The sequence below is a fragment of the Geotrypetes seraphini genome, chromosome 16 (assembly GCF_902459505.1).
Source record: "Geotrypetes seraphini chromosome 16, aGeoSer1.1, whole genome shotgun sequence".
Taxonomy (NCBI): domain Eukaryota; kingdom Metazoa; phylum Chordata; class Amphibia; order Gymnophiona; family Dermophiidae; genus Geotrypetes; species Geotrypetes seraphini.
The window spans coordinates 54,948,670-55,011,415 of NC_047099.1; the positions used below are offsets into that span (position 1 = coordinate 54,948,670).

A 62,746-nucleotide genomic window follows, 5' to 3' on the forward strand; every position below is an offset into this window, starting at 1 on the left:
ACGGTTGTGCCACGCCTTTATCTGTGTGGTGCCCATTGCTTCGTCCCCCAAAAGCCTGTTGAATCTTGCGGATCGTTTCCATTTGGGAATCGCCAAGCTTTACACAAAATTTAATGCAGTAGCGTTGCTCAACTTTTTCTATCATTTTGTCAAAAATAAAAATCGGACGGTGCTCACTTACACTTCCTCACTCATCGGCGGTCTGCCGGCGACTGACAGCTTCTGTAGATGAGAAAAAATACAAGCATGCGCATTAGGGTCGCCTACATACGTGCATCAAACCACGCCTCCCTAGCTTTATTTGTTTATGCAAGAAAAATGAAGGTCTGATACTTTTTGAACAGCCCTCGTATATCCTCTATAATAAAACCCTAAGCGCGCATACGCACTTAGGAGGCTGTGATCCCTGCCGCCGTGCTATGTGCTTCCGTTGCCGCGTTCCATTTGCGTGGATTTGTGCATGCATTTTTCTATGTAGTATTGTATAATGCACACCAACAGGAGATTCTACCTTGTCAAGGTAGAGACACAAAGAAATAGAGAAGGCGACCAGTGGTGCTCAATATTTTTTATTGTAGTCAAGACTTGACACATACGTGTTTCGGGGTGGCTTGCGGCGTGTGTGCGGGCTTGGGGCGGCTTGCAGTGTGTGCAGTGGATTGATCAGCGGTTTGTCTCAGCAACGGCAGGAGTTTGTCGTGCGGGTGCTGCAAGGTGTCCTATGTTGGTAAGAAGTGGAGGGGGAGAGGGAAAGGGGGCTGCTTTGGGGGGAGGGGTGTGCTGGGGGGCAGACAGCAATCGTGCTTTTCTCTGGGAGGGGGGAAACAGAAGGCGGGCACGGAGAGACAGGCAGGCATGGCGCAACAGAGAAATACAGGGACGGGGGGAGATAAAAGGAAGGGAGAAGGGCTTCTGCTGGACAGGGGGGAGCAAGCAAGGGGTGATGGTGGACAGCCGAGGAGAGAGAGAGACAGAAGAAAGAAAGACAGACACACACATCTATTCTAGCACCCGTTAATGTAACGGGCTTAAAGACTAGTATATATATAACATCATTCGACTGACCTGCCAGTCAATAAAGGCAGTATAGAAAATGTAGGACTATAATAAGGAACATAAGAGACTAAGCACCCCCTTTTATCCCTCATAATATAGTTATAACAGGAAGACAATTAAAAAATATATTTTAAAAAACTGGGATTCAAGAAACTTGCTTGGTATAAAACAGGCCTCAGCTTTGTGTATTTGAGAGAATTATATAATCTGTGCTAACTACCTGCCATTCACAACAAAAGTGTCATAGTACAATAGAGTTAACTAATGAAAACAGAATATTTTTACCCACCATAACAATAAGGCCAACGTTCCAGATGTGGACCTCTACAACACTGAGGCCTCTGGTCAGGCTGTAGCTTGGGGAACACCCAAAAAACAGTTCCTCCCCCCCCCCTCCCCACTAGAAAACAAAGCTGCAGGTGTAGTTTTTCAATGACGAGTGGAGAGCTCCATCTTCCCCGCGACCAAAAAAATTTTGACGAGCTCAATCAAAAGTCAAACAAATGATGATTTTTGCATATGATCATGAAGGCATCATCATCACAGACAAAGTTCCATTTAGAAGAAGTGTCACCGCAGTGTATTATTGTGATTTTTTTGCAAAAAATGCACAGAAAAATACACAAAACCCGACCTCAGTTGCTCTTGGCTGAGCCAATTATTCTTCACGACAACGCTCGCCCACACATAGGGAATGTCATTGAAAAACTACGCGAATACGGCCGGGAGGTGTTACCTCCTGCTCCCTACCGTCCAGACATGAGTCCACCAGACTTCGACCTTTTTCCAAAGTTGAAACAACCTATGCGTGGACTTCGTTTTGCATCTCTGGAAGAGCTTTCTTCCGCCGTTACCCGAGCCATTCGGCAACTGAACAAAAACGGTTTCTTGGATGCAATAATGAAGCTTCCCGGATGTTGAGACTCGGTCATTGCAATGCAGGGAAACTATATTGAAGGTTTGTAAAGAAATACTTGAAAAAAAAAGTAAAACATGTAAATTAAAAAAAAAAAAAAATAGTGTGCATTATTTATGAAATGACCCTCGTACATCTAACTGTAATGTTAAAGTGGTTTAAATTAAAAACATTAATCTATTTCAGGTACAGTATAATCTAATATAATAAAATGGTAAGCCGCGCATGCGCACTTCCTAAGTGTGTGCCGGTTTTCCGTGAGCTGTAGCGACACATAGGAAGTGCGCATGCGCGGCTTACGATTCTTTGAAAGACGCGGCGGTGGCTCCTCTCACGATCCCCGCCTGCGTCGGAAGTCCGACGCAGGCGGGGATCGTGAGAGGAGCCACCGCCGCGTCTTTCAACTAAAAAAAACCAAAAAAAACAAGGCGGATGTCGGCCCGATGGCTGGAGTTCACCGCTGAGTCCGGTGAGGAGTGCTTCCCTCAACAGGAACCGTCGGGTCTAATTCAAATACTCCCGGCAGGTCGGGAGGGGGCGGAGCAGGCTCGCACGCCTGGCGGGGACCGGACAGGAACTAGACTCCCTGCAGGAGCCAGCCTGATGGCTGGAGATCACCGGACTGGACAGGGGGAGCAGGTAAGGGGGTGCTGCAGTACAGGAGGAGCAGGGAAGAGGTGATTCTGGACAGGGGGGGAGGTAACAGGAAGGGAGGGGGGTAAAAGGAAGGGAGAAGGGCTCCTGCAAAGGAGAAGAGCTACTGCTGGATATGGGGAGCTGGAAATGGGGTGATGCTGAACAGAGGGAGATAAAAGGAGAAGGGCTACTGCTATATAGGGGGAGCAGGGAATGGGTGGGGGTGCTGCTGGACAGGGAGAAGGTAAAAGTAAGGGAGAAGGGCTGCTAGCACCCGTTAATGTAACGGGCTAAACAACTAGTATTCTTATAAAACTAGTTGTTTAGCCCGTTACATTAACGGGTGCTAGCAGCCCTTCTCCCTTACTTTTACCTCCTCCCTGTCCAGCAGCACCCCCACCCATTCCCTGCTCCCCCTATATAGCAGTAGCCCTTTTCCTTTTATCTCCCCCTGTTCAGCATCACCCCATTTCCAGCTCCCCATATCCAGCAGTAGCTATTCTCCTTTGCAGGAGCCCTTCTCCCTTCCTTTTATCCCCCCCCCTCCCGGTCTAGCAGTACCTCTTCCCTGCTTCCCCTATCCAGCAGTAGGCCTCCCTTCCTGTTACCTCCCCCCCTGTCCAGAATCACCTCTTCCCCGCTCCTCCTGTACTGCAGCACCCCCTTACCTGCTCCCCCTGTCCAGTCCGGTGATCTCCAGCCAACAGGATGGCTCCTGCAGGGAGTCTAGTTCCTATCCGGTCCGCGCCAGGCGTGCGAGCCTGCTCCGCCCCCTCCCGACCTGCTGGGAGTATTTGAATTAGACCCGACGGTTCCTGTTGAGGGAAGCACTCCTCACCGGACTCAGCGGTGAACTCTAGCCATCGGGCCGACATCCGCCTTGGTTTTTTGTTTTTTTTTAGTTGAAAGATGCGGCGGTGGCTCCTCTCATGATCCCCGCCTGCGTCGGAAGTCCAACGCAGGCGGGGATCGTGAGATTAGCCACCGCCGCGTCTTTCAAAGAATCGTAAGCCGCGCATGCACACTTCCTATGTGTCAAATGCAGGGCTCACGTGACAGTGGATCGCAGGCGCTCCTCTTGCTCTCTGGCTGGTGTTAACGTCTGGGGCATTTTTTATTGTTATGTGTAATCAAGGCAGAGATGAGAAGTGGCTCGAGCCGACGCGCTTCTGCTGGGGACTCGTACAGTCCAGTCCTTCTGGAGAGTGTAGGGCAGTGGGGCCGTAGTAAGAGCGGGGCATGCTGCAGTCTTGGCGGCCACGGACATACGGATCATGGAAGCACGCCGATAAGACTGCGCATGCGCCGCCTACGGTTTTATTATATAGATACAAAAAAAAAATCAATCTCGTACATATTAATTAAAACATTGTGGAAATAGCCAGCTTTTTAGAAGTCTGCATAAATTTAAAGGATTTATGAAGTTCACCAGGTAAAGAATTCCAAAGCGTAGGTCCAACATACGAAAACGCTGTTTCTTGGTATTAAAAGTCTAATGTAGATCCAACCCTAAGGGAAGAAATGCTAATCGGGCGGCAGCTTATTGAACCCTAAGAAAAACAATACTAATATGGTCTGGAATATTAATAAGGTTTCATAGCACTCGTACAATTAACAGTAACAATGAAATGGAAATATAGATTATGAGAAAGTAGTGAGAGGTTCTTCGCCCAACAACTTCCCAAACTCAGCGTTATTTTGCCACTGTAGCCGGAAAGGCTGTTCTCTTATTTTGTTAAGTGCCAATTTGCAGAAATAAAATTCTCTGTTTTGACATGGTTTCAAATCATTGATTGAACCATATCCATGTCATTCTCCTCTTGGATGGGCTGAGAACGTAACCCCGCCTTTACTAATGCGTGGCGCAGGTTTTAGCGTCGGTAGTGGCAGTAACTGCTCCGACGCTCTTAGAATTCCTAGGAGCGTCGGAGCAGTTACACACAGCTGCTAGCGCTAAATCCCGCTCGACGCGTTAGTCTTTGGGAAGCAGAGCTGAGATTGTGATGTCATAATGCCTCATTCCTCCAATAAGAGCCAACCTCATCAGTGATGTCACAATGGCTCACTTTTATTACACGTGATGGAGGGCTAAAAAGTTCTCAGCCGAACCAACCAACTTCCTAAATTCTGAGCGTTATTTTCCCACATTCTTCAAAACCTGTTCTACGCGTTAGTCTTTGGGAACCAGAGCTGAGATTGTGATGTCATAATGCCTCATTCCTCCAATAAGAGCCAACCTCATCAGTGATGTCACAATGGCTCACTTTTATTACACGTGATGGAGAGCTAAAAAGTTCTCAGCCGAACCAACCAACTTTCTAAATTCTGAGCATTATTTTGCCACTGTAGCTGAAAAGAGTGTTCTCATTTTATTCAGTGCCAATTTGCAGAAATGAAATTCTCTGTTTTGACATTGTTTCAGATCATTGATTGAACCATATTCCTGTCATTCCCTTCTTGGTTGGGGTGTGAACTTTTCAGCACCCCTTGTAGAATGAATTAAATGTATCCCACAGGGAATTATTTATAAATCCTATTTGTCAATGTGTGTGTGTGTATCTGTGTTTTGGGGGGCTAGGTTTAGTTGCAGGGGGGGTAAGTATAGGGGTGGGGCAGATGGTAGAGCAAATGCAAAGAGTAGATTTGTGGGTGTGATAGAGTTTGGGGTGATGGTGGTGTGGGGGGAGAGGTTTGAGCTGTTAGAGGGCTAGTTATAGGAGTGAGGGGAAATTGCTGGGAATGTTTTGTAGGTTGAATAATTTGGGGTAGTGGGATAGGTGCAGGATGAGTAATTTGGGGGGTTGAACAGTTTGGGGGAGTGGTGGGGCAGTTGTATTGGTAGCTTTAGGGGTGGAGCTCTTTGGGTGTAGTAGGAAGGGGTAGTTGCAAAGAAGTAGTTTGGGGTGAGGATAGTTTGGGGGGCTTGGGAAGTTTTAGGGATGATGGGACAGTAATGGGATAGTTTGAGGGTAATGGAACAGCTGTAGGGGTAGTTTTGGGGGATGAGAACCGTTAAGAGGTTGTGGGGCAGTTGAAGAATACTTTTGGGGGTAGGGACTGTTGAGGGTCATAGTTTTAGTTGGGTAGAGGCACATTGGAGGAAGTGGATGGAGTAGTTTTGGGGAGGACTGGGAGTTGATGGGAGTCATTTTTGGATGTGGGGCAGTTTGAGGCTTGGGGACAGTAGTGATTGGGAGGAAGTAGTGTGACTAGAGGAATTCCCTAACTGCTGTGATTCACTGTATGGAAGTTTCTGAAACTCCTACTCCCACAGAAATGCAACGGGACATTTTTGTTGGGGGAGGGTAATTTCTCTGGAACCCTTGGTCTGATTTGGCCTATTTTGTAGCTCAATGTGTCTTTCCATCAGTTTTTCTCATATACCGGGTTTCATCCAGTGCAATTACACTTTGCCCCCCTCCCAATCCAATCCAATCCTTACATTTATATACCGAATCATCCCCAGATACTGGGCCTTGACTCGGTTTTACATTATTGTTATAAAGCAAGGAACAACAGGGCAGAAAAGGAGTCCAAGTTTATTGGCGCTCATGATACTAATTTAGATTAATTATGTGCTCATCTAAGGCCTGCTGAAAGAGAAGAGTTATCAGGGATTTCTTAATCAGATAAAGAGAGGTAATACGTAATAGATCTGATTTCATAAGAAATTGTATTCCAAATAGACGCAAAAGAACAGGAAATATATCCCATGTCCTTAACACCTCTGACAGAAGGAAATGAGAGTTTCAGTGTCTGAGATAATCTTGATCCTGTAGGTCGTAGGGAATTAAATGACAAACCAACCGACGGTGTAAAAATACCGTGTATAATTTTAAAAATTATACAAGCGCATTTGAATTCAATTCTAAAATGAACTGGCAGCCCGTGAAGTGCCCTCAACAAAGGCGAGACGTGGTCAAACTTTCTTTTTCCCAAAATCAGTTTGGCCGCCGTATTTTGGACCAGTTGCAACCTTTTCAGACTACCTTTACTCAAACCAGTGTGCAAAGAGTGACAGTAGTCCAACTGAGCCAATATTATAGCCTGCACTAATGTAGCAAAGTGTTGTTGATAGAAAAGGTGCCGAACCCTTCTCAACCTTTCCCGAGCCCTTTTGTATCATTCTTTCCAGCTTCTGTTGGATTGGAAAGAATACAAAGGCACAAGCTAAAAAAATAAATAAATACCACAAACCAACTGGGTCTCTGTTTTAGTAGATATGCATAGTAGATGACAGCAGATATAGGCCCGAATGGTCCATCTAGCCAGGGAGAGGGTTTAAGAGGAAAGAGGAGCAGCTCAGTCTTGGACATGTTTAGTTTCAGATGACGGACGGCAGCAATGTCAGCACACAAAGGTCCACGTGAAAGCCAGTCCTATCATTGTGGGCTGAACCATAGTTGATGAAGGCCTTCTTTTATTAAACTGTGGTAGAGGTTTCTACTGCGTCACTGAGCGCGCTAAATGCTCTGATGGTGCTCCGATGCGGTAGAAATCTCTACCATGGCTTGGCAGAAGGTTGGGGGGGGTGAATATTGCACTTAACCAGCTATGTTTTCACTGACTCTATAAACCTAGAAATTCAATGCTGAAGGCCAGACGTGGCCCTTCATTGCAACTGGCTATAAAATAACGTCACCCAGATCCAACGAAGACGCTTAGTTAATCCAGAATGCCACCTATAAAACTCATCACTAATTGCAAAAAATGTGATCATATGATGCCCCTTCTACAGAATGCCCACTGGTTGCCAATATCCCATGGGATGACATATAAAATAATTTTGCTTTGCTTTAAAATACGACAATCAAACTTACCAGCATTCCTAGATAATACCATATACACCTCTTAGGACCTTACGATCCAGCTCTCTTCAACGTGAACTGCCTAGAAGTCACACGATTATGGCGGAATCCTATATAATAAAACGCTAGCCGCGCATGCGCAATCAGACCTGCGTGATCTGTAATCCCTGATCCGTAGGTCCGTGGCTAAGGTGATGTGCGGTCTTGCCGGCTCTGGCTCCCTTTCCCTTCACGGGTTATTTCTACGGTTCACCCAGCTCCCTTACACTGTAGGTCCGTGGCTAACATGATGTGTGCTCTTGCCGGCTCTGGCTCCCTTTCCCTTCACGGATTATTTGTACGTTCACCCGGCTCCCTTACAGCGGCGGCGGTGGCTCCTGTCTCGAGTCTATGGCTATGCTACAACCCATGCAGCCGGGGAGCGAGAGATAAGCCTCCACTGCCGCTTGGAACTTTAGAAGAAACGTACTCTGCAAGCCACTTGGGGGAGGGGGGGCTCAAGGAATGAAGTTCCCCTCCAAAATTGGGTGACGGGGGTCAAAAGACTCTGCCACTGCCTTGAAGGGAAATTCCTACTCACATAACCTTGTTTGTATTGCAAAGTTAGGAAGGGGAGAGCATTTTAAAATAAAATACTATCATTTACAATGTTTCAGAAGAGAAAAATCTCACAAAAATAATATATTTTTCAGTGACTTCGGATTTTTAAAATTACACCTATATGCCCCAGCGCAAAACAGATCTACTTGAAAAATGGGAAATCAAAAAATTTCTTAAACCCAATACATGCAACAACTAATAGGAAAAACAGAACAACTTATAATAAGTCAACCATACGTGGTAAGTTTTCAGCAAATTGTTTTAACTCTTAAGTCTGCACATATATTCTAGCACCCGTTAATCTATCGGGCTTAAACACTAGTAGAAGGATAAAGTTATTATTATTAGAGAAGAACAAAAACTTGACTGCTTTAAGAGCAGCTTAAAGTCTTTTTTTATTTAAAGAGGCTTTTCACAACTTAAATACCAAATGTATGATGCTTCTTTTTAAAGAAATATACAACTCAGGAGACATCAGAGATTCCCCCTGTCAATCCTTTATAAGCTTCTCTTCCTTTATTTATTGAAGTTCAACCCACACCCTATTGTATCATGTTGGTCCTTGTATGGTTTGATATGCATCCTTATTTTATAATAATGTACCCCATTTTAAGGTGTATTGTAAGCAATATAATCACATTTTAAATAAACCTGAAATTCACAAGTGGTGAATCTAAGGCCTGTGGCAATTTCTAAAAGCATTTTCTGATTTGGTTCATTAATGAGAGACGACTGCAAATTCCTTTTTCTCAGCGCTCACAGCCTTTATGAGACCAGCTAAATTTCCTCCTGTCCCCATGTCTGATCGTTTGGGGTAAAAAAATTTGGTCTGTTTGTTTGTTCATCCAGGGCAAGTTACATGATAACATACAAAATCAGACATAATATTTTTCGTAGAAATCAATCCAAAAACACACTAGAAAACAAATTGCACAATTACATAATAAAATCAAATTGCATCTGGCCTAAGGCCAAACCCTAAAATAGATCAAAATATCAAATTGCCTCAATGCCAAACAGAACAGATGGGACTTGACAGTCGACACTCCTCTCTTTAAAGTCTGTCTGGAGGTGTCTCTTTTCTCTAGTCATCAGAGTGTGTGGCAGTCTGTCTCTCTCTCAGGAATCTAGATCCTCTGTGTTCATCCCACGCTTCTTTGAACTCAGTCACCGTTTTCCTCTGCACCACCTCTCTCGGGAGCGCATTCCAGGCATCCACCACCCTCTCCGTAAAGTAGAATTTCCTAACATTGCTCTTGAATCTATCACCCCTCAACCTCAAATTATGTCCTCTGGTTTTACCATTTTCCTTTCTCTGGAAAAGATTTTGTTCTACGTTAATACCCTTCAAGTATTTGAACGTCTGAATCGTATCTCCCCTGTCCCTCCTAGGGTATACATATTCAGGGATTCCAGTCTCTCCTCATACGTTTTTTGGCGCAAACTTCCTATCATTTTCATCACCCTCCTTTGGACCACTTCAAGTCTTCTTTCGTCCTTCGCCAGATACGGTCTACAAAACTGAACACAATATTCCAAGAGGGGCCTCACCAACGACCTGTACAGGGGCATCAACACCTTCTACTGGTCACTCCTCTTTCTATACAGCCCAGCATCCTTCTGGCAACAACCACCGCCTTGTCACACTGTTTTTTCGCCGTTAGATCTTCGGACACTATCACCCCAAGGTCCCTCTCCCCATCCGTCCATATCAGCTTCTCTTCTCCCAGCATATACGGTTCCTTCCGATTGTTAATCCCCCAAATGCATTACTCTGCATTTCTTTGCACTGAATTTTAGTTGCCAGATATTAGACCGTTCCTCTAACTTTTGCAGATCCTTTTTCATGCTTTCCACTCTCTCCTCGGCCGTCTACTCTGTTACAAATCTTGGTATCATCCACAAAAAGGCAAACCTACCCTCTCGGCAATGTCACTCATAAACATATTTCTCTTTCACAGCCCAGCAGCTGCAGAAAGCGTGGAGTGTGCCATTGGAGGAACTGCAGAAGGGTGAGGGGGTGGAGGGACTCTCTGTTCTACAGCACTGCCTTTGTTTGTTCTTAGCTGCTCTGGAAACAGGATGAGAGGAGTTGGTGGTCTGGGAAAGCTCTTGCTGGGGGTATTAACTCTCTTGGGCATCCCCTGCGTCCAATCCGAGGGTGAGTAAGGGCATCATTCCCCCTGTGGGCTCTCCAGCCTCTCACAGTTAAGAGCGAGTGTAACCTTTAGTGTGAGAAAGAGGAAGATAAGGGGGGGAACAAGGTAAAGGGGCCGATTCCCTCTGATCCTGGGAATCTCAGCCAGTGACCCAGTGAAGTCTGATCAGAACTAAAAAGGGCTCCTTTTCACTGATCACAATGTTTTTTTTTTTGCTTGGGTAGATGTTTCTTTCTTTAATCTTGTGCTGCTCTGTAACACATTTTGTATACCAGGGTGAATCTTGATTCATTTCAATTGAGGATGTCATCGGAAAAAACAGTGTAGTTACTTACCTGTAACGTAGGTTCTCCGTGGACAGCAGGATAGTCAGCCACATTAGTTTCCGCAAATTGGGAGCTGTTGGGACAACACCCATATGTGGCTGACTCATCCTGCTTGTCCTAGGAGAACTGTTTTTACAACGGGATCAGAAACCTGGAAACTGGCTGGACAAAGTGTACAAGGCCTCGATGGACAGACTTGAGAAATTAAAATGTGGGTTTTTTTTTTTTACAAACTTTTCAAACCACCCTTGTATATTTGTGTGTCCATAGGCAAATTGGTGGGACATCAAGTTTCAAGTTTATTGTAGTTGACATACAGCCTAAGTACCTAGGCGGTTTACATAAAATGAAAACATTTGTACAAATGCTTCAAAAGGTAATAACATAACATAAAAATCAAAAGGGAGACAAATAAAAAGCATCCACTGAGACTTCTCTGTAGTATGGTGGGAGAAAGGAAGGGGGAGCTTTTTTGAGGGGGGATTAGTGGGTGAGGTTTGGGTTGAAATTTCATGTAGTTGTGAGATGATTCTAAGTCTGGGGGGGTTGTGTGAGTGGATGGGAGTGAGTTGTTTTGGAAGAAGGGTACTACCTCTTCCTGCTTCATTTACCAGCTCAGACTTCTCTTTCTCTCTGTAACTTTAAGATGGGTTAACTCAGTGGTTAACTCAGTGGTCTCCAACTCAAACCCTTTGCAGGGCCACATTTTGGATTTGTAGGTACATGGAGGGCCTCAGAACAAATAGTTAATGTTTTATTAAAGAAATGACAATTTTGCATGAGGTAAAACTCTTTCTAGTTTATAAATCTTTCCTTTTGGCTAAGTCTTAATAATAATATTGTCATTTATAGCTAAAGAGACTTATGATCAAGAAACGGTTTTATTTTACGTTTGTGATTATGATAAACATACCGAGGGCCTCAAAATAGTACCTGGCGGGCCGCATGAGGCCCCCGGGTCACGAGTTTGAGACCACTATGTTAACTCATTTGCCTAGACTTCAGCTTCAGCCCTAGAGCGACGTAAACAGCTGTGTCTGTATTTTGCAAAGTCATACATAAGACACATGATTTTTTAATCTATGCCAGGACTGAACAGTCCAACTCATACCCAGGAATTTATTTTTTTTTTTTTTTTTTGTACTCCCAAACTGAACAGCAGGCTTTCTTCACAATTTATGACCTGACTCTTGGTGGTCAAAAATGTATTATATTAGTCAAATTAAAAAGGGGGGATAATCATCTTAATTGTTTTGTAACAACCATAGTATTTTATTCAAAGTTGGAAAGTGAGAAATCTGCTGTTTGGTAGCTGTGAGGAATAAGGATAAGCAAAAAAAATAATAAAAAAAAAGACTGGGGAAGGCTGGAGGATTCTGAGCAAGACAGAGAGAAAGAAGTGGGGGGGGGGGTGCAAGGGCCCACATGTCCCCTTGTGTCGCAATCCCACCCTACCTTAAAATGATGTTTTTCTGTAGCGGGCTCAGGGTAGTGGCAACGATTCCCTTAGGCAGTTTGCTGCTGACCCTAGGGAGCCTCCTCTCTGCTGTTTCCTGTTCTCTCCTGATGTAACTTCCTGCTTCTGCAAATTTTCTCCATCAACCCCTCAGTTTGTAACTGAGGCGATGGAAGGCTAAGCACTTACCCAAGGGGCAGCTGGTAAAGAACCAGAGTAAGTCCCGAGTAGCAGTTGTTTTATGCACATTTTATGAGCACGCACCAGTCACTTTAAAGCACAACAGCAAAGGTATAAAAAGAAAAAAAATTCCTGTCGGGCCGCTATTTGGTCATAATAAAGGAACAAGATCAGTTATTTCAAATATAAGATAAGTGCTATTTTTTTTCCAATTTTCATAGTAGCTGCTGCAGTAACATCTTTATATTGGGACGGAAGAGTGTTATGATGGTCCCAAACTTGTTCTCATAACGGCACCGTCTGTGCAGGAGGCGAAGGGTACTGAGCACTTTTCACATTATATATTTAATTTATTATCTGTGGACATTATTGAGTATAATTTATAAGATACATGCTGGAATTTTGATAATCAAATTTTGAAGAGCATATTATTAAAATTTTTTTTACGCCTATTGTTATTTGGGATCCCTAGTAAAGAGACAGCTGAAGTGTCTATATAAAACTCATTCTACTGAAGGAGTCTGGGACTGGTTTTCCTAAGTGTTGAACTAAGCTTTCTCTTTAATAAAATGCTGAATTATGTTTCATTGCAGACCTAACTTATCTGATGTTCTAGCCTGCCTGCACTGGGTGTTTTAGCTTGGGCATTCTAGCTTCTTATGGCTATCTCAGCATACATGATATTGTATTCCGCCCTCCTGGACATGTAACAGAAAGACTGCAGGGCTTAGATAAGTGACCTGCTAGTGACCTGCTAGTGTGAGCTTAGGACCAATGATTGTTAAGAAAAGTAACACGTGAAAAGTTCTTTCTAGAATTCAGTTGTATAGCCAGAAGAATGTATAAATATCTCTGTAACTTCCTGGTTTCGGGACTTCTGAAGCCAGCTTGGGGCTCAGGGGTCCGCATATATGCTGAATAAACCCTGTTGCTTTCTTCAAGTCTCTGATTATTGTGTCTGAGTGACCTTTCACTACCATCACGTCTTTCTCCATTTGCTCAGAGCACCATATCTGGCGGCTGCTGATAGCAGCAGAAGGAATCCATGGATACAGAGCCATAGGGATGGTGAATGATTATTGTATTGGTTTCTATAGCAGCGACACACGCAAGATCACCATATTACACGACTGGATTTGGGATGCTGTGGGTCCTGAGTATGTGCTAAAGAAAGCCAAAGACTCCAAAAATTATTATGAACAATCAATGGAAGTTAGAGAAATTTGCATACAACTTTTTAACCACACCATCGGTGAGTAGGTTTTTGGAACTTTTTTGTGTAACTTTTTGTATGTCAAAGTGGTTTTGTACTTTATTTTTCAATTTAATCCTTATGAATTCTTAAGCAATACTAATCACAAATAAACAAAAGTCACACAAGTCAAATCAAATTTATCGGCCAACCATCTAACCATACAGAACAGATTATTTAAAGGTCTTGGGGGTCATCCTAGATTCTACCTTTTAATAAGAACATAAGAAATGCCTCTGCTGGGTCAGACCAGAGGTCCATCTAAAGAATGGTTTGAAATTTCTTGCTTCCCTGGCTAGCCTCTCTTCATACTCTCTTTTGGCTTTCCGAACCTCACGGTGACATTCTTTTTGATACTTCCTGTGCTCTTTCCAGTTCCCCTCAGTTTTGTCTTTTTTCCTTTGGTCATCGCATTAATTTACTTACAGAAAGGGTCTGTCGGAAACATCAACATCTAAGATGAATCAGGAATATTTTACATATGCTTATTTTAAAATAATTTGAATAATGGCTATGTTAGTTGTGTTATTCCAACCTTAATATCCGTCCATATACTGCAATGATAGTTTGGTGTCGTCCGCAAATTTTATTATCTCACACTTTGTCCCTGTTTCTAGATCATTTATGAAGATATTAAATAGCAGCGGCCCGAGCACTGAGCCCTGCGGGACACCACTCGTGACCCTCCTCCAGTCGGAGTAGTGGCCCTTCACTCCTACCCTTTGTTTTCTACCCTCCAACCAGTTTCTGATCCATCTATGTACGTCTCCTTCTACCCCATGGTTCTTCAGTTTCCGGAGTAGACGTTCATGGGGCACCTTGTCAAAGGCTTTTTGGAAATCTAGATATATATGATGCATTTAATCAACTATTACTCTATGGAAAAAATTTTGGTATCCAGTCCCCTATTTTAAAATAATAACATGCCCCCATTCTTTAGCAGTTAGAAGATAGACTACTGCAATGCACGGATTGCTCAGAAAAACTGCTAAAGAGCCTCCAATCATTGCAAAATGCAACAGTCAGATTAATCTTTAATGCAAAGAGATCAGACTCTTGTGATCCCTTTTAAGCAAACTGCCAATCGACGCCCATATAAATGTTTAGATATGTACATTAGTGTATAGAATGATATATGGAGAGGAGCCACCATACATGACACATCTAGTAGAAAGATCTTCCATGTTTGAATTATTCTGTTCTCAAAAACAATTTATAGAGAAGTTTCCTTCTGTAACGTAGAAACATGTTAAGGGTTGTTGCAATACTTTGCCTGTTACTATGCATTAAACCATGTTACTGCATTTATTTATTTTTTTTTGTTAGGTCTGTTTTAACTTTAATTGTTTGGTATTTCTCATTTCTTTTTTTTTATTTTTTTTTTTATAGAATTTTATAATATTACCAAGCATATACATCTTATACAGCAAAGTGTGGTCAAAGACATAATAAACTAAGTTCCCAAAATTGAAAATATACAGTAATAGACAGTTAAATTTGAAAATAAAAGTACATAAATAAAATAAAGAGAAACTGATTTGATCGCACACTAGTCCTCAATAATTGGATCCAAGATTTAAAGAGTAGAACAAAATAAGTCAGATAAGTTGACAGGAAAACCATGTCTACTACAGTACAGGGAGCTGACCTTCCTTGGGCACTGTTATTCCTTTCTCAAGACGTTTCCCTGAGAGAAAACTTATCAGATGAGATGGCTCTGTAAAAATATATTTCAAGGATAAATATCTAACTACACATTTACATGGATATCTCAAAAAGAAAATACCCCCTATTTGAGTCACTCCAGATTTCAGAAGTAGAAATTCTTTCCTTCTTTTTTGAGTCTCTCTAGAGACATCAGGAAAAATCTGAATATGATGTCCCAGGAAGTCCTTGGATCTATTTTTAAAGAAGAGTTTTAATATCCAATCCTTGTCTGGAGCCAAAGCCACCAGACAACAAGAGAGTGGCTGAAACAGCCAATTCTCTATCCGATTGTTCCAGAATTGCGGAAATGTCCAATGGTCTGTTGCGGGATTCCTCAATTTTTTCTTCTTCTTTGGATTGGGACTTGGCGAGAAGATAGTATACTCTTGTAAGAGGAGGTAAGGTATTTCTCATTTCTATGTGCTTCGGTTAGAAATTCTTTTTATAAGCGTTTTTATCAAATTTTAAATAAACTTGAAACTTTTTAAATGTCGCCTAGGGCAGTGATTCCCAACCCTGTCCTGGAGGAACACCAGGCCAATCGGGTTTTCAGGCTAACCCTAATGAATATGCATGAGAGAGATTTGCATATGATGGAAGTGATAGGCATGCAAATTTGCTTCATGCATATTCATTAGGGCTAGCCTGAAAACCCGATTGGCCTGGTGTTCCTCCAGGACAGGGTTGGGAACCACTGGCCTAGGGGATGGGGCATTGGCAGAGTGGCTGGTGGAAGCATTAGTTAACTAATGAATTATACTTAGCATGTGCTTGCAGAGTTAACACAGGAGCACATAAAACCTCTGAAGTAGGAAGCATTAACTTTTTGCAGTTACCACATGCTAACGGGGAGATTGATGGATGGTCTTCAATAAAAATCAGTAGAAATGACTCTTCTTGATACAGATTTAATTTTAGGCTTATTGCACATTATAGCGCGTTAAACCAAAGACTTAATGCATTTTACTAAAAGGCCTGCTTAAAATGTGTAGTGGTTAGAGCTACAGACTCAGCACCCTGAGGTTGTGGGTTCAAACCCTGTGCTGTTCCTTGTAATCCTGGGCAAGTCACTTAATCCCCCATTGCACCAGGTACATTAGATCCCACTAGGACAGAGAGGGAAAATGCTTGAAGAACCTGTATGTAAACAACTTTGAGCATGGTTACAATACTACAAAAAGGTGGTGTACAAGTCGCAGTCCCTTTCCCCATCTCTCTTTTTCCATACCTGATGGCTAAACGGTGGAATGTTTTACTACCAAATTTTATGGTATTCTGCCAAAAATTAAAAACTTTCTTGTCTACATTTTTAGATAATTAACAAAGAACTTAAAATTTCCAGGTAACATACGAACAGAAGAACTGCCTCTGCCGGGTCAGACCAGGGGGTCCATCGTGCCCGGCAGTCCGCTCCCGCGGCGGCCCCCCAGGTCCAAGACCTGTAAGTGTTCCCTACCTAACCTAAAATGTCCATACCCTGTTCGCTCAATGTCCTGTAGGGTAAACCTTTATCTGTACCCTGTTATCCCCTTCGCTTCCAGGAAGTCATCCAGTCCCTTTTTGAACCCCAGAATTGTACTCTGTCTTATCACCTCTCCGGGAAGCGCGTTCCAGGTGTCCACCACCCGTTGAGTGAAGAAGAACTTCCTTCGCTCAATGTCCTGTAAGGTAAACCTCTATCTGTACCCTGTTATCCCCTTCACTTCCAGGAAGTCATCCAGTCCTTTTTTGAACCCCAGAATTGTACTCTGTCTTATCACCTCTCCGGGAAGCACGTTCCAGGTGTCCACCACCCGTTGAGTGAAGAAGAACTTCCTTCGCTCAATGTCCTGTAAGGTAAACCTCTATCTGTACCCTGTTATCCCCTTCGCTTCCAGGAAGTCATCCAGTCCCTTTTTGAACCCCAGAATTGTACTCTGTCTTATCACCTCTCCGGGAAGCGCGTTCCAGGTGTCTACCACCCGTTGAGTGAAGAAGAACTTCCTTGCATTCGTTATGAATCTGTCTCCTCTCAGTTTTTCTGAATGACCTCTTGTTTTTGTTGTCCCCGCTAGTCTGAAGAATCTGTCCCTCTCCACCTTCTCTATGCCTTTCATGATTTTATAAGTCGCTATCATGTCCCCTCTCAGTCTCCGCTTTTCCAGGGTAAAGAGTCCCAGCCTGTCCAACCGTTGCTCTATTACTAAAGTACCCCCCCATCCCCCGATGAAAGAAGTCCAAATTAGCGTGCCAAAGTTTAGACACAATCCCGAGATGCGGACACTTAATGCCAATAATTGTGTGAACAATCGATTTATTTCGGCTAACAGGCTCCAATTTGGATTTGTGCATACATTTTTCTATGTACTATTGTATAATGCACACCGACAGGAGATTCTACCTTGTCAAGGTAGAGATTCAAAAAAAACAGAGAAGGCGACCAGTGATGCTCAATATTTTTATTGTAGTCAAGACTCGACATGTACTTGTTTGGGCCAGATGGCCTGCCTCAGGAGTCTGAGACTCACTATGAAACAATATATTTCGACTTCTTCTTTCTTATGCTTGTGATGCACACAAAATGAGCAACACAACCAACTCATATTGAGACTCAGCCTCCATCTGGCCGAAACACATACGTTTTGAGTCTTGACTACAATAAAAATATTGAGCGACCAATTTAATTGGTTATTTTGCTGGTTTTGTGTGTTGAATGACATATCCAACCTAAGTATCGCAAGCATAAGAAAGAGAAGTCGAAATACAATACTCCCCCTAAATTCACAGGGGTTCCGTTCCAGGAACCCCCGCGAATTTCAAAAAAACCGCGAATGCGGTTTTGAGTCTGTAAAAAGGCAGAAGAGGACAGCTGGGGTGCCGGAGGCTGATTGGCTGACCGGGGGAGAGGAGGAGGAATCGGCTGTGCAGAAGGCTGATTGGCTGACCGGGGGAGAGGAGGAGGATTTGGCTGTGTAGAAGGCTGATTGGCTGATGGGGGAGGGGGAGAGGAGAAGGAATCCACTGTGCAGAAGGCTGATTCGCAGACTCAGTCACTCCCTGCATTTTCTGACTGGAAGAGACAGTCAGAAAATACCACGAATGACGAGTCCGCGAACCGCGAATTTGCAGGGGAACACTGTACATTGTTTTGTAATGAGTTTCAGACTCCTGAGGCAGGCCATCTGGCCGAAACGCGTACATGTCGAGTCTTGACTACAATAAATACACTGAGCACTATTGGTCGCCGTCTCTGTTTTTTGTATTGTATAATGCTGCATGCCCAAATCCCATAGCACACAATCCTGAAGGGGGTTGTCCAACGGATGGGCATGACAAGGGCTGTTCTGCCCCCCACATTCCCTGGAACAGGATATTTGGATTGAAGCGTATTGCTTAAGTATGTGTCTGTTCCTTTAAGGCAAGCTTCCAGTTCTCTAGTACAGTGTTTTCAACCTTTTTACACCTATGGACCGACAGAAATAAAAGAATTATTCTATGGACCGGCATCGGTCCGTGGACCGGCGGTTGAGGAACACTGGGCTAAGTCGAGGGCCAGACTCCGCCCATCTCTACCCCAGAGCCCGCCCCCATAATAGAACTAATTGCACCGTGCCTCATCTGGAAGCCTTCCCTCTGACGTTGTAACGTCAGAGAGAAGGCTTCCGGTTCAGGCGCAGGATGCCCGTAGGAGCCGCTGCCCGTGGCTCTGTGCACTGAATCAGTTAGGAAGAGGGAGCTGGCTCGAAGATAACGCCGCATCGATCACACCTTGGACCGGCAGTTGAAGAACACTGGGCTAAGTTGTGGGCCAGACCCCGCCCATCTCTACCCCAGACCCCGCCCCCTTAATAGTATTAATTGCACCTTGCACGTCCCATGCCTCATCTGGAAGCAACGTCAGAGAGAAGGCTTCCAGTTCAGGCGCAGGATGCCCGTAGGAGCCGCTGCCCGTGGCTTTGTGCACTGAATCAGTTAGGAAGAGGGAGCTGGCTCGAAGATAACGCTGCATCAGTCGCACCGTGGACCGGTGGTTGAAGAACACTGTTTTGGGCCTGATGCACGTGCTGGCCCTGTGGACCGGCAGGAAATTTCTGTGGACCGGCACTGGTCCATGGACCGGTGGTTGAAGAACACTGCTCTAGCATACATGGACTGCCCATCCTCCTGTTTCTCTTCTGTGTTCTGAGATTTCAGACTCCATTTTCTACCATTGCATGTTTGTAGAAGCGCATTCTTCTGTCAAAACTTTACACTTTGCTTCCCTGATATCTAAGACGTACAAGTTTATCGTCAATATGTGGCTGAATTACCTCTCTTGGCTCCCTAAGGCAGGGAAATATGCTGGTTGAGTATTGGAATGATTAAAAAAAAAGCAGGGAAGGAACTGCACACTTCAACCAGAGATAAAACAATCAAGACTTAGCCAATCAAATAAAACAGTTTATATTCTGTATGGGAAATTAAAATGTTGAAACCAAACTATGTAGCAGACCCGACATGGGCTGTGTTTCGGCTTAAAAGCCTGCCTCAGGGGTTACAATTAACATCTGTAGAACAAACATAATACATAGTTGCATAAATAAAACCAAAACATAGAAACATAGAGTATGACGGCAGAAAAGGGCCGACGGCCCAACAAGTCTGCCCACTCAAGAACCCTCCTTCCTCCCTCCCTCCTTCGGGAATCCATCTTTTAAGCATTCCTCTGGAGCGACCCCACCTGTCTGTCCCATCGTCCCTTGAAGTCGAGCGTGGTTCTGGCCTCGACTACCTGACGTGGAAGACCATTCCATCGATCGATTACCCTTTCGGTGAAGAAGTATTTCCTGGTGTCCCCATGAAATCTTCCCCCCCCCTGAGTTTTAGCGGATGCCCTCTTGTCGCCGTGGGATCCGTAAGAAAAAAGATTTCTTCTTCCACCTCAATGCGGCCCGTGATGTATTTGAATGTTTCTATCATGTCCCCCCTTTCCCTGCGCTCTTCGAGAGAATATAAGCGCAGCCTGCTCAAACGTTGTTCATATGGGACATCTTTAAATCCTGAGACCATCCTAGTGGCCATTCGCTGAATCGACTCCATTCTCTTCACAATTATATAAGTTAGAGAGCTAATAATGATGGGCAAATGACAGAACCAATGAGTATTGTGTAAATTTAAAGATGATGATATTTCAAGTCTTTGGTGTTTGAGGTAAATAAAAATGAGTTAAAAAAAAAACATGTAAGTGGATTTATAACCAAATGGAATCCTCTAGGAGAGCCAGAAACAGTACAAATCTGATGTCTTCCCACTTGTCACAGTAGAAAGATTGGTTTTTTTTTGGGGGGGAGCCTTTTTGAACATTTGCTGAACAGTAAGATTTGTTCCTTCATAGGGGTATCCCTAAAATCTGCACACGGCGATCTAGGGGATGCAGGCCCAAACGAGGTGTCGTGGTTTACACTAGGTTTTACAGACCTAAGTCTTGCCAGCCAAATTTGGACACAGCAACTGGTGCTATGCTCCGTTCTGCAAAGGGTGTGGAGTGGTTAGAAGTAGAGCTGCTACCTCGGCACCTTAAGGAACATGGCCACCAAAGGGAGAGGGGTTAATCCCAGCCTCCATGGGGGGGCAGTGGCGGTGATGGCAAGAGAAGAGTGCGGCTGATCTCCAGCTGTGCTGTTAGCGTGTTAACTTTGGTTTTGCTGCCGGGGGCAGGGGGGGTCCCCCTCCTTCTGGCCATGCCCCCTCCCACTTATGTGAAAACAGGAAATACTTCGTGTGGGAGGAGGGGGCACAGCAGAAAGAAGGAGACAGCAGAACAGAATTAACACAATAACCTGACAGGGCAGGGAAAGGGGGCAGCACTTAAGGTTGCTTGCCCCAGGCCCAGCATTCTCTTAACAGCCCTGCTGCACACATGCATGTTTCTGTAATTTGCTGTTGTCATTCATTAAACTGCATGTTCCTGCATTTTTCTTTCAGGGAGGGGTGTGTGGCTTGGGTGGAGAGTGAGCCTGGAAGTGTTAGCCAGCTACATAAGACAGTAATTGGACCCACATTTACTTCCTGCGGGTACCACTTGCTAATGGGGACATTAATGATCAACCTGCAATAAAAAAAATCCCCCATAGGAACACCCCTTCTTGAGGAAGCATTAGCTTTCAACTTACCGTGTTTTAAAATCTTATGTTATAGTGCATTAAGCCCAAAAGCTAACATATTTTAGTAAAATACCCTTATAAGCTAATCCACAGTCTGTTGTTCCAAAAATGACATCTCTGGAGTTAAGACCAGTGGGCAGCACATGGTTGTCTCTTGAGGATGGTGTTTCTTGTCTGCTGACATCTTCTGTGTTTCTCTGTTTTGGTTCATGGCAGGGGTTCACACGCTACAGGTGCAAGTCAGTTGTGAAATGCGTGGAGACACAGCCATCCGGGGGCTGTTCCAGTATCTCTATGATGGGCAGGTGTTTGTTACCTACGATGCTGAGACAGGCACATGGATAGCAGCAGTAACAGAAGCGATTCCACTAAAGCAATTTATGGACACTAAAATAATGTGGCTAGCTTATGTAAAGAGCTACCATGAGACAGAGTGCATAGAGAATCTGAAGAAATTCATCCAGCATGGGAAGCACGTCCTCGAGCAGAAGGGTAAGTGTGCCAAAGAGGATTATTTCAGGCTGCTGACCCAGTTCCAGACCCACTCATTTCCCTTTAGGGAGCATGGAGAGCCCAAATGATCACTGGTAATGAGCATATAGCATAGACAGACATGCGATATCACCTGTTATTATAGATGTTCCACAATGGCAATACTGTTTATGAAATGGTAATTAAACTTGGTCTCTGGTCATAGTCGTCAGAATGGTATGCCATGGCACCTCCCCAAAAATAGAGGGGGCGGGAGACCACCAGGACCTCCCTCCTCCAGGGTGGCAGTACTCCAGCACAGCACCAAAAGCATTGAGGCCAGGAGGCATGGAGTCTTGAGCATCTCCGCATGCCCAAGGCCTACCAGTCTCTATGCTTTTGATGCTGTGCCAGTTGGAAGGATGATAAGGCACCAAACATGTCGTGAGAGGTAAGGAGGTCCAAAGAAGTGCTGACGATGGGAAGTGGGGGTGAGGTTAGGGAAGGAGAGATGTGCTGGAAACTACAGGAGGAGGGGGGGGTCAGAGGTAGGAAAGAATGCTGGATGTCATGGGAGGGGGCAGCTATTGGATGGTTGGTAAAGGAAAGGGAGTTGCTGGGTTAGGGGTGGAGCATGACTAGAGTTGGGGGCAAAGCTTGGGCCCCCACAACAAAAAGGTGTTCTACTGAACCCTCTCCACCCACCCAGTAACAGGAGCACACAGTGGAGGTCCTATCCAAAGGGAAACTCAGGCATTAAGCAATGACCGAAAATGTCACAAACTCAAACCAAGAGTTTAACAGATGCAGGTTGTATATTAGGAGAGTCGATTGTTTGGTGAACAGGAAATGAGGGCAGTGAGGTCATGTTCTCTTAATGGGTGACTTTCTGACTAAGTGTATCCCAGAGCATAGGGGAACCATCGTCTTCTCCTCTCCTCTGGCAGCCCCACAAACTGGTGTCCCCTCCCTCCTTTGACCATGTCACCCTTTTGCTCCAGAGTCTCCATTGGCTCCCAGTTTATTTTAGAATTCAATTTAAATGTGCTTGTATTTCTTTCAAATTCTACATGGCATCTTTATTCCCCTCATTCCTCTTATTATGGAATGTTAACAGATTTTCCTTTGCAAGAGGCATCCAACAATTCAAACTCTCCCTTCCTTCTAGAAAAGGAATCAAAGGAGTTAAGATCTTCAGTCAATCTTTGGTCTTCAAATTCTCTCAACTTTGGAATGATCTCCTCTTTATTTTGAGGAGCTCCAGTTCGTTTCAATCTTTCCGTAAATCTTTAAAAAACTACTTTATTTGGCAAGCATTTTGAAAATTTATTCTCTTGAAATTTTGCTATTACCTTTTCCAGTTTCTATTTATTATTGTAAATTTTTCTCTGTTTTTATTTAACTGCTATAAACCAAGTCGAGCTTTCTTAGAATGATATCTCAGTATATAAAGTTAAGTTTTAGTGTAGGTTTAGTTTGTACTTATGCTCTAAACACAACTGTTTTCAATGTCCAAATAGCATATTCTTTTACTTTTCATGGCTAGAACTACATTTGTTCAGTAGTGTCACGAACTCAGCAAACGCTCACTGATGCTGCTTTAATCAGGTCCGACGGGACCCGTTTCACCGCTCAAAAGCGGCTTCGTCGGGGATAACAGTGGGAGCTTTATTTGAGTTCAGGCATTCCTTGTTCAGACGTCCAGAAATTTTTTTTTCAAAGATGGCGCTTCTGTTTTATTAGGTGTTAATTGGCAGCCATCAGTGCTGATTGGCTTATTTAAATAAGTGCTTTATACAGAATTTGGATTTACTTCATGAGTCCTCTAGGGATAGCACTTAGAAAGCTTCCAGAAAATCATAACTGATACATTGAAGCAGGGTGGGATTCAATTGATACTAGCTTATCACAGAACACAGCTTGGGTTACATCAGATAATACTTATTTCTCTCGTACCTGTTTATGTCAATGTCTAATGTAATGTAATGTAATTTATTTCTTATATACCGCTAAACTCCGTTAGGATTCTAAGCGGTTTACAGAAAAAATAGACAATAGGGTGCATTAAAATTATAAGTAAAATAGGTACTTAGAAATTCCCTTACTGTCCCGAAGGCTCACAATCTAACTAAAGTACCTGGAAAAATGACAATTAGTAGAGTAATGAAGAAATAAAATAGAGAATAGATGAGAAAAATAAGAAAATAAACATTCTAATAAGATTACAATGATCTAAAGGACTTTGAAAGGTTGAAAAAAGAGGGGAGATAAGAATAGATGCAGAGGGAGAACCATTGAAGCAATAGAATTCTGGGGAAATTTAAATGAAATTTGAATGATAAAATAAAACAAAATAAGTGGTAAAACAATAAGTGAGATTAAAAAATATATCATAAACTAAAAAGAATTGAAAATAAAATCAAAACAGTCAAAACTGAAGTCCAGCTTGAACGGGCCCCCGAGCCAACCGTTGGTCCGATGGCCGGACTGCAGCCCTCCTCCGTTGGCTCTCCCCTGCTGGCATGGGGGAGGAGCGAAGACAGTGTCGGGTGCCCCGCTGGAACGGGCCCCCCGAGCCGACCGTTGGACCAATGGCCACGTCATAACCCTGCAGAAACCAGAGTGGAATTGTCCAGATAAGAATGATGTACAACAAAAAAGTGTCCTCCAATTCGTCTGATTATGTGAAGATCTTTATTGTTCAAACATCAAAATGACACATTCAATGACTCGACATGTACATGTTTGTTTCGGCCATCAGGCCTGCCTCAGGAGTGTTAAAACTCGCGAATGATGACACACGAAGTCTGCTGACACTCAAACAGATCTGACCAAACCCCAATGAAAATGGAGTGTCATATCGCGTATGATACGAATGCTGTGAACTGGTCAGATCTGTTTGAGTGTCAGCAGACTTCGTGTGTCATCATTCGCGAGTTTTAAGACTCCTGAGGCAGGCCTGATGGCCGAAACATGTACATGTCGAGTCATTGAATGTGTCATTTTGATGTTTGAACAATAAAGATCTTCACATAATCAGACGAATTGGAGGACACTTTTTTGTTGTACATCATTCTTATCTGGACAATTCCACTCTGGTTTCTGCATACTCGTGTTTGTGGTGGTGTTTTTCCCCTGTTTTTTTCTTCTTTACACCATAACCCTGTCTCACCACCCTCTCTTTTTTTACTTTCAAATTTTATATTTTTAGCATTGTAAACCGACCACATACATGCTGATGGTCAGTAAATAAGAGCTATAGTATTATCATTTGGTTGATATTGTGGTTAAGCCATTTAAATATTGCGAGAACAGCAAAGTTTTCAGGGCTTTACGAAATAGCTGTATCTGGCCTATCAGTCTAATAGAGTCAGGAAGTCCGTTCCAGATCTCGACCAACTTGAAGACAAAAGTTTGACCAAGCTTCCCAGCAGACTTGATTCCCTTAAAGGAAGGGAAAGAAAGCTTAAATTTCTGTGTATTCTTCAAATGACAAGATCTAAAGGTATTCCAACATAAGGGGACTAAAAGGTCAAAGATTCCATAGCGAAGCTTGAAGATTATACATGCACATTTAAACTGGACCCTAAAGCGGACTGGGAGCCAGTAAAGCTTTCTCAACAGAGGGGGACACATGATCATACTTGCGTTTCCCAAAAATAAGCTTAGCTGCCGTATTTTGTATCAGCTGCAGTCGTTTTAGACTGCCCTGCTTAATGCCAAGATAAACCGAATTACAGTAATCTAACTGGGCAAGCCCAATGGATTGGGCCAACACAGAGAAATGTTCTTGATGGAATAATGATCTAACTTTCCTCAACATGCGCAGACTGAAAAAAAAACACTTTTTTGTCAAAGAATTTATCTGTTCGTGAAATGTAAGTGATGAGTCCAGGACGATACCCAGAACTCTGGAAGAAAAATCTATATGTAATGAAATGCCTGTTTCCGGTATAACAGAGGAAGGGAGTTTTTTCACTCTTGGCCCAACCCAGAGCAATTTGGTTTTAGCAGCGTTCAGTTTCATTTGGATGGACTTATACACAATTACCCTTGAAATCATATAAAAACCAGGTTGTGAACAAATAGAGAATGAGGCCTCTGAGAGCTGATACAAAGTAATGCCTGGAAAATGTAAGCTTGTTTTATTAAACTTTAAGAGACGTCTTCATTTAGGACTCTACGATACGCCTACTTCGAGCCTTTATTTGGTACAGAAAAATAGGAATAAAGTGGGGTGATTTCATTCCTTTTTGGGATGGGTTTATTTCTGTGCAGTTGTACACACCGGTGGGGAAGAAGTTCTTTAACTTTAACTTAATTCTTCTTCTATACCGCCATAGTCGTGAGACTTCTAGGCGGTTCACACCGACATTCAGCAAGTTAGATATCGTTCCTTCACTAAAAATCTTAGGCATCATCGTTGATGACAAGCTGTCATTTCACGAAAATATAGGGCACACAGTCAAATCTTATTTATTTAAATTACGTATGATTCGCTCCATATCCAAGTTTCTTGAGCCTAAATCTATCAATATACTGATTCACTCACTGATCATCTCTAAAATTGATTACTGTAATTCTCTCTTCTTTAATATTTCACAAAAAGAAAAAAGGAGACTACAAATTATCCAGAATACAGCGATCAAACTGATCTATAATTTTAAAAAATTCGACCATGTTACACCTCTGATGATAGATTCTCATTGGCTCCCTATAAGCCATCGAATCACATTCAAAATATTATTATTAGTATTTAAAACTCTAACTTATAAGGAACCACAATTCATTACCAGAATGCTCATCCCATACAACGCTTCACGGACCCTCTGCTCAACCTCTAATAATCTATTAACAGTTCCATCTCTGAAAATTATTGGAACCAGAAGACAGGATATGTTTTCGGTAACAGCCCCTCTTCTATGGAACTCCATACCTCAATACATAAGAGATGAAAAGGACCTCGTTTCCTTTAAAAAAATTTTAAAAACTTACCTCTTTAAAGACGCGTTTAATCTATAACTTTTACATTACATTAGGGATTTCTATTCCGCCTGTGCCTTGCGGTTCTAGGCGGATTACAATATAGAAGATATCTGGGCAATTCCAGTAGAATTACATTTCAGGATAAGAGTAAGTTACAGGAACAGTAAAGAATTATGATACTTCAATTTCACAGAAGATAATACATATCACAGAAGATAATACATATAACAGAAGGTAATACATATCAACTGAATCAAGTTAAATCAAGTTTTCTGATCTAGAACTTTTTAATTACCTGGCTTATTATACTATTTTATATTTTACCCTTCCTCGTGTTACCTTCCCTTCTATGTTTTTCTACTCTTGCAAAGAAATTGTAACTTTCCCCTCCTATCCCTTCCAACTCATGTATTGTCTTATTTAGTAAGATTTATTTTATGTTATTGTATTTGTTGCCCATTTTAATTTGAAATGTACATCGTTTAGGAAATTAAATAAGCGATTTATCAAGCATTAATAAAACTTGAAACTTGAAACTTGAGTTACAATATGTAGAAGTCCGGGATACAGCGTATAGGATCTTACAAAAGGCAGTGAAATACAGTATAAACAGCAAACAGAATCTTACAAAGGCAGTGAAATATAATATATTGACTGACAGCAAATGTTAGACATTTCAGATTTAAAAGCAGGAGAGGGCATATTTAGTGTAAGGTTAGGATACTTTTATTAGATGATATTTCTGTTGAATAAGGCAGGTTTCTGGCCTTGGGAGGGAAGCTTCTAAATGTGGAGTAGGTTGATGTGTGATCCTCTTATCTCAATGATAATCATGAGAGGCCCTAGAGTTTGCAGTCTTCCGTATCCTCATCTCCGTTTCTCTCCAACAGTCCCCCCAGAGGTGAGGGTCCTCATCCGTCACTCCACAGATGGCGCTGACATTCTCAGATGCCACGTGACTGGCTTCTACCCTCGGGACATTGACGTTACATGGGTGAGGGACGGATGGACGACAATGGTAGAGACCTGGTCCAGCGGGATCTTACCCAATCATGACAAGACATACCAGATTCGGAAAACCCTAGAGATTGACCCCAAGGATGGACACACCTATGCTTGTGTTGTAAACCACAGCAGCCTCCAGAAACCAATTGAAAAAACAGGTGAAAATCACTTTCCTCCAATGCATTTCTCCTTGCTTGTGGCTAAAGACGTGACAGAAGTTACGTATGATTGAAAAACTAAGCTCTTTAGGAGGGCTTTAATTTTGCAGCTGAAGAAAGCCTGGATCCCCTGCACTTGTTCATTGTGTCCTTGTCATAAATCTGTGACAAAATTAGCAGAATTCACAGATTCACACTTATACCCCAATGAAGTGTATCCCAGACACTATATTCACCTTTATAGATGTACACAGCACAGCAGAGTCCCTGCTTGATAGAGCTTACAATCAAGAGAAACACTAGATAAATAAGTGATATTAGAGATTTTCATTTTATGGGAACAATTAAAACACAGGTATCAAACAGAGAATAATGGGTTAAGAGGTAACAGCAAACTCAAAAAGAGGAGCATGGCATATACTTATAGCGGCAGAGAGATCCCTTGCCGCGATAAGTGTAGCGGGCCGTGTCTAATCTAACCCGATTCTCTAACCAGCGTCTGTAACATGGACGCCAGTTACAGAATCGGGGTTTAGTGTAGGCCGATTCTGAATAGGACGCCTCTCCCGGGCGTCCTATATAGAATCAGGGCCTAGGTGTCTTGCGGGCCTCGCCTTCAATATAGGCGGCCTCCCTAAGCTCCCGGAGGCACCTTCAGGCCTGCCTGGGGAGCATTTTTTTTAAAAAACGTGCATCCCGATTGGCTGATTAGACAGCTGTAGGACGCCTACAGCTGCCTAAAATCGGGACGGCACTTTGGAGAATCAGGGCCTAAGAACATAAGAATAGCCATACTGGGTCAGACCAATGGTCCAATACCACTGTCCTGGTTCCAGAAGTGGCAAATCCAGGTTACAAGTACCTGGCAGAAACCCAAAGACTGGCAACATTCCAGAGTCTTAAAGAGTAAGGAAGATTCTGGAATCCCTAAAGAGTAGAAACATTCCATGTGGAATCCCCAAAGAGTAGCAACATTCCATGTTGCTGATCCCAGGGCAAGCAGTGGTTTCCCCCATATCTGTCTCAATAGCAGACTAAAGACTTTTCCTCCAGGAATTTGTCCAAACCTTTTTTAAAGCCAGCTATGTTAACTGCTCTTACCACATCCTCTGGCAACGCTTTCCAGAGCTTAACTATTCTGTGAGCGAAGAAATATTTCCTCCTGTTGGTTTTAAAAGTATTTCCCTGCAACTTCATCGAGTGTCCCTTAGTCTTTCTAATTTTTGACAGAGTGAAAAATCGATCCACTTGTACCCGTTCTACTCCACTCAGGATTTTGTAGACTTCAATCATATCTCCCCTCAGCCTTCTCATTTCCAAGCTGCAACGCTTCTGTCCCTGAAACTGGACACATTTTTATGTATTAAGATTAAGATCTGTCTATATTTTAAAATCCTATTGACTTGAGCTGGAGTTGAACTTCTAGAGGCTCTCTAAAGCTGTGACCATTCCGTTGAGCTCCCTGGTGGGAATATAAATTGAAATGGGCTTTAATTTATTTACATTTAAGATACCTACAGATAAGATTAGTGATCTTTCACTAAGTCAGAATGCATTTTTGTCACAGATCTTCATAAGAACCTAAGAATAGCCTTCCTGGGTCAGACCAATGGTCCATTAAGTCCAGCAGCTCGTTCTCATGGTGGCCAATCCAGGTCACTAATACCTGGCCAAAACCCAAGGAGTAGCAACATTCCATGCTACAGATTCAGGGTGAGCCGTGACCTTGTCTGGTCTCCAGGCTAGCTAGTGGATCACCAGTCTCGGTTAGATAGATGTGGAAGTGGGATTTCAATGATCTCGACAATAAGTATCTTTCTTAGTCAGATCCCTTTACAGCCTACTGAAAAGGTGAAGGCTGTTTCTCTGCACTTGCTTACCCGCCGTGACTTGGACTTATCACTAATTTATAGAGGTCTGATATAGACCCAGATGCAGTGTCTAAATGATTGTATTTGTATCATGTCCGAGAATGGTGAAAGCAGTTAGCTTAGCAGGTTTTAAAAAAAAAAAATGTTTGGATAACTTTCTGAAAGAAAAGTCCATAAGCCATTATTAACATGGATGTGGGAAAATCCACTGCTTATTCCTAGGATAAGCAGCATAGAATCTGTTTTACTCTTTGGGATCTTGCCACTTTTGGGAACAGGATACTGGGCTTGATAGACCTTCAGTCTGTCCCAACTCTTGTGCTCTAATGATCCTGGCTGATTTTCAGTGCTTTCATCCCCAAGACTTGAATGTTTACAATTTAAATTTATTATTGTTCTGAGGCAACTAAGATATAAAGTTTAAGAATTGCTTTCACATGTTCTGCCTGTTGATCACGAGGCTGATGGTGGTCAGGCAATGGTATTCTCTAATGTTCCTAATTCTGCCCCCAAAATGGCACTGGCTTCAAAATCAGCAGTTTGGGCCACCAGAGTCAATGTTAATTTGAGAGACTTCCAGCAATCTGTCAGTACAAACTTCAGGGACTCAAATATCTGTCCTGGAAGTGGGGGAACCAGGGTCCAAACACGGAAACCGTCAACCACTCTGTCACTGGTTCACATGAAACCCATGGTAGGTCCAGGTAGGAGAGATGAATCCTCTGGGTACCTTTAGCATACATCTCTCTTCGTGATAATTCTCTATTTTTCTGTCTCCAGCTTCTGTCTCTACTGGTTCCTGGATCCTGGGACTCTCGGCTGCAGGGATCACAATCCTCTTTTTACTGGGTTTAGGATTAGCTGGATTTCTGATATGGAAAAAGAAACAGAATCTGAATGCAGATGAGAAGAAAGATAGGGCTCCTCTTTCTGCCTCAAATAGCAGATAAGAGTTCAAATCCCACAGACACTCCTCGTGGCCTTAGGTAAGTTGCTTAACCCTACATTGTCTCAGGTGTAAACTCGTGAGCCCACTGGGAACAGGGAAATACCTGCTGTACCTGAATGCAACTCACCTTGAAAGACAGCAGCTCAATACTGAAAACAAGTAAGCAGCTCTGGTGCCCTCATGGAAGCCTGTGTTTATCTGTGCTCAGTGCTGTTCCAAGTTGGTGCAAGAGCTTTCTCTCAATTCCTGTTGGTCCTTGCTATGTATTCCTTGGAGTGGGCTCTTCTTGTGCCTCCCCTTGATCCCAGCATAGGGTTTTTCCCGGGCAGTGGTCATCGGAGGGATATCATGAGGGAAGGATGGGGTTGCATGGGGAGTGGAGTTATTTACTTGTTGCATGAGGTGTGGGGTTCTCTGGCTTCCCCGTCTCTTGCACCTCTCTCCGATGTCTGCTCTCTCTTTGTTCCTCAGCTCTGAGCCACTACATGTCCCGCGTGCAAATGTCACCGCGGGATTATCGGCGGGCCAATGTCCGGTGCGCTTTTGACGGTGTGCCATTGAAACTTGTCAGGTTAAGATGCAGCAGATTTTAAACTTAAGAATTTCATATTTGATATAGCTCCATGAATTAAACTGGTGAATGGGCTGGTTTTTGACTCGGACAGATTTTATTAAACACACCAGCTAATATTCAAGACTCTGTTGGTAAAATTTCAGACCACAGGAGTCGGGCCGGCTAGCTCCCCTGGTTGGCGCCAACTGTAGATGTTCAATGCTGGACGGTTTCTAGTGACCATTTTTGGCCACCTCAAACTTTACCAAGTCAGTTTTCAGCACTGGCCAGTTAGGTTATAGTGGGCCACAAAGCCTCATTTGGCCACTAAACTTCGCCAATCGGTCCTGAAAATTGGCGCTTTTCGTGTGATATAGCCAGTTAAATTTTAGCCACTAGTTCTTGTAATTATTAATCATTGCTTTTATCATTTTAGTTTGTTCAATTTCTTTAGCTTTATGCACTCATTTCAATAATTATGCTATTTTTTAAATTTAAATTTAAATTTTTTAAATTTAAATGCATGCTAATCACTAACGCATGCATAGAAAATAATGGATGTATTAGCATTTAGCTCGCGCTGAATCGGCTAGGGCACCTGAGTAAAAGAGGGGGTTAGTTTGTAAAATGATTTTTCTCTTTTCTGTACTTTGTCTCCTGATGCAGGCCGAACGGCCGAAACACAACTCTTGTTGAGTCATTTAATCCATGTCCAAACCAGTTGGGTTTTGCTGTTCACATCACACTTACTGTGTTTGCCGTCCACTCTGTTGTCTTGCTGGCATTTCATTGACGGAGGAGCTTTGTTCTTCTGTTGTTCCACAGGTGGACCCACGCCAAATACAGAACAAATCGCCATGAAAAGAGAAACATTTTAGACAAAAATTCAACTGAAACCACAAGAAGCCAGAAGCTGCACGAAAGAGAAATAAAGACATGCATTTCCTCAGATTGTGTGCAAAGTATAAAGATCCGTCTGGTTTCCTCAAAATGAAATTGCTCTGAGAGTGAAATTCCAGCACTTATAAACTAAACTAAACTAAACCTTAGGTTTGTATACCGCGCCATCTCCACAAGCGTAAAGCTCGGCACGGTTTACAGGGTTAGGTTGAAAAGGAGCTACAATGAAGGGTTATAGGAAAGGAGCTAGGAAGATAAAGAACCAAAGAGCGGGAGGTGGTAGATTTTTGAAAAGAGCCAAGTTTTCAGGTGTTTGCGGAAGGATTGGAGGGAGCTTGAAATTCTGAGCGGGGATGTGAGGTTGTTCCAGAGTTCTGTGGTTCTAAAGGGGAGGGATGTTCCTAGTTTTCCTACGCGGGATATACCTTTTGCAGAGGGGAATGATAGTTTCAGTTTTTGGGAGGATCTAGTGGAATTAGGGTTAGAGGAGTTCCAGAAGAGAGGGATAACGGGAGGGAGGATGCCATGTAGGATCTTGAAAGCTAAACAGGCACATTTAAAGAGGTCTCTGGAGTGAACTGGGAGCCAGTGAAGTTTGGACAGGAGTGAGGAGACGTGATCGAACTTGCCTTTTGCGAAAATAAGCTTGACCGCAGCGTTCTGGATTAGCTGAAGTCTTCCTTGCTTGTAAACTTTTGAAACGGTCATCCTATGATCCCGCATGTATTTTTTGTATATCTTTATTGAATTTTAAACTACAATTGTGCAACAAGTAATTCATATACATAAAATATTTCAAGACAAGCACAATAAACTTTCAGGCATTAATGTACAATTATATTTCCCAACCACCCTCCCACCTAATACTCAAATCAATAAAACCTTCAAGAAACTATCCATAAATTCCCTGAATCAAGTTCCCCCACCCCCCACCCACCCTGGATGTTTACAGGTCTATAAAATAAAATCAGTTATCTTTCCTTACAGAATTTAGCCAATGGCTCCCAAACATCCATAAAACTTTTTATTTACCAGAACGGAGGGGATATATATCTCAATTATTAACTTACCATGAGCAGCGTTTTATTTTTGCATGGAACACGGTTGTCCCTCACGGGCTTAACAGAGAAATTGAATGGTTGGTGATTCATTAAGTTGTCTGTTGACATGACACTTATTAATTAGGTTAAAAAATAATCCAAATTTTTATTGTAAATAGTATCTCAAACTGAATCCTACTTGAAGAAGGTGAGATCTGAGAGAGGGGAAGATGGGGGACAGATTATTACAGAACACAATGTGTTAGAGATGTGTCTTTGTTTCAAACAGTGCAAATCAGGAACAGCAAAATTTTATTTTTCAGTGGCTGGTCTGGTTTGGGGGAATGACATTTTTGTGAGAATGTGTTGCGGGTCAGGAAATTGCTAAAAACCCACTTTTCCCCCAGGCATTTAACTGACACAAAGGACTCCTTTTACTAAGGTGCACTAGAATTTTTCGTTTAGCGCGGGGTTTTACACGTGCTAATCTTCAACACGCGCTAAAAACGCTAGTGCACCTTAGTAAAAGAAGCCCAAAGTTTTTCTGTATTTAGGGAGATTTCAGTATTATTTTGTTTATTTTATTGATGTGAATGAGGTTTATTTTTAAATGTCTGTGTAAGCCACCTAGGTTTTATATTTAGAGTAGCCAGAGAGCTTGTTTCGAAGGGCGTAGTGCAGTGGTCTCAAACCCAAACCCTTTGCAGGGCCACATTTTGGATTTGTAGGTACTTGGAGGGCCTCATAAAAAAAATAGCTAATGTCTTATTAAAGAAATGACAATTTTGCATGAGGTAAAACTCTTTATAGTTATAAATGTTTCTTTTTGGCCAAGTCTTAATAATAATATTGTCATTTATTGTTAAAGAGACATATAATCAAGAAACTGTTTTATTTTACTTTTGTGATTATGATAAAAATACCAAGGGCCTCAAAATAATACCTAATGGGCCGCATGTGGCCCCCGGGCCGCAGGTTTGAGACCACTGGCGTAGTGTAACAAGGGGCTGGGAGGCCCCAGTGTTGCCCGCGAGGCAAGCTTGGGGTAGTGAGGAAAAATTTGCAGGAGGAGAGATAGGGAGAGTGTTTCGCGCCAAAAGGCATGAAAAGGATTGGGCCAGCGGGTTGAGTGACGGCGCAGGAGAATTTATAAATCGGGGAGCTTGGAGGACTTGAGTTTTTTGAGTCCTCCTGGGTGTTTTTTTTCTCCCACCCGCCCGCCCTTGTTCGGGTGATCTCGTAGCTTGGGAGGGTGGATCTCCCGAGCTACAGGGTGCTGGGGCTCATCCGGCGATGAGCGGTGGGCCGGCTGGGAGCCGTGCCTTGGGGTCAGGTGACCCGGGTTAAAGGGGCATGAGGTCTTGCCACCCCTCAGACTCTTCCTGTTTGTGGCGGGGTTGGGGGCAAATGTTGATGTTTACACTGGGTAGCTCGGGAGGAGCTTGCTGATGTTATTCAATTGAGGTCAATGTGTTAATGATGTTAATATATGCAAAGTTAATTTATTTAATATTGTGGATTAATAAAGAGCTGCGGCTATGTTCCATATTATTGTGTGTTGTTTTTATTAGTTGGTTGGGTTGGTGAAAGGGTGGGTATGTATGGTGGGCATCAGGGACTATCCAGATCCCGCTGTTAAAAATAAATAACTATAAAACAGATCTCTTCTTAAGCGCTTAGAAATGTATTTGTTCCAGAAATACTTGATTGATGACTAGACTACACCCAAGCTTGTTCACTTATGTATTTCTCCCCGGCTTCTAGAATGGTCATTCAAATTTGGGTGCGCAGGAAAGATGCTACGTTAATTCATTTTATTACTCATTTTATTTTATTTATTAATTTATTTCTTTAGCCTGTCCTCCTAAAGGAGCCCCGAACGGGTCACAACAGTACATTCACAGTATAAGCAGGACAAACTTTAGTGGTAAGGAAGTTCTTCTTCACCCAGAGAGTGGTAGAGAGCTGGAACGCTCTTCTAGAGGCTGTTTTAGGGGAAAACACCCTCCAAGGATTCAAGACAAAGTTAGACAAGTTTCTGCTGAACAAGAACGTGCGCTGGTAGGGCTAGTCTCAGTTAGGGTGCTGTTCTTAGACCAGAGGGCCGCCGCGTGAGCGGACTGCTGGGCATGATGGACCACTGGTCTGACCCAGCAGTGGCGATTCTTATGTTCTTAGACTTGGCGGACATGGGGGGGGGGTAAAATTTCAGCATTTACAGTATAGACATAACATACAGACTTGGGCCTCCTTTTATCAGACTGAGCTAGCAGTTTGTAGCGTGGGGAACCGCGCTGAATGGCCTGCATTGCTCCCGACGCTCATTGAATTCATGTGAGCATCGGGAGCTGCGCGGGCCATTCAGTGTCATATGAAAAGTACATCAATGTAAGTGAGGAAGGGGTATAATATATAATACTCAAGAATCCCAAATCTAATACAGGTAGGGACAGAGAAAAGAAGGATGAGTAGACAAGGGAGGAAAGGAAAGAAAAAAAAAGGAGGAAGGGCAAGATAGAATCGGTAGGAGGGAAAGGAGAAGCTATCTATGTATTATTTCTAAAAAAATTGTGGTTCTCCCCCCTTTTCCCATTGTTCATGTATGTCCAATAATTAGTTTATGTATGTCTAATAAGTTGACATGTTCATCTTCCAGCTATTTTTAAATATTTTGCACAACGCTTTGTACTCCTGGATATGCATTTAATCAAAAACTTAAATAAAGATAAAGAAGCATTAACTTATTTCATTTAGCTTAGAGGTTCTGATTTATGTTGCTGAAATTGTGATGTTTGGTTTTTTTTAAGACTGGCTTCTTTTACAAATAAAAGCTTCCAATTTGCTGAGAAACAACTGGAGCGCTGACACACTGAATCCTAGAGGGAAGGAAGGTGGATACTCCACTGATTGTCAGACCAGATAACACTGACATTCACTGCTATCTGGTGAACGCTATCTAGTTGAATCTGGTCAGAAAATTCACATAAGTTTATACGGGTTCAGCAGCCCACTTTAACTGGATACTTTGCTTCCCACAGAGTATCAGCCTCAGAGTGTGTTACGTAATACAGGAAGGCTCATGCTTGTATAGTCCTTTGGCCCTGTGGGTGTGTATAGAGGGAGAGCCCTGTGGTCTGTGTACTGGCATTGGGAATTTCCTGAAATTGCTCCAGCATTCCTGCCTCCTAGACTGTTCCCAGAAATCAGGTGACAGACAGGAAGCTTTCTCTTCACTGGCCAGAAGGTGGCAGTGTGGCCTCAGCAGAGAGTATCTTATTATTGTTCAGTCTCAAATTAGGTTTAAAGTAATCCAAATCTTTAGTATAAATAGTACCTGAAACTGAATCCTCCTTGATGAAGGTGAGATCTGAGAGAGGGGAGGATGGGGGACAGATTATTACAGTACACAGTATGTTAAACGTGTTTTTGTTTCAGACCGTGCAAATTAGGAACAATTTACTAATAACTATAAAACAGATCTCTTATGCACTTAAAAACATAGTCATTCCAGAAATACTTGGTTGATGACTAGTATTACAGACAAGCTTGTTCACTAATGTATTTTCCCCCAGATTCTATAAAGGTCATTCAAACTTGAGTGCGCGGTACAGATGCTATGTGAATTAATTAATTAATGAGCCATTAACAGCTACTGGTTTTAATTGGCACTAATTTGGACTTACATGCATATCCGCTGCCTCGCTGTCCTATAACATTGTGTGTCCAAAGTGTCTCAAATGCAAATCAAAGGGAGATGGGCTGCCATGAAGGGGGAGGGGGGAGTCAGGGGTGTTCCAAAATTTTAGGCACAGTGTTATAGAATTCCTGGATTGCACGCCAGGATTTTCACCCGGAAGTCCTCATTTTCAAAGTTGGTGCTATTCTATAAAAGCAGTGTTTTTCAACCTTTTTACACCTATGGACAGCAGAAATAAAAGAATTATTCTGTGGACCAGCATCGGTCTGCGGACCGGCGGTTGAAGAACACTGGGCTAAGTCGTGGGCCAGACCTGCCCATCTCTATCCAATCTACACCCCAGACCCCGCCCCCATAATAGTACTAATTGCACCTTGCAGTTCCCATTCCTGATCTGGAAGCCTTCCCTCTGACGTTGCAACGTCAGAGAGAAGGCTTCCGGTTCAGGCGCAGGATGCCTGTAGGAGCCACTGCCCGTGTTTTTGTGCGCTGAATCAGTTAGGAAGAGGGAGCTGGCTCGAAGATAACGCCGCATCAATTGCACTGTGGTCCGGTGGTTGGGGCCGATGCACGTGTTGGCCCTGTGGACCGGCAGGAAATTTCTGTGGACTGGCACTGGTCCACGGACCGGTGGTTGAAGAACACTGCTATAAAGTTCACTTAGCAACATAGAACTAACTGGAACTCAATATTCAGAGCTATTCAGTCAGCCAGAAATAGCTTCCCAGCTGAGCCGGCTATATCTGGCTTGCCAGATTGGCCAATATTCATTAGCCAGATCGAGCCACCTAAAAGGCTGGTCTGTTTTTCTCCGTGAAGACATAACCTGTGTGGCATTGAATATTTGCATAGCTGACTTTGTCTCAGCCTGCCAAAATTAGACCAGAACTTCAAAGCCGGATTCGCTGCCGATATTGAATTCCCAGTATCACTGTGGACCACAGGAGATTGGGAACAGATTCCTGTTCAAGTCTTATAAGAGTGGCCTATCTGATAATAATTTATGTTGCTTTTTCAATTGAAAAACACCCAGCAAAGCTTAAACACACTCCTGTGTTTCAGAAGATGAGACCAAAACTAAATGTTCAGCACTGGAAGGACGATTGTTTGGTGGAATACTTTATTAATGTTCAAAACATGTGAAATTATTTCCTTTCGAAAATTACCTCTGAACTGTTGAAGAAATGGAAAAAGCTAGATCACTTCCTCACCAAATCTCCTTGATAACAACAAATTTAGGGGGAATTTTGTCAACAGGTTCCGCGTGTGCTAGACTAGTTAGGGCTCATTGATAAATTCCTCCCTTTCACATTACTTTCTAAATTATTGCTTGTGTATTGGATTTCTTATACAGTTTATCAGATTATTTTTTTCTGTTTTTTCACCCATGTCAGATGTACTGTATCTGAATTTTATATTTTCCTATGTTGCATTTCTTCTATACTCAATAAAAGTTATTAATCAAAGAATACCAGTTTAGCACGGATCTTTCCGGTAACATTTACTGAATCCTATATTGTCATCCAATTCGCTCACCAGAACTTCTAAAAAAAATAAGCAAAAAAGCAAAATAAGAGGATATATTTTCTGTTGGATTAATGTAATATATTTTTGACCATCTTTACAAGGTCAGAACCTTCTTCCTCACATCAGGACAGTATGAGCAAAAGATGAAATATAAATACATTCTACACTGTATAATATAGACACTCCTCCTTCCGTACTCGCGATTTTGCTCATTCGTGATTTTTTGCATGCTGACTCCTCCCCCCAAAATTACATCATGAGTAATGTACCCTTTTGGCGCTTACCAGCTTTCACTCAGAAGAGTTAAAAACAGCCTCCAAAAGGTGGGCTTTTAGCCTGGATTTGAATACATCCTTAGACAGGGCTTGATGCACCAACTCAGGGTTAAGTGGTTTGCCCAAGGTCACAAGAGGTTCCAATGGCATTTGAACCTGGGCTCCCCAGTTCTCAGCTCATTGCTCTAACAATAAGGCTTCTACTCCACTCTAGTGGCATTGAATATGTATCTGGGTTTTACTCAGCCCCTTGTGTCTTTTAAGAAAAGGCTGATTACCATGGGCAAAATACTGCCTCTTTAAGACAACATGAGGAGGAGAAGACATTTAGAAACGCAAGGAGAGATATGGGACGAAAGCAGAAATTTTCACCTCTACCTCAGAAACATTACTTTCTGCTGCTAATCTTCTATAATAAAATCCTAAGTGCGCATGCGTACTTAGGAGGCTGTGATCCCTGCCATTGTGCTGTGTGCTTCCGTGGCCGTATTCTATTTGCGGTGTGTGCGACGGCTTGCTGTGCGTGCAGTGATTTGAGTGGTGGTGGCGGTTTGACTCCTACGCTGCCGGGATGCCTCTTCTCACCCCTGGACCAGCAAACGCAGCAGCTGCGGGGCATATGCTGGGCCGGCCTAGCAAAAGCCCTGAGGCTGCCCAGGCTAGCGGATGCTTGACAGGGGGAGTGGGGAAAGGAGAAGGGGTACTACTGGACAGGGGGAGTAGGGAAGGGGTGCTGCTGGACAGGAGGAGCAGGGAAGGGGTGCTGCTGGACAGGAGCGAGCAGGGAAGAGGTGCTGCTGGACAGGGGGGAGGTAAAACAAAGGGAGAAGAGCTGCTGCTGGACAAGGGAAGCAGTGAAGGGCTGCTGCTGGACAGGAGGAGCAGGGAAGGGGTGCTGCTGGACAGGAGCGAGCAGGGAAGAGGTGCTGCTGGACAGGGGGGAGGTAAAACGAAGGGAGAAGAGCTGCTGCTGGACAAGGGAAGCAGTGAAGGGCTGCTGCTGGACAGGGGGAGCAGGGAAGGGGTGCTGCTGGACAGGAGCGAGCAGGGAAGAGGTGCTGTTGGACAGCGGGGAGGTAAAACGAAAGGAGAAGAGCTGCTGCTGGACAGGGGGAGCAGGGAAGGGGTGCTGCTGGACAGGGGGGAGGTAAAATGAATGGAGAAGAGCTGCTGCTGGACAAGGGAAGCAGTGAAGGGTTGCTGCTGGACAGGAGCAGCAGGGAAGGGGTGCTGCTGGACAAGGGGGAGGTAAAACGAAGGGAGAAGAGCTGCTGCTGGACAGGGGGAGCAGGGAAGGGGTGCTGCTGGACAGGAGGAGCAGGGAAGGGGTGCTGCTGGAACTCATTTCCCCATTCCAGAGTTCTTTTCCTGCCTCTGCCCCATTCGTGCAAGTTCTGTCCTCATCTGCACAAGCCTCAAACAGAGACCCTTCCGAGGTGGCCCTGAATGTGTGAGGCCACGCTGTGGGTGGAATAGGGCAAAGCCAGGGGTGGAATGGGGCAGGGCCATGCGTCCTCCGAGATTTTTTTTTTGCTAAAAATCTGGTAGCCTTAAAAATCTGGAAATCTTAGATATCCAGCAGCATTACTGCGTTTTTAGCCTACAGCAATCATGGGTTTAGTAAAAGGAGCCTTTAATACCAGATCTTTGTTAATTCTGTTTTTTGTCAGTTTCAATGTCACTGATGACTTTTTAACTTCAAGGGTCCTTGTTTCATTTATGAACATTTACTAAACCGCCTTATGTTTCTAGATTGCTTCAGATTTGGCTCTGCATTGATCTCTCTCTCCCCTGCGTAACGTGTGTTGATAGTGCGTCATTGCAGATCATTGAGAGAGTCGATGATGACGATCTGCCCGGCGCCTGGTGACGTCACTTCGTCTCTATTTTCAGTTGGTCGAATAATCCGGTGGGCGTGTCCAGCATAAATAAGGGAGTGACGCGCCGTTCGCTCGCGCCAGTGTTGTCTATAATCTCGAGGCGCTCGCAGGGGATTCACGTAGGTCGCCATCATCTGGCAAGATTGCAAAGGAGCGACTATGGGAACCGCTGCCTGGCTGGCGGATGTTTCCGAGGGTGAGTCTCCTTTTGAATCCGAACTCACTCATTCGCCCCGATCGGATCGTTCAAGTCGCGTCTCCTGGCTGCTGACGTCACCTTCGGCCGTGTTGCGCGCGACGACGAGGGTAAAAGGCGGACCTTGCGGATCTGCTCGGGCGTCCGCAGACCCACAATCCTTTTGGGGCCTCAGCCCCCAACCCATCCGGAGAGAGATTTGCATGCAGTAACATTTTGCACATTTTCACTGCTTCTTGAAACTGATGTTTTTTCTAATTTGAAAAAAAAAAATATAGCTGGGGGGTCCAAGATACCTGAAATATATTAATTATTTCTGAGCAGAACGAATCGGGGGAGTTTGTTTGCCCTGTTTAATTCAGCTCCCAGGGGGACTCATTGCCTTTTTCTCCTATAAAACGAGGAATTTAGCAAGGTATGTTTCAGAAACCAAGAAAAACAAAAGTATGATAGGGTAATAATATACAACACAAGCTTCCTATACAAAGTTTTAAAAATTTTTTTATACAATATTATCTTTGATGCACTGCCATTGAGTACACTCCCCTTTTGGTAAGGCTCCAATTACAGAAGGATTATGGGTAGATCTGTTTTTCTGTACTAAGCTTCAAATATTCTATACTGTATAAAAAAAGAAACAACATTCTGTACAATTGTCATTTTATAAATCAGAAATCTGGTTGCTGAACTAAAGGAAGAGATCTTCAGCTGGCAGGGTTTTGTTTATAAATGTTTATCAACACAACTAAAATATTACTTTATCCTAAACCAAAGAAATAGAAATTTGTTTCTGCCTTTGTTGTCTGGTTTCTGCTTTCCTCATCTTCTCATCATTCTCTTCCATCTATCCACTGTCTGCCTTCTCTTTGCCTCTTCCATATGGCATCTTCACTGTTTCTATGCCTCACCAGAAACTGTCTGCCTCTCCCTTCCATCTCACCCCCCCATTGGTCTGTCACCCATCCTCTTTCCTCCACTCGCTCCATTGTCTGACATCTGTCTTCTTCCCTTCCATCTTTCACTTCTTCCACCAGGTGATTTTTAACATCTCTCTTCTCCTTTCCTCCCTTCAGAACTGGTATCTGTCTCCTCCACACCCCCAATGTTCTGGTATTTCTCGTCTCCCTTCCTTTTCTACTCTTCTGTCTCAATTTGTTTTCTACTTCTTATCTACTTTCTTACTTTTCAGTCCTCAATTTCCCTTTCATTGTATCTATCTACAGCTTGCCACCTCTTTCTCTCACCCCTTCCAAAATTTCATTAACTATGTCCTCTTCCCCAATCCAGTATGTACTCTTTTTTCTTTATTTCCTCCTTCCATCCAGTATGTGCTTTCTCTCTCCACTTCCTTCCAGAGTCTGCTCCCCTCTCTCCTCTCCTATCCAGCATCTGCTTCCTTTTCTCTCTTTTCCACTTCCTTGTAGTGTGTTCGCCATCTTTCTCCACTTTCAGCATCTGCTTCCCCCCTCTCTCTCCTCCCCACTTCCCTTTAGTGTCTGCTCCCCTTTCTCTCTTCCCTTCTGGGTTTGCTGCCCCATCTCTTCCCCTCAGTGACTTCCCCTCAGAGTAGAAGACATGGTGTGATCCTGGTGTCAGCTGCTCATATGCAGATTTCAGTCTTGGCTGCCATTTTTTAGTTAATACACCTGAGATACACAAAATAGCTGCTGAAGGAAAACTGGTACCACTGAAAGGACAAGGACCAGTGCCAAATATGAATGCATGGGAGGCTTTGAGGTGAAAGTTGTAACTAGTGATATTGGGCAGAGATAGGAAAGTCTCTGCCCTTCACCAAACATACTGCAAAGACACATCCCTGCATGACTAGCAAAAACAAAAGTTTATTCTGCTTACAAGGAAACTCCCAAAAACTGGAAATACACAGCAGGTTCTTACATGTGAGATCATGTTTCTGTCCGTGTCAGTGTATACAGTATATATGTAATGGTCTACATGTTTTTATGCATGTAAGAGAGACATGCTTATACATGTGTTAGCATGTTTCTGTGAACGTGTGTTTGTATTGAAGGCAGTTTTTCTAGATGGGTTAGTTTTGCACAGACTATGACAGGAATTAATCTCCCTCCTACAGCAGGGCATAAGGAGAATGATCTCAGTCACTCAAATTTAACACTCAATGTAAAACTTGCATTGACCCAAAGAGAGCTTCCCTCTGGAGTTTATAAGATGTAAATTGTATGTATGTTTCCAGTGTTTCTTGAATGTATGTATGTATGTGTGTATCTACGAGTGTCAGTGTTTCTGTGTGCATATCTCTCTCTGCATGCCAGTGGTTTGTGTGTGTGTGTCTACTGAGCTCCCCACTTTCTCTCCACTTTTCTTCATCGCCACTCAACATTTTCCCCACTTCGGGCCATCTTCCTCCCTAACCCTCACCTTCATGGCCGCCTTTCAGAGTTTTCTCTTTCTGAGGTGTTTGGATGTGGCAACCCTTCTCACCAGTCCTGTGCAACTGCCCCGAAGCTTCTTCTCTGACGCACCTTCCTGTTTCCCGCCTGGGCGGCTTGCGTCAGGAGAAACTTTGGGGGCAGTCGGACAGGACTTGTGATAACTGTTGCAACATCTGGATAAGACAGAAAGAGAAAACTGAAAAGTGCCCGCAAAGGTGAGGGGAAGGGAGGGATTTGGGCCGACGAGGGGAAGAGATACCTGGACCACGGGGCCCCAGGGAAACTGCCCTGTCTGTCCTCCCCTAATGCCGGCCCTGCCTTTGTGGCTTCCAAGGCGGGCCTACCAACCTCTTCGAAACTTCCTGCAGGAAGGGTTGCTCCGACTGCCTTCTTGCTGCCAAGTCCCTCCTTCTGATGTAACTTCCGTCTTACTGGAGAGCAAGGGGACTTGTATGGAAGTAAAACTAAAGGAACAAAGGGGTAGAGTCCTGAAGGGTAAATCTGGTGAGGAATGAACCAAGAGTGGGATTATTAAGCATTATGACCTGGAAGTAATGTGCTTCTTTCTCTGTGCTTTCAGGCTTTCACAGTCTCCGGACAGGGCTTCCTGATCCTTGCCCTAGATTTCCAGAGGTTTTGTCCAGTCCAGGATGTGAATGAGAAGCCAAATTGGTCAGTATGAGTGTGTGAATCAACAGTTCAGGGCCTGGGCCCAGTAGATGGTTCAAAACCTGGGTCCAGAGCAGGGTGGATTTAATTTAAATCACTAGACAGACTTGATTTAAATCATGGTTTTCTATAGAAAAGACTCACTTTTGCTGGTGTAATCTTATTATTTACAATAAGATGAAGGTTTCATATTTTGAAAACTAAAACTAATCTGTAAAGTTTTTTTTTATATCAAATTACTGATTTGGTTATGCTATTAGAAATAGATTGTTCACCTCATAATAATAGCATAATTATTTATCTCCAGTTTATATATTTTGTGTTTTATTATTTTATTTATCAGACTTTTAAAATTAAATACACAAGTATCCACTTTTTACAGAAACATGAAAGAAACCAAAAAAAGGTAAAATACGGAATTAAAAAAGAACAACTATTAATATCCATTTTTAGACCACAATAAAGCAAAGGGGGGGTGAGCATTTGAAATAAGGAAAATGAATATACCATACAAAGTTAAGGCCCTAGCATAATATCCAGCAGCAAACCGAATAACCCAATCAGATACACTAACATTAAACTATCTTAAGATCTACAAAAGCTTTCAGTTGTTCAGGAATAAAGTATATCCCAAACGTACCAAACATGTACAAGGATAAAGCAACGTAAATGAATCTCCAAGATTTAGAATTTCCTGTCTTATAAGCAAGAAAAGTCTTCCTTCATTCTTGTGTTATTTTCCAGGACAAAAAAAAAAGTGTTTGTGCAGAGAGGTTCCTGAACTCCCCCTTTTTTTTTTTTTTTTTATTACAAAACTGTAGCATGGTTTTTAGCTCCGACCGCAGCAATAACAGTTCTGACACTCATAGAAATGTCAAAGCAGTTACTGCTGCAGTCTGTGCTAAAAACTGCACTACGGTTTTGTAAAAAGTTCTAGATTCTTTTTATTAATCTGATTGTAAGTAAATGATTATAGATATGGACTTTTTCTATACCATTGTGTCTTATTCAGATTTTGTGTGTTTGAACTGCTTTCTGTAAATTTCTTATAATATTCAATAAAAACTATTGAACTAAAAAAAAAAAAAAAAAGTGTGTGGTGGTGGTGGCGGGGTGTAAATTAGCAAAGCTGACAGGTGAAGACTGAGGCATGTTCAATTGTAGCTCTCGGAGAATAAACATAGTTGCAGGACCAGGCTTTGAACTATGGTAAGAGCTCAACGGAAGAAAGAGGCCAATGCAAAGGTGTTTCCTGCCGATAAGCCCCCACGAGAAGCCAAATTGAACAAGGTAGAAAATAGATTAGGGCAGAGCTCCACAGAGTGCTGTATAAGCTTGCTACTGCAAATCATGGAAAAATAGTAGGCATAGGATTTATAGGCTTTACGAATGAGTAGTTTATATGTTACTAATAGCAGCTTATCTGGGAGAATAAAAATAATTAAAATAGGCAATCAAGGGGTTCAAAGAAGCTTTGGATAGGTACTTGGAAGACAAAGGGATTGAGGGGTACAGATAAGAGTAGAGGTAGATTATAGGGATGGGATTAGAGGTAAGATACAAAATTAATCAGGGACCACTGTTCAGGCACTAGGCCTGATGGGCCGCCGCGGGAGCGGACCGCTGAGCAAGATGGACTTCTGGTCTGACTCAGCGGGGGCAACTTCTTATGTTCTTAATATAATGGTTAATTTAGGAACAAAGATAAGGAGTGAAAGATTTGGTGTAGTATGCCAGTGTTTCTCTACTCGTTCCTGGAGGTACGCCCTTGCCAGTCAGGTGTTCAGGATATCCACAATGAATTTGCATGAAAGAAATTTGCATATGATGGAGGCAGTGTATGCAAATCAAATTTATGCATATTTATTGTGTATATCCTGAACACCTGACTGGCAAGGGGGACTCCAGGACCGAGTTGAGAAACACTATAATATGCATTTCATAATTATGCTTTGTAGTGAAAAGGGGAAGTTAAAGGAAAATACCAAATAACTTCCGTGTCCAATGTTTGAATATTTAAATATAACCTCAAAAATGCATATGCAATTGAAGTTGGAGCTATTACTATATAACTTGTTATCTTGTAATTTGGATTTGGAGATTGTGTGATATAGATTGAGGGCATTCAACCTCTCGCACAGACGTGATCTATTTTTTTTTTCCTGTTTGTTCAATAAATGATTTTTGATTTCAACCTCTGTGCTGCTTTTATTATTTTGCTGCTTATACAAAACTGTAGCACTGTTAACAGGGTTGGGGAGCCCTCGAAGATCTGAGGGACCCCAATCTCTGATTGGTTGCTCTCATTCCAATGTTGGGGTTTGGGGTCTCATAAAAATCTCAACACCATCTTGTCCTAACATCACCACACCCCACCCCGTACCTATACAGATTGCCACTCTGTTGGTTTTTAAGAACATAAAAATAGCCTTCCTGGGTCAGACCAATGGTCCATCAAGCCCAGTGGCTGAGGATAGGGAGTAAAACCAGATCAGAGGGAGAGAGATCTCCAAAGCTTAAACATATAGTTTTACTGACACTAACCGGAAACCTACTAGATCTCAACCAACCATTCAACTCGACAAGGCAATTTACTCAGCTTCAATATGGCATAATCCTTATTCCCTACCAATGGTGAATATATGTATGTGTGTAGCCAGTTAATAATAGATGCAGAGTAAAGTAGAGGGGATATTCTCCATACAAACCCTGGATTGATGGAATATATCGTTCAAATAGTGGTTGAGGGCAGGGCTGGAGTTTTGCCTCTTCGTAAATATGTTGATTTCTTTCAGTGACAATCGTACTACACAACAGTTGTAGGAAGCTTTTAGCAACAAAGAGGAAACAGGGTATACTGGAGAAACTGGACTTGTGGGGGTTCACAGCTGCAGATTATTGAAATGGTAAAAGGAGATGCATGTACTAAAGACACCAAAACAACAGAAATGCCTGGAAAAGGCCCAGAGGATCTTGGAGGGAGGAATTAGGCTAGACAGGTCCTAGGGTCTTATCTATGGGCATATTTTGTGTTTCTTTGAAGTTAAAGGTTTGTTTGGGATGTCCAGATGTGTACTGGCATTACACTCATTTATTCCCTCTTCTCAAATCCCTCCCGTGCATGTGACTGGTAAAGGTTTGTACCTGTGAGGTTTACTCATTATAAACCCTGTAATCAAGAAGACAGATATCTCTGCACCTAATATTGCACAATCCACAGCTGTAAGCTTTACATCCTATGTCCATCATTTCTGCAAAATTGTGAGCAGTGACAGACACTCGGATGAGAAATATTCTGATTTCAGGTTTGCATAGTGACGGTACAGACTTTGAAATGTCTCTCTGTACTTTAGGTCATTTGCATAATGCCCAGGTTTCGAAAACAGATTAATGTAGGCTGAAAAGTTTTCCATCCGTTTTACTTCTGTAGAGAGTATGTAATCAGTTACTCAGTTTGTTGAAAATTGTTTTCTTTTCCCCACCCACAGCTTTTCCACCTCATCTGGAGCTGTCACCAATGTAGGTACTGAGGGGGTTATATGTATGTGTACAGTGTGACTTCTGTGTGCATGCAGGGCCGGCATTAGGGGTTGGCAAATGAGGCAATTGCTCTGGGCCCCCTTTTACAGGGGGCCCTAAACTTGCCCGAAGTTGAAAGAGGGACAGTCTGCAAACAAGCTTTGGGGTCCCTCTCCTTACCATCTACCCTGGGCCCCGTCACGTCTAGCACTGGCCCTGTGTGTGTGGGCACAGCACTTTCCAGAATTTGATGGTACACTGGGGGTGGGAGGGGGGGGGTCTGTTCTGAAGTTTTGCCTCTCAGTACTGTGACCTGGGCATAAACATGTATGTGCTCTGCTAATTTTCACGTCTTTGCCAGGGTTATATACGACTTGAAGCAGTAGGGTTGTAACTTCTGTTCTCTTCCTCTCTCTCATTTCAGGTATTTAAAGAAGAGCTTCTGCACATGTTGGAGAAAAATACAAACCAAATGCCATTGTAGCATCTATGCTCTTTCACTCTGGTTGAAGTAATGGTGGTTTCTGACTTTCATAGTTTCAAAGGAGGAATGAGCGGATCAAGTGACTGCCGTGGAGGAGAGTGGATTTGTCCCTGTGGGAATTTAATTTCCCATTCCACCCCCACGAGTTCTGTTCCTGCCCATGCCCCATTCCTGCAAACTCTGTACTCATCTGCACAAGTCTTGAACACTTTAAAATCATAAGTGTTCAAGGCTAGTGTGGTTAACAGAGATTGCAGGAATGGGGCAAGGTCAGGGAAAAAAAACTCATGGGGATGGTGAAACTGAGATTCTGCGGGAACGGGGATAAATTTGTCCCCGTGTCATTCTCTACTCTCAGCTCCCTAGAATAACCTGGCCTGCATGGTAGGCGAAATCTGCTGTATCAAAATCACAAAATTCTGTTTTCAACAGCAGTGAAAAGAGTTTGCTTCTCTTCGGGACAGTAAGGGAATTTTTAAGTACCTTCTTACTTCTCATTTATAATCTTAATGTATATTTTCTTCAAACCGCTTAGAACCTAACGGATGTAGCGGTATATAAGAAATAAATTACATTACATTACATTTGTGCTGACCTAGTCATAGCTCACCAGCAAGAGCTATTATACACTTAGGGCCTGTTTTACAAAGCTGCGCGGTAATAGCCTTCCATAGAGATTTAAAGGGCTTCAGGGCTGTTGCAGCAGGTTTCCAGTTTTTCCATTCCATTGGAAAAATAGGTTTTGTCAGATTTAAAAATATATATATTTAACTAGCTTTTTTTTTTTAATTGAACTTTATCAAACTACCCTCGTTACTCCTTGGAATTTTGCAAGATACAGTGGTGCCTCGCATAACGAACGCCTCGCACAGCGAACGCCGCGCACAACGAACTTCATGTCTTGCTTCCTACAACGAACTTCGTTTCACACAACGAAGTCGCCCGAGCTGCATCCTTCCGCGCAGGCACTGCGCTTAACTGCCCTCTCTCCGCCTGGCTCCCTGTGCAGTGGCGGACTGTCAGCTCGCAGGGGCCCGGCGCCTACTGCTGATGTGTTGGGGGGGCGGAGCTACTCTCGCCGCTTCCCCGATGCTAGAAAAAAAAAAAAAATGAACAGTTAAGTCCCAGTTTTTGCCGCTGAGACTCTGCCCTCTCTCACTGTAAAATTAGACTCTACTTAGTCTGTCTTTAAATTTAAAAAATGTGTGTTGTTTTAAAAAACAATTATGTTTTTAGATGTATCTAAATAAAAATAATAACAAAAAATGTATCTTTTTTTATGTCATCTTAGCATATTTTATGCTACAGAATGAATTATTTTTTTTAACATGTATTGTTATGGGAAAACGCGTTTCACATAACGAACTTTTCGCATAACAAACTTGCTCCTGGAACCAATTAAGTTCGTTGTGTGAGGCACCACTGTACTTGTGGCCTGAATTGGCCACTTTTGGAAACAGGATCCTAGACTTGATACTCTCTGTTCTGAGGACATATTAAGGTATGTATATAAACCAAAAATATATATAGGAGAAATGCCACCCCCCAAAAAATATAGACAACTAAAACACCAGTGGAAGTCAAAACACACTCATCCATACAAAAATTGAAGGAAAAAGCCTCATCGTCCCAGTGTACATAGCATGATAACTGAATTGCAAACACTACCATGGATAATAAAAACCCTCCAAATGAAACAGAAAAATCTTTAGTTCAAGGCATGACAATTTTAAAGTCTCTCAACCAATTATCTGTACAGGAACTTACCTTGTAATTCCCAAAAATCTTGCAAGATAAGTGCTTGTTTAATATGTTCTCAAAGCTAGAGACTATATAAAGTCTAGTGCTATCTATCTATCTACTATAATAAAACGCTAAGCGCGCATGTGCACTCCTAACTGCGTGTTCCGTGATCCGTAGGTCCGTGGCAGGCACGAGTGCGCATGTGCGGTTAGGATCCTATTAGCTTGGGAGGAAAAACGGCACCACCGAAGTTTCCCTTCCATAGCTCCCTCCTAGAATGCACAAAAAAATCTCTTACCGGAGTCCCAGAGTAGAATAAGTGGCAGCGGGACCAGTATCGACATGCACAGCCACTTGCAGCAGGGGCTTAGAGGGCAAGAAAGCTGCAGTTGTAAAGACTGAGGAAGGGAATGTTCAGAGAAATAACAACTGAGACTGAAGAAGGAATACAAAAAAAAGGAAGAGATAACTACAGGGAAACACAGGATCAGGAGCATACAGAGAAAACAGGAGAGCATAGAGGTTTGTAGTAATCAGAAACATATAAAGAAAGGAGAGCAGAGACCCCTGCAAGAAGAGGAAAAGAGCAAAGAGACTGGGGATGAGAAAGAGCAGAGATGCTTGCAGGGAGAAAAAGCGAGGCAGTAATGTTAGAACTGGAGAGGGCAGAGTGAGGAAGAAAGCAGAGACAGCGCTGCACAGGAAAATGGAGGGGGACAGACAGACATATTCTAGCACCTGTTAATGTAACGGGCTTAACGACTAGTGTGTGTGTGTATATATATTAATCTTATAGCCCGTTACATTAACGGGTGCTAGAATCTAGAATATATGTGTGTGTGTGGTTTTATTTCTTTTTCTCTCTCCTTAGCCGCTTTCTGTATTTCTGTCTTTCTTTTTTTTTCCTTGGCTGTCCACCACCACCCTTTCTCCCTTCCTTTTACCTCCCCTGTGTCCTCCACCACACCATCACTGCTCACCTTATCCAGCAGCAGCCCTTTAATTGATGTTTTTATTTCATTCTTGTCTCTGTTTCCGGGTTAGTTTCCATTCTTTCTTCTCCTCCCACGCTTTCTGCAATTATATTATTTTCTCCTTCTAAAAATGCATTTCTTGTTGCCTGTCTCCATTCTTTGAATATTCTTACCAGACTGTCTTCCTTCCACTATTCTATTCAATTTTTCCCCCTCCTTCTAGTTTTTCCATTGCTGCCTCCTAGTTCCATTTCTGCCTTTTCCTTCAGCCTCATCATCTAATTTCTCATCCCTTCCTCATTTCTCCTTATCTGACCCTTTATCCTGGTCTTTCCTTTCCCCTACTTCATTGCTTTTTCCTTTTTCCCCATCTTATTCCTCTCCCCCTTTCCTTACCTCATCATCATTATTACCCCCAAGCCAATTCTCTTCCTCCCTTCCCAGATCGGATCCCCCATGAAGCGTAAGAGTGCTTCGTTACATTTTTGCCTTTTACAGCTGCCCAGGCCAGAATTTCACTTTAACAGTGTGTGACACTGTAGTGCTGTGCGACTCAATGTGCCAGGTGTGAGCGGGGCTGGGCCGTGCTTTGCTCACGCTTCACGGATGGGCGAGGAGGGTCGAGCGGCTCCAGGCCCGCAGCTCTGTCCCGGCGGTTCGAACGTGCATACGTTAAAAATTGTTATGGCGACCGTTGAACCGGAAGCCTTCGCTCGGAGGGAGTGACGTTAGCCTCAGGTTGAAGTTCAGGCGCGGGAGGCGCGGCTGAGGACCAGCTCGTTCGCCCACTTGGGCTCGAGGCCTTCCGGTGTTGCAGGAGCGGAACGGACTTCTGGAGGCGATCGGGTGGGAGGCTCAACGGGGATTGGGGGGGGGGGGGGCAGGGGCGAAAACGACGACGAAGAAAGAAACCTAGGCGCGCATGCGCTCTCCTGCAATGCCACAGACCTACACAGATCAGGGATTACAGATCACGCAGGTCTTAGTGCGCATGCGCATCTAGCGTTTTATTATATAGGATATACACACACACACACATTATAGATATATAGATATAGTCATGGTACTAAAGCTTGTGCGCATCTGCGAAGCTGAAATCTGTGCCAACGGTAGTTTCACTACCAGCAGGGCCTCCCAAGGCGGACAGGTTTCAGTGGAGATGCCAAACTAATGATGTACCGCTCCTCTGTCTAATAGCGGATGGGCAGTGTTGAAGGTGGAGGATCGCATTTGCTGCAACAGTGGTGACAACACTGATTTTATATTGCGCAAAAAAAAGACCCGGCAAGTTGCTAGGACTCGGAACAAAAGCCGATGACACCTAAGCATTTTTATATTCAGTACCTAATCACTTTTATGTACAAAATTTTGCCTGTTTGTTCAATCTCTATTTCTGTTTTTGCAAAAATATAGCTTACACAATGATGTTTTCAAATCATCTAAAAATGTAACATTACAATAATCTATCAAAGTTTGTAGCTATCGGGCCGATACATGGATTGAAGAAGGGAGATAGGACGAGGGTGCCTTTGGAAGCTAAGATTTATTTTAGATTCTCTTCGATCGTCCTCTCAAGACTTACTATCAATTCCATCTTTAAAAATTGTAGGAACAAGGAGAAATGAAATGTTCTCTGTTATAGCCCCTCAAACCTTGAATGCTTTGCCACTTTTTATTAAAAAAGAAAAAGACCTTATCTCTTTTAAAAAAACTCTTAAAAACTTTTTTATTCAACGATGCTTTTAATGATTAATCGACTAAACTATTGTTGCGTTGTTTTTTTTTCCCTTCCCCTTCCCTGTGTTTTTTACCCCTTTTATGTTTTTTTTCCTAGTTATATTATTGTAACTTTTTTCCCTTTTTCCCTCTATATCATGTTTGTCACCAAGCCTCAACTTTTAAGAATACCCATTATAAACTTTGACTTTTTAATTTTGTCCTAATAACATTTGCTTCTTAAAATGTTGTTTTATTTTAATTGTCTTAACAAAATTTGTTGCTTAAAATGTTGTTTTAAAAATTGTCTTAAAACTCGTGTGTTTCCCTACACTGTGCTTTTATATCGTTCATCGCTTAGAATGTTTTAAATAGGCGATTTATCAAATAAAAATGAACTTGAACTTGGTGGTTAAAATATGTCAAGGAGCTATACCTACCTGATTGTTTGCCTCCATTGTTAAAACTGCAAAAAATGGAATATTTAATGTGATACAGGTTGGGGGTTTTTTTTTTGGTGGTGGGGGGGGGGGTCTTGTTTGTTTCCTTGAAATCAAGGATCTAAGAGATACTAGAATGTTTAATTCAGATATGGAAATTTCTACCAGATCAGTCAGCAATGTAATTACAAGAGTTTTGGGAAAGATCTGAAAACCTATCTTTACGGAATATGTTCTTACAAAAGCTTTAATTTTTTTCCAGTGTAGAGTTTTTATTTGCGTTTATTTGATTGTATTTTGTGAACAGTTGTGACCTTGAGAGGCATTGGCAGTATACAAATAAAGATTGTATTGTATATGGGTGTGTATATATATTTTTTCTAAGGGGGGGGGACAACTTGCTGATACTTAACAGACACCCACAGTTTTGGCTCCATTTCTTGATGTCACTTGCCATTCTAATTCAGCAAGGCAACTTTCTTCTTGGATCATGCCTCACGTCACACCTAAGAATCTCAACATCCCCTATCCCACTGCTCACAGCAACTGTCATTGTACGACCTAGCAAGTCTTCTGATTCACCTGCTTTTAAGCACTTGAGTTCTAAAAACCAATTCTCAGCATTTCATATAATGGAGACAGATTCCGTTAGCCAAGGGCTATAATGGATAAAATACTAGTGGTAATTGTATCTTTTTTTTTGTTGTTGTTAATAAGCTGTGTTTGTAGTGCTGGTAATTAGTGAGACAGTGTCTGAGCTGGGGTTGGTGACAGCGTCAGTGAGGTACAGATTGTATTTGAATGGGATGGCCTTAGCATCATGAGAGGAACTTGAGAAGATAGCAGTTCTTCATGTTGGGAAAAAGAGTCAAAGGGATGTCCACTCCCTCCTGCCTCGGAAGGATGCCCACTCCCTCAGCCACATGGACCACCCCACACCCCTGTCACTAAAACCTGGACCCTCTCTCCACCCCCACACTCCCTCCCACAGCATGACAGAAGAAGAAAAAGGTTACAGGAAAGATAGGTGGAGTTTGGAAGGAGTAAAGGGGGTTCTTGGCTTGGTTTTAATCTTGGTTCACCTGCTAAGCCCTAGCTTTCCATTCTCACTCCCAGCACAGCTCTGCTACAGGCTAACTTTTGGGGTCTGTGACCAGTATGGTTGTGCAAGGCACCATGAATGAGGGGTACTGCTACAGTAGTGTGCCACTTCCATATTTTTGCACATCATGTGGACTTGAGAAAGAGGGGAGTGGGGGAATAAAAGTGTTGGGCAGAGAACTGAAGAGAGGGAATGTTTAGTAAAAGGAGAGAGAGTAAGAGGGATGATACACTAGAAGTCGCCACAAATAAAGGTGGTGGCATTGTGCCAAAGCGGTTATCACCAAATAAGATGCCTATTTCCATTGTTGCAGAAGGGCAGTATAGCAGTGGTCTTCACTATTTTTTTTAAGGTGGGCCTACTTTGAATCCAAATGACCTGAAGGAGAGCCACAAAATATCTTCCTATGTGAGGCCACGACTTCTTACTAGCAAGTGGGAATGACACCTATCCCTTCAAGCCTATTTTAAAATTTTTCATTGGAGGCAGACATTTTCATGCGCTCTCTTCTGTTGAGCAATGCTCTGTCCTTCAAAAATGCAACCCTACACCCAATCCATTTGCTTTCTCTCACAAGCCTATGAAGAGAGGCAGACAGAAGAGATGAAAGAAACAATGATGAGAGGGGCCTCCCCAGAAGTCTCCAGGGGCTTTGCATTGAAGACCACAGCACTCAGAGAATAGTTAAGCTCTGGAACGCGTTGCCAGAGGATGTGGTAAGAGCAGATAGCATAGCTGGTTTTAAGAAAGTTTTGGACAAGTTCCTGGAGGAAAAGTCCATAGTCTTATTGAGAAAGACATGAGGGAATCCACTGCTTGCCCTGGATTGGTAGCATGGAATGTTGCTACTCTGTGGGGTTCTAGAATCTTACTTCCTCTTGAGATTCTGGAATGTTGCTACTATTTGGAGTTCCGGAGTCTTGTTTCCTCTGAGATTCTGGAATGTTGCTACTTCTTAGGTTTTGGCCAGGTACTAGGGGCCTGGATTGGCCACCCTGAGAATGGGCTGCTGGGCTTGATGAACCTTTGGTCTGACCCAGTAGGGCTGATCTTATGCTGTTATGTGAGCCAAGTATAGGACAATTAAGCCATTGTAACATCACTGATGAGGTTGGCTCTGAGGCATTGTGGAATGAGGCATTATGACAGCACAATCTCAGCTCTGGAATGTTGCTCTCACTGGGGTTCCGGAATCTTGCTATTCTTTGAGATAATGGAATGTTCCTACTCCTTGGGTTTTGGCCAGGTACTAGGGACCTGGTTTGGCCACTGTGAGAACTGGCTACTGGGCTTGATGGACTACAGACCACCAAGACAAAAGGAGGATGCCAACGACGAACTAATGGATGACATAGAGACCATCACACTGCGTGGAGATACAGTGCTGGTGGGAGACTTTAATATGCCCGATGTGGACTGGAACAACCAGCGGCAGCAAGAGGCTACTTGCCTCCATACAAGGAGCACACCTCAAGCAGATGGTATTGGAACCCACCAGGGACCAGGCAATCTTGGACCTGTTGCTCACCAACGGAGACAGTGTCAGAGGTATCGGTGGGAGACACCTTGTCATCCAGCGACCATAACATGGTTTGGTTCCACCTCAAGAAAGGATCCACAAGGCCAAACACATCGACTAAGGTCCTAAATTTTAAAGGAACTAACTTTCAGGGCATGGGAGACTACGTCTACAAAGTTCTGCAAAACCAAAGCACAACAGACAAGGTAGAGGAACTATGGTTGACTCTAAAATCTACCCTGCAAGGAGCAACCAGCATATACATCAAAACCGAAAGCAAATGACGCAGAAAAAATAGACCACAGTGGTTCTCCGCGGAGATCTCAGAACTAGTAAGGCAAAAGAAAAAATCTTTCGTAAACTGCAAACAATCACAACGACCGGAAGCTAAAGAAACCTATCTGGCCAAATCCAGAAAAGTTAAAATGACAGTCAGAGAGGCCAAACTCCGGATGGAAGAAAACATAGCTAGGCAGGTAAAGAAAGGGGAGAAATCCTTTTTTAAATATGTTAGCGATAGGAAGAAGAACACAAGCGGTATTGGGCGCCTAAAGAAATCTGACAGCAACTTTACAGACTCGGACGCAGACAAGGCAGAAATACTCAACAACTATTTCTGTTCAGTCTTCACCTGCGAAGCACTAGGATCCGGTCCTCAGCTACAGACAGGGGAATTTGGAGGATCCATTCCGGGACATGTTTACTGCGAGCGAGGTCTACCGAGAATTATCAAAATTAACAGTAAACAAAGCTATGGGCCCGGACGATCTACACCCTAAAGTACTTCGAGAACTGAGGGATGTCCTGGCAGAACCGTTAGCTGTGCTCTTCAATCTTTCCCTAAGCAAGGGAAAAGTTCCCCTGGACTGGAAAACTGCCGATGTTATCACGCTCCACAAAAAGGGATGCAGGTCAGAAGCTGAAACTTATAGACCGGTGAGTCTCACATCAATAGTGAGTAAACTCATGGAGAAGATGATCAAGAACAGATTGGACACATTTCTGGATGATGAAAAATTAAGGGATCCCCACCAGCATGGCTTTACAAAGGGAAGGTCTTATCAATCCAACCTGATAAGCTTCTTTGACTGGGTAACAAAAAAACTGGATGAGGGTGAGTCCCTGGATATCGTGTATTTAGACTTTAGCAAGGCTTTTGATAGGTTATTGAACAAGAGGTTATTGAACAAGATGAGCTCGTTAGGACTAGGAAAAACACTGACAGCATGGGTACAAGACTGGCTTAGCGGCAGACTTCAAAGAGTAATGGTGAACGGTATACCCTCAAAAACGTCAAGTGACCAGCGGAGTGCCACAGGGTTCGGTCTTGGGCCCGATGCTATTTAATATCTTTATTAGGGATCTAACTCATGGACTTCGAGGCAAAATTATATTATTTGCTGATGATGCTAAACTATGCAACATTGTGGGCAGAGCAACAGAACCTGATAGCGCAACAGGGCCCAGCACTATGGAGAAAGACCTGCTTTTGTTGGAACAATGGTCCAGTACTTGGCAACTAAACTTTAATGCCAAAATATGTAAAGTAATGCACCTTGGGAGCGGAAACCCATGCAGAACATACACCTTGAACGGTGAAAACTTAGCGAGAACCACTGCAGAAAGGGACTTGGGAGTTCTCATCCGGGAAGATATGAAAGCTGCCAATCAGGTGGAGAAAGCTGCAGCAAAGGCTAGACAAATGCTAGGTTGCATCAGAAGGAGCTTTATCAGCCGAAAGCCTGAAGTCATACTACCATTATACAGATCCATGGTGAGACCTCACCTGGAATACTGTGTCCAGTTTTGGAGGCCACATTACCAAAAGGATATGAAGAGAATGGAGTCGATCCAGAGAATGGTCACTAGGATGGTCTCAGGACTTAAAGATCTCACATAAGAAGGACAGTTGAGCAGGCTGCACGTATATTCTCTCGAGCGCAGAGAAAGGGGGGACATGATAGAAACATTCAAATACATCACGAGTCGCATTGAAGTGGAGGAAGAAAGATTTTTTCTTACGGGTCCCATGGCAACAAGAGGGCATCCGCTAAAACTTAAGAGGGGAAGATTTCATGGTGACACCAGGAAATATTTCTTCACCGAATGGGTGATTGATCGATGGAATAAACTTCCACGCCAGGTGGTCGAGGCTAGTAGCGTGCTCAACTTCAAAAGGCGATGGGACAAACAGGTGGGGGTGCTACAGAGTTATGCATTAAAGATGGATACTCCAGGGAGGGAGGGTTCTTGAGTGGGCAGACTTGTTGGGCCGCCGGCCCTCTTCTGCCGTCATACTCTGTTTCTATTGGTCTGACCCAGTAAGGTTATTCTTATGTTCTTAGAGTCTGTGGTAGTTCAGCTCCTCGAGCCAACCACTTCCTTTGTGACTGCTAGAGCCTTAGCAGGTGGGCTGGCATGATTCGTGGTTCATCGATTTTCTGCTCAGCATGTGATCTTTGGGATTTCAGTCTTGAGAGCAAAAAGCACCATATGCAAATGTGGCCCTGAGGGTGTGGCCCGACTGACTGCTGAGCTTCCAAGGTTTGTGCATACAGGTGGTGGAGCAGCTCATAGCACTTTTCTAGATGTCAGATTGCTATTGTATTTCAGTCTGACAGTTCCAGATCTGAAAGGTATCTGGCAGTGGCCTACCCACCCCCTCCTTCAGGCTGTAGGAAGGCGCACAGATAGTTGTAGGGTTGTGGTCTGCCCACACGCAGCTGTCAGTTCTGCTGGTCCTTTACCCCAGCACAGGAAGTTGACATCAGAGGGGGCAGTGGCCAGCAGACCACAGACCCGTGACTGTTCCAGCACACCCAAGCTCCCTGTACTCGGAGCAGACTGCCCCAACCTTGGTATGCCAGTAGTGTCTGGGGTGTTGAGAAGGGAGAATAGGAATATGATCCTTGTCAGGAAAGGTGGGAATAAAGGTGAAATGTGTGATAAATCTGCTTAGGAGGTATGAGGGATAGGTTAGCCTTCTAGCCTGCAGGGAAAGGAGTAATGAAGGTAGAGGAAACCTAAGGTGGGGGGGGGGGGGGGGAGGAGGAGGAGGAAATAGTAGGGGGCAGGGCAAGTCCAGTCAGGAGGAAGTAGAAATTAGAGAAGTAAGATTGGGGAAGTAGGGGGGGAGGGGCACTAAGCATTCTACTTCCCTCAAAAAGGTCAAAAGAGAATAACAAGAAAATGAGGAAGATATTAAGGCAGGGAAAGACTGAGAAAGAAGTGGGATTGGTCTGAGAAAAAAGAAAAGCATTTGGGGTGAACAGGTTAGGTAGGGGAAGAGGGAATATGAGTTGTATATGGACAGGGTGGACTGAAGGCATAGCGTGAGTAGAGTAGATGGGCTGGGGGTAGGATGGTAAACTATGGTGAGGAGTTGGGGTTGAGGAAGGGGGAGAGAGACTGGTGGGACTTGCAGTGCTACCCAAGCCACAAGACCTCCCTGTTCGGCTTTCATTTACCCCCTCCCTTTTACAAAGCCATGCTAGCGGCTGCTGTAATCACTCCAATGTCCATAGAGGGGGGGGGGGGGTTTGGGGGGCAGTGGATTAATTTGTGCTGAGTTGAGCACCCCCAATTATTTTGAAAAGTCTCCTATGTAAAGGAACGTGTGCCTGTGCTAATCATGTGGTAAATGTTTTTTGGTTTATTTTTTATTTTTTAGGGAGTGTGTTCTTGTGCTAACCGGTTAACTCAGGGATCTCAAAGTCCCTCCTTGAGGGCCGCAATCCAGTGAGGTTTTCAGGATTTTCCCAATGAATATGCATTGAAAGCAGTGCATGCACATAGATCTCATGCATATTCATTGCAGAAATCCTGAAAACCCGACTGGATTGCGGCCCTCAAGGAGGGACTTTGAGATCCCTTAACGATGCTGGTCTCTGCCCCAAGGATGTGATCTGGTTATCTCCCCTTCCAGCTGGACCAGGTGCGGCACTGACCATAAAAGCTGCCACAATCCCAGTCCAGCATCTATTCCCTTAGAACAGGGGTGTCAAAGTCCCTCCTTGAGGGCCGCAATCCAGTCGGGTTTTCAGGATTTCCCCAGTGAATATGCATTGAAAGCAGTGCATGCACATAGATTTTATGCATATTCATTGGGGAAATCCTGAAAACCCCACTGGATTGCGGCCCTCAAGGAGGGACTCTGAGATCCCTGAATTTTAGCTCCTTAGAGCAGGGGTCTCCAAAGTCTCTCTTCGAGGGCTGAATCCAGTCAGATTTTTGGGATTTTTCCAATGAATATGCATGAGATCTATGTGCATGCACTGCTTTTAATGCATATTCATTGGGGAAATCCTGAAAACCCGACTGGATTGCGGCCCTCGAGGACCGGCATTGGACACCCCTGCTTAAAGTACTTTGTTTAGGGGCCCTTTTAGGCAGCTGCCTGTTCTTTTTTTGTGGTGTACCCAATTATAATATTTTATATATTCTTTCAAATACTTTTTCAAAACGAGCCTCAGCCCCACCACTCCACCGCATATATTTACTTCACATCGCGGGAAGTATATTGTGGTGCTTCATCATTGGCTACAAGTTATGAAAATTATTTTGAAAAAAATTTTTTTATTCTGATTTTATGAAAAGTCTTAAAGAATAAATATCAAAATGGATTTCCCATTACTATGTCTCTTTTAAAAGTAAGTAATACTTAGCTTCAGCCAAAAACCCAGGGAGTCAGACCCGACATGTTTCACACATTGGTGTTTTCTCAAGGGTCTCCCTGAAAAATAAACAAGTAGAGCTGTTATAATACGTTTACAACCCGCCCTGCCTAAATCTGTTTCTAAAACTGTTCTACTACCATTTCGCTATTTAGTGCTTACCAGGGGTGCCGCTGTCATCCGACTCCTATCGCTTATGGAAAAAAGATGGCGGCGGCGTCCTCTGGCCCCGGTTTAAATGCTAATTTCAAATGAGTAAGACTCCGCCCCCCACAGCTGATTGGATCTGACCAGAGTTACAGTGAACCCCATTCAATCTCACTGTTGAGCCCACACGGCTCAACAGTGTCAAGACTAAAGATCAATCTTTGTTCAGTTTCGTTCAATTTGACAGAATCTCCCTCTCCAGCCCGCCCTGTTATTTTCTTTATGACCCGCCACCTAAAGTCATTAACAGTGTGTTTGAACTTAAGCCAGTGTTCAACCAGCGGAGCATGCTTGACTTCGTTAAGAACACGCGATTTGTGTTCAGTCAATCTGGTCTTTATCCTTCTACTAGTGCGCCCCACGTATACGAGGTCACAAGGACATACAATGGAATAAATAACTCCTTGGGAATTACAATCTGTAATATGCTCTGATTTTAAAATAATAGATCTTCCCGGAACCTCCCAAGAGTCCCCCTGAATGGCTGAGGAACACCATTGACAACGTCCGCATATCCCGTGGGTGCCCCCTATCCTTACCTCGGGGTCAACCCTGTATTTTTGAAAATTACAGCGTTGTCCTAGCGTAATACCTCGTGTGTACGCTATACGAGGAAAAACTTCAAGGGATTTGTGGGAACGCACTACAAACCAGTATTTTCTCAGTATATCCACCACTGTTTTTACTGCTTTAGAGTAAGGAAGAACACACGTAAGAATCTCATACACTTCTTGCTCCTCTGTATGTTCCTGTAGTAATAGATCTCTTTGAGCAAATTTCGCCCTATATAGGGCCTGTTTTATGGATTTCTCAGGATAGCCTCTGCAATGGAGGCGATCACTCAATTTAGCAGCTTGAATTTTATATTCTTCCATTGATGAACAAATCCTGCGTAATCGCAAGAATTGGCCTATTGGTAAATTAAAGCGAAGTTTGAATGGGTGGAAACTGGTGAAGTGTAATATGGTATTCCGAGTTACTGGTTTGATGTATAGGGATGTGGAAATATTCGCCCCGTTAGCTTGGACAGTAATGTCCAAAAAATCTATCGTGGTCTGGTGGCATGTCATTGTGAACTTGATGTTAGTGTCCACTGTATTCAAAAATTCAATAAACTTGTCCAAATTCTCCTTGGAGCTGTCCCAAATGAAAAAGATATCGTCTAGAAATCTGCCCCAGAACCCAATATACGTGTTCCATGGGGATGGATATATCCAGGTTTCTTCAAAACGTGCCATGTAAAGGGCAGCCACAGAGGGGGCCAAGGTGGCACCCATTGCCACCCCCTGGATTTGTTGGTAGAATTTATGATGGTATTGAAAATAGTTGTGTTTAATGACCCACGTGGCCAAATACATCAAAAATGTGGTGGAAATACGGTGAGTGGTTCTACTTTGGAGGGATTCTTTGATAACTGCCAATGCTTCCTCCTGTGGAATCTGAGTGTATAACGAAACAACGTCCAAAGTCACTAACCATCTGTCAGTCGTATTAAGTTGAAGAGCTGTAATATTCGTCAAAAAATGGGACGAATCCCTGATATAGGACTTTATCTTCGGGACCTCATCCCTAAGGAAGAAGTCCACCATTTTAGATAAGGGCTCAAGTATAGAGGACCGGGTGTTGACTATTGGTCTCCCTGGAGGATTTTTGAGAGTCTTGTGTATCTTAGGAACAAATGATATACTGGGAACCCTGGGATTCTTCTCAAATAAGAATTGATATTCTTTCTTGGTAATTTCACCTTGCTCCTGATACCGATTTAAGAGGTTCAATATCTCTATACCCAACTCTGTAGTTGGATCCCCATCAAGAAGTTTATACGCCTTTGTATCTGCCAACTGACGTCTGGCTTCAATGTCATACTCGTTAGTGTTAAGAATGACCGTGGCCCCTCCCTTGTCTGCCTTAGTGACAATGATGTCATTGTTAGCCATCAGTTCTTGAAAGCCTAATGTTTGGGCTCTAGTGGTGTTATAGGGACCTACGTTCTGCCAGTTCTTTTGGAGTTCCTTTAGGTCTGCAAAAATTAGTTCTTGAAAAGTAAAAATAAGGGGATCCATGGGGCCCGGAGGGACCCAGCGTGATTTTAACTTACAGATGGGGATAGAGCATTCTTGCCTCGCAGTTTGAATAGACTCGCTATCTTCCTCCAGTGGTTCAAGCTCCCCTACAGAATTGTCTTGAAAGAAAACCTTACATTGCATCTTCCTTACGAAAGCGTGCAAAGCAGAATGTAATTTGAAGAAGTCCGGTGGGTGAGTCATAACAAACCCCAGACCTTTTTCAAGAATTTCTTTCTGTGCAATCGTAAGAGTTACAGAGGACAAATTTATCACTGACGTGATATTGTCGTCCGAGCTTTGCCTCTCGTTCGTTGTTGTCGAGTCCGTCCCCGTCCTCGGGTATCCGAACTGGTTAACTCCCCTGGCTTCTCGGTGGTAACCTCTGTGGAACCGTCTGTGGAAATATCTGATTCTCCTGAAGTGCTGTCAAATGTTACTTTTTTCTTCTGTAAGGTTCCAAAATTCTTCCTTTGCCATGTGTATACCCTGTCTTGTGC

At 43.3% G+C, this 62,746-nt stretch overlaps 1 protein-coding gene and 1 long non-coding RNA gene across 4 annotated transcripts; both read left to right on the forward strand.

The window, feature by feature from the left end:
- The first annotated feature begins 9,752 nt into the window (after positions 1–9,752).
- Positions 9,753–32,375, forward strand: LOC117350773 (major histocompatibility complex class I-related gene protein-like). Of its 3 annotated transcripts, XM_033925364.1 has the most exons (7): positions 10,116–10,177; positions 12,362–12,455; positions 13,141–13,389; positions 21,435–21,710; positions 27,566–27,838; positions 30,490–30,695; positions 32,037–32,375. In XM_033925364.1, exons 3-6 carry the CDS (start codon positions 13,203–13,205, stop codon positions 30,657–30,659), a joined length of 906 nt encoding a protein of 301 aa, XP_033781255.1. In that variant the 5' UTR covers positions 10,116–10,177; positions 12,362–12,455; positions 13,141–13,202; the 3' UTR covers positions 30,660–30,695; positions 32,037–32,375. The 3 variants fall into 3 exon arrangements, with proteins under 3 accessions (XP_033781256.1, XP_033781253.1, XP_033781255.1); XM_033925365.1 differs by lacking the exons at positions 10,116–10,177; positions 12,362–12,455 and adding an exon at positions 9,753–10,028; XM_033925362.1 differs by lacking the exon at positions 12,362–12,455 and having other exon boundaries at positions 10,037–10,177.
- Positions 32,376–40,587: 8,212 nt separating this feature from the next.
- LOC117349585 lies at positions 40,588–48,765 on the forward strand. The gene is made up of 4 exons (XR_004537191.1): positions 40,588–40,726; positions 43,718–43,809; positions 47,295–47,325; positions 47,750–48,765. It is a non-coding gene; the product is annotated as an uncharacterized LOC117349585 (long non-coding RNA).
- Positions 48,766–62,746: the final 13,981 nt, after the last annotated feature.

Bases quoted from the DNA above. Each gene is read 5' to 3' on its own strand.
- LOC117350773 (XM_033925362.1), top strand. From the start codon at position 10,099: ATGAGAGGAGTTGGTGGTCTGGGAAAGCTCTTGCTGGGGGTATTAACT. The intron at 21,711-27,565 runs GTAAGTGTGCCA...TCTCTCCAACAG, and splicing joins GCACGTCCTCGAGCAGAAGG to TCCCCCCAGAGGTGAGGGTC. The intron at 27,839-30,489 runs GTGAAAATCACT...TTCTGTCTCCAG, and splicing joins GAAACCAATTGAAAAAACAG to CTTCTGTCTCTACTGGTTCC.